We start from the raw sequence: 67,155 nt of genomic DNA on the forward strand, positions 1-67,155 counted from the left end.
TCTCCTTTACCTTCCTCCCCCACAACAAACACCCTGTGAGGTAGATGAAGATATTGGATTTATATCCCGCCCTCCACTCCAAAGAGTCTCAGAGCGGCTCACAATCTCCTTTCTCTTCCTCCCCCACAACAGACACCCTGTGAGGTGGGTGGGGCTGGAGAGGGCTCTCACAGCAACTGCCCTTTCAAGGACAACCTCTGCCAGAGCTATGGCTGACCCAAGGCCATTCCAGCAGGTGCAGGTGGAGGAGTGGGGAATCAAACCCAGTTCTCCCAGATAAGAGTCCACACACTTAACCACTACACCAAACTGGATCTCAAGAAGGAGAAGGAAGGAAGAAGAAGAAATAATATTGGATTTGTATCCCACCCTTCACTCTGAATCTTAGAGTCTCAGAGCAGTCACAGTCTCCTTTACCTTCCACACACAACCTTTACCCCACACACGCATCAGACACAACTCCTACCAGAGCTTTGGCTGACCCAAGGCCATTCCGGCAGGTGCAAGTGGAGAATCAAACCCGGTTCTTCCAGATAAAAGTCCGCACCCTTAACAACTACACCAAACTGGCTCTCCATTCCAGTATTTAGTTTACGGAACTAAAAGAAGCCCTTCCAAAGATGTATGTTTTAGATATCAAGACGTTTCCTCCGTCTTTCTTCAGTTTGGAGGCTTATTTATCGCTGGAACCTAATCTTTGCAATACGTTCACAGGAGACCAACAAGGTTCAGAACACGCCTGTAAGATTTCCAGGTTCTGATCTTGTCAGCTGAGCAGGGTCGGCCCGGGTTAGTAGTCGGATGGGAGACCCCAAGGATGTCCAGGGCTGCTACACAGAGGCAGGCAACGGCAAACCACCCCTGAGCATCTTCCTTTTAAAAAAAAAAAACCTATGGCAAGGGCGGCCAAACTTGTTGAATAGAAGAGCCACATAGAATAAATGCCAGAGGTTTGAGAGCCACAAGAAATTAACGTCCTTTGCCTGGGCCGGGGCAGTCTGGGTAGCGAAATCCCCCTTCCAGCAATTGACGATGTGCCACTGAAAGCTTGTGGATGCTGCTAGAGCCTGCCTTAACAATGGAGGTCCAGATAGCAGCCACTGCTAAATCCGCTTTTTCCCATCTTAGGCGGGTGAGGCAGTTGGTCCCCTTCCTGGAGCGTGACGACCTGGCAACAGTGATCCATGCAACGGTCACCTCGAGGTTGGATTACTGTAACGCCCTCTACATGGGGCTGCCCCTGTGCCGAACCCGGAAAGTGCAGCTGGTGCAGAACACAGCGGCCAGGTTGTTATTGGGGCTCCCTAAGTGGGAGCGCATACAGCCGGGGCTGAGGGAACTGCACTGGCTGCCAATAGCATACTGGATTCGTTACAAGGTGCTGGTTATTACCTTTCAAGCCCTATATGGCTGAGGACCTGCCTATCTTAGAGACCGTCTCTTCCCATAATCTCCCCAGAGGGTGCTTCAATCCGGTTCTCAACATCTATTGGTAATCCCCGGGCTGAAGTAGGCCAAATTGAAGGTCACCAGGGAAAGGGCCTTTTCAATCACTTCCCCCCACTGGTGGAATCAACTCCCAGGGGAAATACGGGCCTTGCGGAACCTTGGTCAGTTCCGCAGGGCCTGCAAAACAATCCCGTAAAATCGAACAAGGTAATATCTAGGTCTGAGCACCAAATTATATACTGTTTTAATTTTAAAACGTATAATTACTTCATAGAATGTATTATTTTATAATACGTAGTTTTAACTCTGAGGTTTTATGCTGGGAGCCGCCCTGAGCCTGCTTCGGTGGGGAGGGGGGGGATACAAATCAAATCAAATAATAAATAAAATAAAATAAATAAAAAACAAGGAACCCACAGTCTACCGTCCTGGCAAGGGTAGAAAGCGTCCTCCAGTTGCAGCCCCATAAAGTTTTCAAGCCAAGGGATGTTGGGGGAGGGACAGTGGAGCATCTGCTTGGTAAGCAGAAGGTCCCAGGTTCAATGCCGGCATCTCCAACTAAAAAGGGTCCAGGCAAGTAGGTGTGAAAAACCTCAGCTTGAGACCCTGGAGAGCCACTGCCAGTCTGAGTAGACAATACTGACTTGGATGGACGCAGGGTCTCTCTTCCAAAACAGACCAGGGCCAAACACTGCTTCGCTTCTGAGCCAGGCTTAGCCTGGTTGGGCCATCAAGGTCGGAGCACCCCATCATCCCAGCAATGGGCGAAGGGGGTCAGGTGGGTGGGGGGGTGTACACCCACTACAGAAGAAAAGGCTCCTCACCTGAATGCAGCCCCCCAAGACTGTACTCGACAGGGAGAAAGCAACTTGTTTGGCTTTAACTTGAATTTCTACTTGTGCCATCAACCTAAATTGATCTCAAGCATAGTTCGTATGGTAGTTAGGAAGTGCTCCCTTTCACTCTCCGCTTCTTTGGGCAAGAATTACATTGGATGGAGCTTTGCTTACTTTTGTAGCCGGCCAGGCTCTTTTTGTAGCAGGAACTCCTTTGCCTATTAGGCTACACACCCCTAATGTAGCTACCCAATCCTCTAAGAGCTTACAGGGCTCTTAGTACAGGGCCTACTGTAAGCTCAAGGAGGCGTGGTTACATGAGGGGCGTGTGGCCTAATATGCAAAGGAGTTCCTGCTGCAAAAAAGCTGTGTGAATAATAGACTCCATGAGTAGCTATCTTGATCGGTGGCAGAAGCCGGATTCAGGAACAGAAGCACCTTGGGACAAGCAAAATGGTGGGGCACTAGCTTTCAAAACTCTTGCTCATATGTTGAGAATTTCGACATTCAAAAGTTCATACCGGGAAAATCTGTGACTAATGGTCTTGGAAGGGAGCGCTGTAACTTGAATCCAACAGTAGTTCAAAGCCACTCGCCTCTTTACACAAAATGCTCGTAAGATCAGCTGGTGAGAATCGGCTTCCCGTTTCTTTTTCTAAATGTAACGCTTTGCCTGAGTTCTGAGTGCCCTGAAAGCTTTCACAATTATTTATGTCGCTGGCCCTAATAAAAAAAGAATTACATGCCCGCCCGCCCGCCCCCCCCCCCCCAAACCCTCGTGTGCTCATTTACTGGTAAATTCTATTGGAAAACTACAGGGGACATTTTTTAACAGACCACAGGCATGAAGTGCGGAATAATATCCCGTACACAGTAAACCAAAAGAGCCCACCCCTAAGCACCAGTAAGCCTCTGTCGACTGCAATGCCCCCCCCCTCCCTTTTGGCTATGGGTTCCCAGAGTGGAGTACTCAAGCAGGCATCCGTTCTCAGGTTCATAAAGCAGAGACAAGCTGGCTCACATCAGATTTATTTGCAAGGAGACAACTCTTAACAGCAACTTCAGCTAACATGCAAATACCGGAAACTTTAAACTAGCGCTCCACCTAAAAGTCTTTATCAAGTCAAACATTTATTACAGGATGAGCATACCGTTCCAAATTCACATATACAATAAATACACCACATCGATGCCTGTAACCAGCATTAAACTTTGCTGTTCTTCAAGTTGCCACTGGATTCAGACCCAAACGGCTACCTTCCGGAGTCCCTCATTTTGCGGCGGAAAGGATGTAGTCTCCGAATGCTCATTGGCTGATTCGAAAAACAAGCTCCTGTAAGTGATTGGACAATACTCATTTCGCCCGCCAAAGTTCTCTGACGTTAGAGGAGGCGTGGTCCTTCTCTAGTTTTCCGTCTGGTCCGACTCTCTCATATTTAAACGGAACTCTCCGGCGCAAGCTTGCAGTTACTTATTTTGGTAGTGGTGCAAGAATGTCTGGTCGTGGCAAAGGCGGGAAGGGCTTGGGAAAGGAGGCGCCAAGAGGCACCGCAAAGTGCTCCGGGATAATATCCAAGGAATCACCAAGCCGGCCATCCGCCGCCTTGCTCGGCGCGGAGGAGTGAAGCGTATCTCCGGCCTCATCTACGAGGAGACCCGCGGGGTGCTGAAGGTCTTCCTGGAGAACGTGATCCGCGATGCTGTGACTTACACCGAGCACGCCAAGAGGAAGACGGTCACTGCCATGGACGTCGTCTACGCTCTGAAGCGCCAGGGCCGCACTCTCTACGGCTTCGGCGGCTAAGAGGCGCTTCCGAATCCTGCGCTTTTCCAACAACACCAAAGGTCCTTTTCAGGACCACCCACCTTTTCACTAAAAAGTTGCTTTCACTCGGAAAAGGTTGGCCAAACTGGCTCTTTTAACACACTGGCTCTCGAAGCCCTGTCGACCAACTTGGAAAAAGTATTTAAAAGTTACTTTCCTTCCTATCATGTCTTGTGGCTCTCAAATATCGGACATTCCACGTGGCCACCCGTTTTCGTAAAACGTTTGAGCAATTTGTTTATCAGGACACTTGGTAGTTGCTTTGCCGTGCCCAGGCTAGTCCGTTCTCGACTGCGAAGCGGGGTTTAAACTTGGATGGGTCGCTATGTACAAAGGTAGGAAACGACAAACCGCCTCTGAACGTCTCTTGCCTTGAAAATCCTATGATGCTCCCGTACGTCGACTGTCATTTAGTAAAACTTTCCACCATAGCCGTTTTGCTTGCTTTTCAATGAGTCCAAGGTTAAAGGAGCATAGTACGGTAATATTGGATTCAAAGGCTTCCCAATGGGTTTTGTGATTTTAGCTCCCATCTGCCGAAACGTTCCAGGTGGGTTTGACCTATTTTAAAGACCTTCAAACAGCGAATGCCACTTTAACAGCACAGCCTATCATGCAGCCTTAATCCAATTTTAGCTATATATATATCGCTCAATTCCATCTGTGTCTTGACTCTATCCCGTTCTGGCAAACTCCCTCTTGACCTCTATGTAATGGTTGGTAACTTGTTTCAGAGTATCTCAAGAACGGATGAAAGGAAGTACCGTACTTCTTCACCCAAAGGGTGATTCAACATGTGGAATTCACTGCCACGGGAGGTGGCGGCGGCTACAAGCATAGCCAGCTTCAAGAGGGGATTGGATAAAAATATGGAGCAGAGCTCCATCAGTGGCTGTGTGTGTGTGTGTGTGTGTGTGTGTGTATGTATGTGTGTGTGTATATGTATATATAGAGAGAGAGAGAGAGAGAGAGAGCAGAGCTCCATCAGTGGCTGTGTGTGTGTGTGTGTGTGTATGTATGTGTGTGTGTATATGTATATATATATATATATATATAGGCCACTGTGTGATACAGAGTGTTGGACCGGATGGGCTATTGGCCTGATCCAACATGACTTCTCTTATGTTCTAAGAAGTGCGGGCGCACACGAAAATTTATACGCAGAATAAAAGTTCGTTGGTTTTAAAGGTGCAACTGAATTTACGCTTAACTCAGCCTTTTTCAACAATGGAAGGCTTTACCTGCTTTTTCTTTCTTCTTTCCACTTTAATCTCTCGCTTCAGTTTGGAACAGAATGCAACAACTGACTGCACTAACGCGGGAACACTACCAAGGAATAAAGTATACGGGAGGAATAAAATTGAAACTGCCGAAACCCGGGATCGAACCAGGGACCTTTAGATCTTCAGTCTAACGCTCTCCCAACTGAGCTATTTCGGCTTCTTGGTTACATTTTTTTCTAGTGCTCGTAGAGAACTTGTCCTGTGTTGTTACACTTCAGAACCAAAGAAATAATTTTAAAAGAACAGCAAACCCATACGGAATACTTCCTTTAAGAACCAGCCAATTTGTGATTGCACTTTGTCAATTTACTATTTTGTCTAAAAAAAAAATAAAAAGCATAAGGCAAATGGGGTTGAAAATGCCTCAAAGACTTTCGAACGGCAAAAGATTGGCAGCCCAGCTTGCAGCGAAAGGACTCCCTCGCCATGCGTACCTTACCCAACCAATGACAGGAGAGTATTCTCTGTGACAACCAATCACGAAAAGACATTGAAACCGTCCGTAGAAACGCTTTTCATTGGACGAACTTCTCTTCCAATAGTAGCAAGCCTGAGGTCTCTTTATCCAATAGAAATAGAACAATTCGAATGCTCTGTTTTGCATAAGCGTCTTATTAAAAGGCGCACCAAAAACTGGGGCAGTATTTTCGATTGGTGGTTGTTCAGAAACAGCAGAGATGCCTGAGCCAGCCAAGTCGGCGCCGGTGCCCAAGAAGGGCTCCAAAAAGGCGATCACCAAGACGCAGAAGAAGGGCGACAAGAAGCGCAAGAAGAGCCGCAAGGAGAGCTACTCCATCTACGTGTACAAGGTGCTGAAGCAGGTGCACCCGGACACGGGCATCTCCTCCAAGGCCATGAGCATCATGAACTCCTTCGTCAACGACATCTTCGAGCGCATCGCCGGCGAAGCCTCCCGCCTGGCCCACTACAACAAGCGCTCCACCATCACCTCCCGCGAGATCCAGACCGCCGTGCGCCTCCTGCTGCCCGGGGAGCTGGCCAAGCACGCCGTCTCCGAAGGCACCAAGGCCGTCACCAAGTACACCAGCTCCAAGTGAAAAGGGGGAAGGGATCCAAAGCCCTCTTCGAAACCCAAAGGCTCTTTTAAGAGCTACCCACTTGCGTTTTAAAAGAGCTTTAAACCGCTTGTGTAAAGGTTGATACAGATTCTGAACTGAAATCAAAATCCCCAAAGAGAAACTTTCAAAAGTAGCTGAACTATATTATTTTTTAAAAGTGTTTTTATAAGAGCATGCCGGCATACTTGAAACTTTAGGCGGTGGGGGGGATAGATTGTAAATTCTGTTTAAAAAAAAAGTTGCATTTTTGTAGAATAGACATTTGTGTTGCAAATGTAAGGTTTGAGGGGTGGGGACCTTTCCCCGAGGGTGCAATTCCTAGGGACTATAATAGCAATGTTCAGAAACGAGTAAGCGGGAACATTTAAATCTCCCAGGATTTATTGCAGTTTATACAAAAGCAATTACTCTTGAACAAAAAGTACTTTAAAAGGGACCTTCAGTTTCAAGAGGGTTTAAAAAGCCCTTGATTCCCTACAAATTTCAACTAGTTAATGTTATCGTTGCTGTTACGATCTCTATCGAAATTATCGTTGCAGTTATGATCTCTAGGCTATTCTTGATTAGAATTCCACACACACACACCAATAATTGCATGTCACTCATTTCCTATAGTTTTATGATCCCTGAAAGACGGGAGGGTGGAAAATGCCTTCAAGTCACAGCTGGTTATGGCGACACGCCCCCCCCCCGCCCCCAACTTTCAAGGGACGGTCAGAGGTTGTTTGCCATTGCCTGCCTCTGCGCACTTCCTTGGCGGTCTACCATCCAAGTCAGACCCTGAAACTTTAGGCCAGGGGTGTCAAACACATTTGTAATGAGGACCGGATCTGACATAAAAGAGACCTAGTTGGGCCAGGCCATGTCAGTCTGAGCCATGTGTGTACCTATTTAAAAATACTGTGTGTGTGTTTGTCTGTTCTTTATAAAATTTATATCTCTGCTAGTAGTTTTAAATAGGTACACACATGGCCCAGACTGACATGGCTTGGCCCAGCTAGCTTAACATGCTTAAAAGGTTAGCACTTATTGGTCTTAAAGGTGCTTTCTTTGTTTTTCTCCCATGGGATCCAGGGAACTGGGCAAAGGAAGCTCTGGCTCTTTCCTTCCTTCCCCAGGGACTGGGGAGAGGAGCCTCAGCCAATAGAAGGAAGAGCGGCTTGGCTCAATAACTCTGCTGTGCAATAAATCTGCTGTGCAACTCAGTCTGACTTCAATACCGGGAAAGTTGGTAGAAACCATGATCAAGGACAGATTGAGTAGGCACACTGATGAACACAAGTTATTGAGGAAGACTCAGCATGGGTTCTGTAAGGGAAGATCTTGCCTCACTAACCTGTTACATTTCTTTGAGGGGGGTGAACAAACATGTGGACAAAGGGGACCCAATAGATGTTGTTTACCTTGACTTTGATAAAGTTCCTCATCAAAGGCTGCTTAGCTCGACAGTCATGGAGTAAAAGTATCCTCTTGTGCATCAAAAACTGGCTAATTAATAGGAAGCAGAGAGTGAGTATAAATGGGCAGTCTTCGTAGTGGAGGACGGTAAGCAGTGGGGTGCCACAGGGCTCAGTACGGGGTCCCATGCTCTTTAACTTGTTCATAAATGATTTGGAGTTGGGAGTGAGCAGTGAAGTGGCCAAGTTTGCAGATGACACTAAATTGTTCAGAGTGGTGAGAACCAGAGAGGATTGTGAGGCACTCCAAAGGGATCTGTTGAGGCTGGGTGAGTGGGCGTCAACGTGGCAGATGCGGTTCAATGTGGCCAAGTACAAAGTAATGCACATTGGGGCCAAGAATCCCAGCTACAAATACAAGTAGATGTGGTGTGAACTGGCAGAGACTGACCAAGAGAGAGATCTTGGGGTCGTGGTAGATAACGCACTGAAAATGTCAAGACAGTGTGCGTTTGCAATAAAAAAGGCCAACGCCATGCTGGGAATTATTAGGAAGGGAGTTGAAAACAAATTAACCAGTATCATAATGCCCCTGTATAAATCGATGGTGCGGTCTCATTTGGAATACTGTGTACAATTCTGGTCGCCGCACCTCAAAAAGGATATAGCATTGGAAAAAGTCCAGAAAAGAGCAACTAGAATGATTAAAGGGTTGGAACACTTTCCCTATGAAGAAAGGTTGAAACGCTTGGGGTTCTTTAGCTTGGAGAAACGTGGACTGCGGGGTGACATGATAGAGATTCACAAGATTATGCATGGGATAGAGAAAGTAGAGAAAGTACTTTTCTCCCTTTCTCACAATACAAGAACTCGTGGGCATTCGATGAAATTGCTGAGCAGTCGGGTTAAAACGGATAGAAGGACATCCTTCTTCACCCTAAAGGGTGATTAACATGTGGAATTCACTGCCACAGGAGGTGGCGGCGGCTACAAGCATAGCCAACTTCAAGAGGGGGTGAGATAAAAATATGGAGCAGAGGTCCATCAGTGGCTATTAGCCACAGTGTGTTGTGTTCTTTATTGAGAAAGCCAGGCAAAGCAAGCTATTCCTCCCCAAGGGAGGAGCCTCAGCCAATGGAGAAAACAGAGACTTTGTTCTGTAGCTCCTGTACAATTGAGCAAGCCTTGCAAAGCAACCTGTGTTGCAAAAGGAAGCAGGAGAAGGAAGCAGATGACAGCCAGTTGCTCGGGGGGCCTGATAGGAGCCAGTTTGGTGTAGTGGTTAAGTGTGCGGACTCTTATCTGGGAGAACCAGGTTTGATTCCCCACTCCTCCACTTGCACCTGCTGGAATGGCCTTGGGTCAGCCATAGCTCTGGCAGAGGTTGTCCTTGAAAGGGCAGCTGCTGTGAGAGCCCTCCCAGCCCCACCCACCTCATAGGGTGTCTGTTGTGGGGGGAGAAGACATAGGAGATTGTAAGCCGCTCTGAGTCTCTGATTCAGGGAGAAGGGCGGGATATAAATCTGCAATTCTTCTTCTTCTTCTTCTCCAAGGGCCTGATTTGCCCCCTCCCCCACCCCGAACTATGTGTTTGACACCCCTGCTTTAGGCGGTAATTTCAACAAACCAAGCAACCGCTAATCGCAAACGTTAACATTCTCCAGAGCTCTTTCTCGGGCTGGAGTCATTTCTAAAGTGTGCAATCCCAGCCAGAATCCAGCAAATTAGAGAGCTCCCGGGGGAGCTGGTAACCAGGTCCGGCTGACCCCTAACGTCTTGGTTTAGGCGCATCCACCCAAAGCAACCCTTCCCTTCCCTACCGCTGCTCCCATTTCCTCCCTCCTGGCTCATTCCGGGTAGGGGCTTGGGGGCGAGGTTTTAGGGATCATTAAGAATGATTTATAGTTTTGTAATTAAAGAACAGTCCAAAATGGTGGATCAAAGTTTTAAAAGTTTCCAGCTGTGCGTTTGCCGGTTTTCCAGAGAAGGTTTAATAAGGAACATTAAAAGTAAGGAGACGGCAGGCGCCCCTCTTGAAGAATTCAAAATACCCGCACTGAGAAGTGATTGGTTTCTAAAGTGACGCAAGTCTAGCTATGGGGCCTGTACAAAAGCGATTTTTTAAACACTTGTTTCTGTCTTCCTCGTTAGTATAGTGGTAAGTATCCCCGCCTGTCACGCGGGAGACCGGGGTTCGATTCCCCGACGGGGAGATGATGCATTTTTTTTTCCAATTGACAAATCTAAATTCATTAAATACTATACAATTAATAGGCTTTAGTGCATTTATTCAGAATGAAGGATCATGTGGAAGAATGCTATGTTGTGGTCTCTCTCTTTTTCTAAAAAGTTAATCTGCATCCGATGGTGGAAAATGTATGTCCAAATTCAAGGTCCAAAACTTGAGGTCCATCAACAAGGAAAAGTAATAAAGACGGAAACTCATCGGGTAATGAGAGTTGTTAACCCTGCATATTTAATAACCTCGGTCTCTAAAAGGCACAGCCTAAAAGTTCTTAAAACCTAATTTATTCATCTGTGAATGCCACACTTTTAATCCAAAAGTCAACAAAAGGTATCAATATTGGATAATTTTTTATTTTTACAGGGGAGAAAAACTTACGCCCAACGTGGGGCTCGAACCCACGACCCTGAGATTAAGAGTCTCATGCTCTACCGACTGAGCTAGCCGGGCTGCTGTTACAGATGCTGCTCTGAGACCTTCTAGCTTAAACCTGCTAGCTTTTTTTTTTTTTAAAAATAATATTTTATTTTAGATTTGAAATACAAATTCACATATTCCAAAGCGCGGATGCAATATTTTTACCTTGCTGCTTAAAATGCAAGCCTGAAGGTTTCACCGGAGCATTTAATCCTCGTTCTGTGTTAACGATAGGAAATTGCTTATAACTGTTTTTCTAAACGCACAAAATCATTATTCCGCTAGAATTCGTACCATTTAAATTAACGCTGAAAACCTTTCTAGGAGCTGATCTTTCAAAGTTTGCTGGTTACAACCTCCCCCTTTTTGACCACTGGAAAGCCTTTCACAGTTTGAAGAATGGGAATCGTTTCAGCCAATCAGAGGAGCCCTTTTCAAAACCGGCCACTCTGCAGCCAATAAGATTTGAGTCTCGGAGCATTATTAAATCAGCCAGTATCCCTCCAATTTTCAAGGCGGGGGCGGGAAACCAAGGTTGCTGTAGATTTGTTCTGAAAGATTTTAAGCGAAATAAAAGTCTTCAACGTTTGTGTGGGGCGGTTTTTTTTTTTTTAAAGGATATTAAAAATGGCAAAGGCAGGCATGGGTCAAAATGAAGGTTTGGTGCTGGGAGAGGGGGGAGACAGGAGGGCTTCTAGTGGTCTGACCCCACTCATGGACCCCGTGATGGCACCTGGGTTTTTTGGCCATTTTGACAGTGTTGGACTAGATGGGCCATTGGCCTGATCCAACGTAGTTTCTCTTATGTTCTTGTTTTAGGCTACGGACTAAATAATATGTGCAACAAAACGCTCAAAGTAACCTATTTAAGTGAAGAAAGGAATGCATTAAAAGTGAACTCCGGAGTTGTATGTTGAAACCTTTGGTCGGAAGGCCTGTAAATTAAGTAGCGGCCCCCTTTCTTCCTTTGCAAATAATCTTAAATTCATTGAACAAAAATTGCTTTGAGCGTTTTGTTGCACATAATATTCAGTCCGTAGCCTAAAAGAACATAAGAGAAACCACGTTGGATCAGGCCAATGACCCATCTAGTCCAAGAGTCAGTGGCCAAAAACCCCAGGTGCCATCAGGAGGTCCATGAGTGGGATCAAACCACTAGAAGCCCTGTCTCCCTCCTCTCCCAGCACCAGACCTTCATTTTGACCCATGCCTGCCTTTGCCATGTTATTAAAAAAACCCCAAATGCTTCAATGTCTGATTACACTTCGACCACGCGTTAAAGAAAACCTATAAATCTCACTGCAACGGGTTGCAATTTGAATGCACAGCATTATAGCTAGTGACTGGCTCTTTTACTGGAAAAGTGGGTGGCTCTTAAAAGAGCCTTTGGGGTTTGTTTTTTGAAACTGCCTGAAACCGAGTTACTTGGAGCTGGTGTACTTGGTGACGGCCTTGGTGCCTTCGGAGACGGCGTGCTTGGCCAGCTCCCCGGGCAGCAGGAGGCGCACGGCGGTCTGGATCTCGCGGGAGGTGATGGTGGAGCGCTTGTTGTAGTGGGCCAGGCGGGAGGCTTCGCCGGCGATGCGCTCGAAGATGTCGTTGACGAAGGAGTTCATGATGCTCATGGCCTTGGAGGAGATGCCCGTGTCCGGGTGCACCTGCTTCAGCACCTTGTACACGTAGATGGAGTAGCTCTCCTTGCGGCTCTTCTTGCGCTTCTTGTCGCCCTTCTTCTGTGTCTTGGTGATCGCCTTTTTGGAGCCCTTTTTAGGAGCAGGCGCGGACTTAGCTGGCTCGGGCATCTTTGCAGGACAAACTCTATCAACGCGAAAAAGATAATACCGGGAGCGCTTGCCGAGCTGCTATTTATAGGCAGGCTATGGAAATGAAGGCTCCGAAATTCTCTACTTGGATTGGGTGGTTGTTCAATTACGTCATAACACAGGCCTGGGGAATACGCAAATGACTAGGATTCAAACCTCGCCGTTTCATTGGAGCACGCTAGCTGATCAGACCGCCCCCCGGAAAGCCTCCTTCGATTGGCTACTTGCGATCGCGGCAAGGCGTTCCAATTAACCCTCAAGTGACCGGAGGCAAACCAACTCGAATGGTATACTTTGCTGCTTGCTTATTAAATCTAAATCAAATTCTTGATTTCCACGGAAAAGGAAATTATCAGGAAAGAACTCCATGTGGAATCAAAGGGGGAAGGGAACCCCCAAAGCTCCCCCAGCAAAGTGTTTAAAAGTGCCACTTTCTTATTTTTTTTTCCTCCAAGAAGCGAATTTAGTGGTCGCGTTGATCCAAGTCCAGAAGGGATCAGTGCAACAAACGATCTTGAATTTATCCTCGTATACAAATATTCTTTCGAATGTGTCTGGAATCTCCACCAGCTCGGACTGGCCACGTGGGAATTAACTCCCCCCCCCCTCCCCCGAATCAGAAGCTGCCGCTCTAATATTTATTTTTTAAGACAATTTATAGTCCGCCCTTTCCCAAGGATGGGCTCAGGGTGGATCACAACATTATAAAAACAGTATTAATAAAAACAGTTTAAAACCAGAGCGATGTGGAGAATACAATTTGACAGATAATAACAAATTATAAAGCGCTTCTGCTTCTGCAGGGGATCCCTCTGAACTCCCCGAGACTTGCTTTCCAACCAGCCGCGCAGGCGATCCCACTGCACGTTTCCCGGCTAGGAAAATGTATAATTCAAAGATCCTGAAGCGGATGTGAGAGGGAAGGAAGGGAAGCCAGCAAGCAAGGCGCGGGCTTTCTTCGCTCTCTCTCTTTTTGGAACATCCGGTTGTTTAAAGGTCTTTTTTTTTCTCCTTCCGGGTCTGCGTTATTATTTGGGGGGGGAGTTATCCAATCGGGAGGAGAAAAGATCGTTTGAATCCTGAAGATCCTCGATCGCCCCCGGGTTCTTGCCCCCCGCGGCTGCTTTTCGGAGGGATCTGCTGGAAGCCCCGGGAGTTGCTGTCACTCGCTTTTGCAATCTCTCGGCCCGGGCTGCCCGGCTGCCGAGAGAGCCCTTGCGCCGCTGCCTTCCATCTTGGCTGGGTAAGTGCGCCCCGCTTGGAAAGCTGGGAGGCTCCTGGTCGCAGTTGTCCCCCAAGGCTGGGAAGCGACTCGTCCAGGGGTGGCCAAACTTCCTTCATGTAAGAGCCACATAGAATAAACGTCAGATGTTTGAGAGCCACGAGACAAGAGCATCAGATGTTTGAAAGCCCTGAGACAGGAAGGAAGGAAGGAAGGAAGGAAGGAAGGAAGGAAGGAAGGAAGGAAGGAATTTGTGGGGCAGCGAGGCAAAAAGGAAACAAATGACCTTTTATATATATATATATACCATTTCTATGCCCGATTGAGTTGGAATAGAACAATAATTGGACCAATATTTTGTGCATTTTGATTTCCCACCCTTTCCCCACAGATGTCCGCGGTGGGTGGCATACACCCCCGTGCCCTTTTCTCACACTGTCTTTTGAACAGCAGCCCTGCAAGGTAGGTTAGGCTGAGACCATGGCTGAGCAAGGGTCACTCGTTCATTTGCATTGCAGTGGGTGGATTGCAGTTTGGGTTTTTTTTCCAATCTGAGCTTAACATCCTCTATCCGTCTTCAGACCTCCCCTTCATCGCTGCAACGATCCTGGAAGATTACCAGGAGGAAAAAATAGATTACTCATGAAATGTATCCATACTTCATAAAATAAACAATCAGAGCTTAGCATTTAAAAAAAAAAATCCTACCCTTTTTGCAAAAAGCCTGGAATGATGGACTTCGTCCTCCTCTCCTAATTTTATCTTCACAACAGCCTTGCAAGGTAGGTTAGTCCCAGTGCATCTGACTGGCCACAGATCTCCGGTCAGCCTTTGGGGGGATTTAAACTGGGATACAGTAGCCCAGTGCTCTGAATGGCTCCTGCTGTCCCTCTACAATAGGAATCTTTGGTCATTCTTCTTAAGAGGAGGAGATTTCCCAGTCATGGTGCTAACACTGAGAAGACCCTGCTCTGCCTTACTGTCTGTTTGGTTTCCTGTGGTAGAGTCAGGTGGTGTAAGTTTCTGCCCCCCCCCCCCCCAGACCTACAAGAGCAGGGAGGTTTCTTTTAGCAAGGAAGTCCCCTGCAAAATGGGAACCGCTGGTTGCTTTAAAGATCCAACCCGCCAGCTTAGCTTGTCCTAATGCAGGGGTCCCCAATCCCCAGGCCATGGACCAGTACTGGTCTGTGGCCTGTTAGCAACCGTGCTGTGAGTTGTATAATTATTTCATTATATATTAAAATGTAGTAGTAATAATAATAAGTTGACATTGGATTTATATCCTGCCCTCCACTCCAAATCTCAAAGCAGCTCACAATCTCCTTTATCTTCTTCCCCCACAACAGACACCCTGTGAGGTAGGTGGGGTTGAGAGAGCTTTCCCAGAAGCTGCCCTTTCAAGGCCAACTCTGCAAGAGCAATAGCTGACCCAAGGCCATTCCAGCAGCTGCAAGTGGAGGTGTGGGGAATCAAACCCAGTTCTCCCAGATAAGAGTCCACACATTTAACCACCACACCAAAATAAAGTGCATGATTGTATCATTCCGAAATCCCCCCCTCCACCCCCGGTCTGTGGAAAAATTGCTTTCCACAAAACCAGACCCTGGTGACAAAAAGGTTGGGGACCACTGTCCTAGTGGACCGAGTGTTGGATGAGGATTCTGGGACACCCAGGTTCAAATCCCCACTTCTGTCATGGATGCTCGCTGGGTGACCCTGAGCCAGTCACATACTCTCAGCCTAGCCTACTTATAGGGGGGTCCTTGCTGTGGAGGAAGGAATGATGACATTCATTGTGTCCCAGCTGGGGAGTAAAGCTGGCTATAAATCAACAAGGGCAATACAAGTGCACTTTGCCCTCTCTGTGTCAGAATATCCAGGCTACAGGCCACAGCTAGGTCTGCATGGTCTAAACGACAGCTGGACAAGCTGGCATTGCTCCAGGTTGCATCAGCCAAGGTGATGTAATGGGGTGGCGCTTAGTGACTCAGTACTAAGCTGATTGGGTACTGAATTGTTTAAATGTGCAATAGACCTGTTCTGCTTGTGGTGTGTGTATAGTGGATGCGTTGGCGGAGCGCTTTGTCAGTCTGTATAAATATTGTAAATAAACCTTGGATACAGTTAGCTTAACAGCGACTGTGTACACTCTTCATTCTGCAAGTCTCGAGAAGACCCCACGCTAAGCACCAACACTCTGATGCCCCTCTGCTCACGGCATGCCCTTGATTCTGTCACTGGGGCTCGGATCCCTGCCTAAGGCATCTATGGAGGCACAAGGCGTGTGTGCACGGCGGCGTCAGGTGCAGCCAGAGGGTCGCTCTCATCTGGTTTCCTCTGTCCGCTGTGGATCCACCCCCCTCCCCCCCACGAAGGTGGAAGTGTCAGCGGTTGACCCGGCGGCTGGCCAGCTGTGGGGCGGGAGGGAGGGGCCCGTTCAAGGATGGGAAAGGGTCGACGGAACTCCATTTTGGAACCATGCTGTGAAGCTTCTGAACTGTCTTCAAAGGCAGCCCCGCAGACAGCGTATTGCAGAAGTCAAGAGTAGTGTGAGGGTATGCAGGTTGGAGGATGCAGCAAGACGTAGTTGTCAGTAGAGTGATAGTCAAGCAAAGACCCCAGAAAGATATGGGCTTAGTAAGGGATTGGCTCTACATGAGAGGTGACAAGATCTCAAGTGGAATGGGGTTGTGGGGACCTAGAAGGCCAGTCTACACTTAGTTTGGGACAGTGGCTGTCAAACTGTGGGCTGGGACCCAAGACTGGATGACAGGTGGGTCTCAAGACCTGGAGGTAAGAGAAAGTTAGGTCAGCTAGGTGAAGAGGTGAGGTGGGGGGCTCTCTTGAGTTGGCCTTTGCGTCAAGAGCCAAATGGTCATGAAATCCAGCTATTCTATTTCTTTATGAAAAAATATAAACAGGAGTCAAAGAATGTAACCCTGCTAGGTGTCAACTGATATATGTTTCTTGCATTCTGTGTTGAGGAAGGGGAAAGTCATGTGGAAAGACTTTGTAAGTGGTTTCCCCAGAAGTACGATGGAGTTGATGATAGAGCAGAGCTGTCAAACACAGTTTGGGGGCCGAATCAGGCCCCCAGAGGGCTCCTTTCAGGCCCCCAAGCAACTGGCTGTCATCTGCTTCCTTCTCTCTCTCTCTCTCTCTCTCGCTTCCTTCTGCATAACAGCTTCCTTTGCAAGGCTTGATGAATTGCACAGGAGCTACAGAGCAAAACCTCTATTTTCTCTATTGGCTGAGGAACCTCAGGGAAGAAGGGAGGAGGAATAGCTTGCTTTGCTAGGCTCTCTCAATCCCATAGCAGAGCTACTGAGCCAAGCCTTTCTTCGTTCTATTCGCTGAGGCTCCACTCCTCCTGGTCCCTTGGGGAAGGAAGGAAAGAGCCAGAGCTTCCTTCGCCCAGTTCCCTGGATTCCGTGGGAGAAATGCAAAGAAAACATCTTTAAGGGCAATAAGTGCTAATGTTTTAAGCATGTTTAAACTTTTAAAATATATATATATATTTGGGCTTGGCTGTGTTCTGTATAAAATTTATATTTCTGCTACCTAATCTTAAATAGGTGCACATGGCAGGGCCCAACCCAACATGGCCCAGCCAAACAAGGTCTCATTTATGTCAGATTTGTCCCTCATAACAAATGAGTTCGACGCCCCTGTGATAGAGCATCTGCTTGGCATGCCGAGGGTCCCAGGTTCAGTCCCCGGTATCTCCAGTTAAAAGTTCTGGCAGGAGGGGATGGGAAAGACCTCTGCCTTGAGACCCTGGAGAGCTGCTGCCAGTCTGAGTAAACAGTTCTGACTCTGATAGGCCAAAGGGTCTGATTCGGTAAAAAGGCAGCTTCATGTGTACATTTAGGAGACAATAACTTGAGAAATGGTTCACAGTTTCCAAAGTCTGCGAAGGTCTTAGGGTTGCCAAGTCCAACTCAAGAAGAAGAAGACTGCAGATTTATACCCCGTCCTTCTCTCTGGATCAGAGACTCAGAGCGGTTTACAATCTCCTATATCTTCTCCCCCACAACAGACACCCTGTGAGGTGAGTGGAGCTGAGAGGGCTCTCACAGCAGCTGCCCTTTCAAGGACAACTCCTGCGATAGCTATGGCTAACCCAAGGCCATGCTAGCAGGTGCAAGTGGAGGAGTGGGGAATCAAACCCAGTCTCCACACACTTAACCACTACACCAAACTGGCTCTCTAAGGATTTTGAGGGTGGGGCCAGGAGACTTTTGGGGTGGAGCCAGGAGCACAGGTGTGACAAGCATGATTGAACTCCAAAAGCAGTTTTGGCCATCCCATTTAAAGGGATCGCACACCTTTTAAAGGCCTTCCCTCCATTGGAAATAATAAAGAATGGGGCTCATGGAACTGGACCCCTTGTCCAATCTTGTTGAGACTTAGGAGGGGCATGTTTTGAAGAGGTATCAGATGTTATGCTGAAAATTTGGTGCCTCTACCTCAAAAAATAGGCCCCCTAAAGCTCCAGATACCCACAGACCAATTCTCCATTATACCCTATGGAAATTGGTCTCCATAGGGCATAATGGAGTGCCCAGCAGATATTTCCCTCCCCCGCACCGCATTCTGATAGCCCTGAAGGGCCTCCAAACCAGGTGATCCCCTGTCTTGACCTGGGGATTGGCAACCTTGACTGGTCTCAGCTACTTAAAAGAGCTCGTTTGCAATGAGAAACGGCTTCGGTTGCTTAGGGCCCAGATCGAAATTGCAGGAATTAAGGATTGCCGCTGATTTATCTCCTCTGCAGGGCTCCTTTGCCATGATTCCAAGGTACGGGAGGGGAAGACTGGCTCAGCTGGCGGCGTCCACCGGAAGGGCTGCGGCTGTCTGTCTGCAAGAACCACATTTCTCAAGTGGGGACGAAACCGGCGCCCCTCAGGCCCCTGCCATGGGGCCTCCCCGGAGGTCTGTACAGCCAGTGCTGAAGGAGGAAGAAACCTGCCAGTCAACAGCGCAGAATCTGTTTTCCTACCTGAAAGAGGAGGAAGAAGAGGAAGAGGAGGAGGAAGAAACCACCGAGCTAGGAGCTTTTTTGACAGCACCTACACCTTCCACTCGGCTGGCTTTGAAACAGTCCTGCCACTCGGAGTCTCGTGAGGTGCTCTGCTACTTAAAGAAGGAGCAAGACGAGGCGACAGCCGCAGGGATAATGCCGTCGTCCCCACCCCATCACCTTCCACCCTTAGGCACTCCTCCAGAATTCCCTTCCTACTCATCACCTGCAGCCACAGGGAGAAAGTTCCACCGCCACGCTGGAAAAGAGATGCTGCATGTCTTCCCGCCGTTGACCCACGTCTCGGCATCCTCGTACCACTACAAACGTGGACGCGAGCACGAGGGACCGACGGCCGGAGTGGACTTTGCGCCCTCTCCTGCACCCAAGAAGACGACGTCGGCCGTGTGGGATTACTTCACTCTGGACCCGAGAGAGCCCTGCGTGGCGATCTGTAGCACTTGCCAGAAACGGGTGCGGAGGGGCAAAGACGGAGGTACCCGGCCCGGCACCACAGCCCTCCACAAACACTTGAGGGTCCACCACGGGCTCCATTTGCCAGGAGTTGCGGTGGTCCCGCCTTCAACTCTGCTGCCCCCCAAAGAGAGACCTCAACGGAATCCTGTGGCAGTCGCTGAACCCGCTGCAGCCTTCCAGCTTGCCCATCAGGAGAGGAGCCAGCACTATTACCCTCCCACCCACCCGATGGCCATCCAGTTGGCCTCGGACACTGCTTGGATGTTAGCCGTGGACATGCAGCCCCCCTCCTACGTGGAAAGCGAAGGGTTCCTCCGGCTGATGGCTACCGCCCAACCCCTTTGGAAGGTTCCCGGCCGAGCGTTCTTTGCCACCAAGGCCATGCCGGAATTGTCCAACGCGTTGTCCAGAATGGTGCGTCAAGCCGTAGCATGCAGCGTAGGCCGCACCATCCATATTGCCCTAGACACGTGGTCCGGCTGCCAAGCGGTGTGCTACATATCTGTGACAGCGCACTGGGTTGCTGAGTCGGAAGGCACGCTCTCCCGGCAGCATGCCACCCTCTCCGTGTGCGCCTTCGAGGGGACCCGCTCGGAAGAGGACATTTGCCAGAAACTGCGGGAAGTCTTGCAGGATTGGCTGTGCGACTTGAAGACCGGGGGCGTGATCACAGACGACGGCACCGACTTGACCGAGGCCACGAGGCGACTGAGCCTCAAGCACGTCCCTTGTCTAACGAGCAGCCTGAAGAGGGTCACGAAGGCCTTTTTGGCGACCGACCCCCAAGTCGCCCGGCTCCTGAAAAAGTCCCGGAGGATCTGCAGCCGCTACGCGTCCTCGGCAGCCGCCCAGCACCGCCTCCTAGAAGCACGAGCCGATCTGGGTGTACGTCGGGCGAGGTGCTCCGAGGCCCCAGCGAGATCCAGCTCGACCTTAAGAATGCTGGAATGCCTGCTCAGGCAACAGCGAGCCCTTAGTGCCATGTGGGACCAAGACGAGGAAGCTCCCTCCTTACGTCTGACGCTGGTGGACTGGGAGCTGTTGAAGTGCTTGGTTGACATCCTCAAACCGTTCGAAGATGCTGCCTTGCTGGTGACCCGGGCTGAGGCTACTCTCTGCCAGGCCCTCCCTCTTCTGTGGTTCCTGGAGGAACAACTCCGGGCCCTGAGAACCCGCTACTATCAAGAGAACAGCAACTCTGGAGCACACTTGACCACCCAGGCCTTGAACTGTCTGGTAGGGGACGGCCAGCTCCAGGAGATGAAGAGCGGAACAGTCTGCCGCGTGGCTGCCTTCCTCGATCCCCGCTTCCGGGACATCACCACCATGAAGCTGGGCGGTGCCGGCACAGCCGACGTGGCCCTGTTAAGAGAGCATATCACTGACTTGGCGACGAGGTCTTACGTGCCACCCGGGCCGGACGGCGAGTTCTCTCAGGCGGGCCGGTTGTCTCCTCAGCGGCCCAGCCCTTCCAGCAACTCCCCTGGTTCGGCAGCGTGGCAGATCACCATGAAGCGATGGAGGGTCATTACCAAAAGCGACCCCGCGATGGGGCTGGTGAGCGAAGGGGGCGCCGCCGTGGCCCTTCGGGAAGTGGAGGAGTACCTCCACGACAATGTGGACCACGTTGGGGAAAACGCCGACCCGATGCTTTACTGGCAAGAAAAAATGGGGACCTGGCCGGCGCTTTTCAAGGTTGCCGTGTTCCATTTTGGATGCCCGCCGACTTGCGTGTTCTCCGAGGACCCCTCCGAGATGGCCAGCTCTGTGCCGGCTGCCAGCTACCGCAAGAACCTGACCCCTGCCAACGTGAAGATGTTTACGTTCATCAAGAGGAACCGTCATCTCCTCCCACCAGACTGGAGGCTCTCTACCGAAGACCTCTCCTCGTCACAGAGCACCATGGGGTCCAGCGGGGACATGGACATGGTAGAGGAAGATCTTCTGACCATGGATGATGAGGGGCAGGAAGAGAAGGTGGAGTGAGGCATTCCGTGGCCTGTCCCGTGGGCTTTTATTTCCTCACGTGAATACAGGGCCATCAAGTTGCAGCCAATTTATAGCAACCCTGTAGGGCAGGGGTGTGGAACTCATTTCTTATGAGGGCCGGATCTGACATAAATGAGGCCTTGTCAGGCTGGGTTGTGTCGAGGCCTTGTCGGGCCGGGTTGTGTCGAGCCGAGCCGTGTGCGTACCTATGTATGATTAGGTAGCAGAGATATAAACTTTATAAAGGACGCAGATTAACATAATTAAAGAGTTTTTAAAAAACCCTTAACATAAAACATGTTTAAAACATTAGCACTTGTTGGTCCTAAAGGTGCTTTCTTTGTATCTCTCCCACGGGATCCAGGGAAGTGGGCAAAGGAAGCTCTGGCTCTTTCCTTCCTTCCACAGGGGGCCAGGAGGGAGGAGGAGCCTCAGCCAACAGAAGGCGGAGAGTCTTGGCTCAGTAGCTTTGCAGTGCGATTGAGAGAGCCTGGCAAAGCAGGCTCTCCCTCCCCTCTCCTCCCAAAGGGAGGAGCCTCAGCCAATGGAGAAAATAGAGGCTTTGCTCTGTAGCTCCTGTGCAATTGAGCAAGCCTGGCAAAGCAAGCTGTGATGCAAAAGGAAGCAAGAGAAAGGGAGAAAGAAGCAGATGACAGCCAATTGCTTGGGGGGCTGATAGGAGCCCTCTGGGGGCCAGATTCAGCCCCCTAACTGCATGTTAGACAGCCGTGCTCTATCACCAACTCCATCCTTGTACTTCTGGTGAAGCCACTTACAAAGTCTTTCCACACGACTTTCCCCTTCCTCACAACTAGATGACCCTGGAGGTCCCTTCCAACTCGATGATTCTGTGCTACCTATAGAAAACTCCAGGCTACTGGATTGCTGGCTATAGCTTGGACCCTTCTGCTGCAAGAAGGTGTACCGTCTAATAACAGGTACTAAACATATTAGATAGGAAGTTAGGGGTTTTTTTGTTTTGTTTCTCTGTGGCTAAGCTGTGGAGACTGAACTGCATCGTGAAATCCTTTTTTGAATTGTTCAATAAACCTTTATTTTTTACAAAGGTCTGTTTTGTTTGTGTTTCTTTAACCTGGAGGACCTCTAGGGCTGGGTGGTGCTCAGGGAAAAAGGAGCAGGGGCCCAGGTGTGGGTCTCTGACCACAACCTCGCAGGGTTGTCGTGAGGCTAAAATGGAGAATGCAGCAAGGCACTTTGCGGGTCTCCTTTGAGCGAAAAGTGGGATAAAGTTAACAAAAAAAAAATTAAAATTGCCAAGGATCATAGGACCTGTCCAAAGACAAAAAATCTCACAAACATTTCTTCTCACAAACATGAAATCCGTGAGAGACAAGACAGCAATCCAACAAGAAAATATATTGACCCTTGGAATATCTATATTGATCAGTCTACCTGTATACCCACACATGTATACTGGGTAAGAAAAAACACTAAAAAGCCACTAAAAATAAACCAGGGGTGGCCAACGGTAGCTATCCAGATGTTTTTTTGCCTACAACTCCCATCAGCCACAGCCATTGGCCATGCTGGCTGGGGCTGATGGGAGTTGTAGGCAAAAAACATCTGGAGAGTTACCGTTGGTCACCCCTGAAATAAACCATTATGAGGAATTTTTCCAAGGGGTTTATGGACTTCAGGTGTGTCCAGGGTAGGGGCTGCTTTGTGCAAACAAAAAAAAAGTGGAAACAATGATCAGTGGGGGGGGGGAGGACCAAGGAATTCTGTTTTCAGTTATTTGCATAGACAGATGGACACAATTATCCTTCTGGAATTTATCACAGGAGTTGAAAGGGTTAAGCATCACCAGCTTCAAGAGGGGGTTAGATAAAAATATGGAGCAGAGGTCCACCAGTAGCTGTTAGCCACAGCGTGTATGTGTGTGTGTTTTTGGCCACTGTGTGACACAGAGTGTTGGACTGGAAGGGCCATTGGCTTCTCTTATGTTCTTATGGATAGCGCCATGAAAATATCACCCCGATATGCTGTAAGCAGCAAAAAAGGCAAACTACATGCTAGAGCAGAGGTGGCCAAACCGTGGCTCTGCAGCCGCGTGTGGCTCCTTCACACATATTATGTGGCTCTTGAAGCCCTCACGGCCTTGTCAGCTGGCTTGGAGAAGGCATTTCCCTTTTTAAATCTCTTCTCCAAGCCAAGCCAGCTGGCAGCTTGGAGAATGCATTTAAAGTTAAAGTCACTTTCTTTCCACCTCACCCTCCCCCATCTATTTTCCTTCCTTCCTTCCTTCCTTCCTTCCTTCCTTCCTTCCTTCCTTCCTTCCTTCCTTCCTTCCTTCCTTCCTTCCTTCCTTCCTCCCTCCCTCCCTTCGGTGTTCGTGCCTTGCGGCTCTCAAGCATCTGGCATTCATGTCTTGAGGCTCTGAAACATCTGGCATTTATTCTATATAGCTCTTACATGAAGCAAGTTTGGCCACCCCTGTGCTAGCGGTTAGTAAAAGAAGGAATGTAGTCCTAGCTACAGGCAAAGGAAACTTTAAAGGGGATTTGACAAATACACAGAGGAAGATCTACTGGTGACTGAACTCGGAATACCAGTGCCATGAGAAAACACCAGGGGAAGGCTACAGCCTCTAGGCCCCGTTGTTGGTCTCCAAGACTGCTTGAGTGGCCCCTGGGCAAGACAGGCTGCTAGACTAGATGGGCTGCGTGCCTTTACTTCCTCTACACAAGCTAAGACAAAATGCAGTGGAGGAAGGTTTCTACAAAGCCCACAAGTTTAGGTAACACTTCTGAGAGCGCCAGCCTACTGAATAAAGAGTTCACGTGTGTGTTGTATAACACAGTCAGGACAGCTGTTTGCAAACCTATCAGATATGTAAGGCTACTTAATTTTAAAGCTTTCACTTCAGCAGGGAACCAAAAGCAGCTTACGCAGTTCTCTCTTTATCTTCACAACAACCCAGTGTTAGGTAGGTAGGCGAGGCTGAAGTATACTCTAAATATGGGAAAATATCATTTCTTGCCCAGCACTCCATGAGTTAACTTTATTACCGGTGATCAAGGCGAGTTTTTCATTAATTAGCTACGCAACATTTTTTCTCCCCACCTCCTGTTAAAAATTTCGTTTTCCAGATTACTCTCCCCCTCCCTTCAAGTTGGTTTAAACAAAAGTGAAGCCAGAGTAGCAAAAGCCGGTAGAGTATGGGATCCAAAAATCGCAGTTCCATTCTCGTTTTTGGTTCTTTCGTTGTTGGAAGAAATACGTTGTCTCATTTGGAGAAATATTCCCCGGGGAAGGGGAGAGGTCCATTAAAGGCTGCATTAGAGTACAATTTGTCAAGCAGGGAATCCCCCTTCATGTCTTTTAACTAAAATGCTCTTTGGGGGTTCCCAAATAACAAATGAAAGTGATATTTTAAAAAAGCAAACTAGCAGAGTTTAGTTAGTATATGTAATGAGACAAACGGTCCACATCCCTCATCTGAGCATGTCAACACAAAAAGAACCCAAAAAAGCATTCGGATACACAGTTCTAAAAGAGAAATACACTGGAACACTGTGGATGCACAGCTATGCTCCGCGAGAATTGATTTAGTATATGTAATGAGATAAAAAAAATGATATCCCTGTTCAGTCCTGGGGAAGTGTTTGTGCCAAGTTTCATAATGTTGTAATTCAGCAATTTCTCTCCACTCTGTTCTTGAAGTTCCTTGCAATAAAACAGCTACTTTGAGGTCACCCGCTGGATGCTCAGGAAGGATATAGTGTTCTCCAACAGGTTTCTCAGTTCTGTAATCCCTGATGTCAGATTTGTGTCCATTTATCCTTTGGCGGAGGGTTTGTCCTGTTTGCCCTATGTAGAGAACTGAGGGGCACTGTTGGCATTTAATGGCATATATAATGTTGGAAGATGAGCAAGTGAATGAGCCTGAGATGGTATAGTTAATGCTGTTAGGCCCAGTGACTGTGTTGTCTGGGTGTATGTGGAAGCAAAATTGACACTTGGGCTTATTGCAAGCTCTTTTACCGGGTGGTTTGCCACTGCCTTCCCCAGTCATCTACACTTTCCCCCCAGCAAGCTGGGTCCTCATTTTACCGACCTCGGCAGGATAGAAGGCTGAGTCAACCTCGAGCCGGCTATCTGAACCCACATTCTGCAGGGATCGAACTCAGGCCGCGAGCAGAGCTTGGATTGCAGCTTTTACCACTCTGCGCCAGGGAGCTCTTAAACAACTATTTAACATAGGGCAATTATTTCGACAAATGAAAGAGGATCAGATTACGACCAGCATATCTATTCTACTGAAGCCACTATATTTGTCACACTGTAAATGCAGAAATACAAAGTACTCAGCTTTTTCTAGTGAAAAGGTGGGTGGTCCTGAAAAGGACCTTTGGTGTTGTTGGAAAATGGCAGGATTCGGAAGCGCCTCTTAGCCGCCGAAGCCGTAGAGAGTGCGGCCCTGGCGCTTCAGAGCGTAGACGACGTCCATGGCAGTGACCGTCTTCCTCTTGGCGTGCTCGGTGTAAGTCACAGCATCGCGGATCACGTTCTCCAGGAAGACCTTCAGCACCCCGCGGGTCTCCTCGTAGATGAGGCCGGAGATACGCTTCACTCCTCCGCGCCGAGCAAGGCGGCGGATGGCCGGCTTGGTGATTCCTTGGATATTATCCCGGAGCACTTTGCGGTGCCTCTTGGCGCCTCCTTTCCCCAAGCCCTTCCCGCCTTTGCCACGACCAGACATCTTCCCAGTAACAAAACAGCCACCGAAAGCAAAAAACACGCAAGGGACTGTTCTGTTAAGTAAGCAGAGAGCGGACCACAATGAAAACTGCAAAAGGCCCGGCCTCCTTACTGTCGACCATTTTGGCGGCGAAATCAGTTCTATCCAATCTATGTCGAGCGTCGGTTTTCAAACGAGCCAATCAGCATCTCGCCTTCCTTTTTAAAAATAAAAACATTGCTGCCGCCTTTTTAAACATTTCCCAGCTTAGATAGGAAGGAACTTCATCTAGGCAAATATCGCTTATAATTTATTCCTTTCTTATTTTATCGAAATGGTTGGTGGCAGGTTACAGAAATCAAATACTTAAGAAGTGAAATAGTACGCATTAATAATGCTCTACCATTTTGAAAACAGTATAGACCTGCTGAAAAGTCGACAAAGTTAAAATTCACAGTTTTCTTCCAAAACAGATTGGAGAGAAAATAAAAATCTGGCAGAAACTAACGTTTTATTCTTAGTTTCTGCACAACTAAGAAACACTGCAGAACTGAACTACAGGGAACTAAACTAAATCATCTCCTCTCTTGCTGTTCATATACTCAGGAAAACAAAGTTATAGTGGCATCTTTAACTTCCATTTCTATGTATCAGAAGAACGCTGCATGTGCATCAAAGCTCATACCTTACATAAAACTTGTTTGGTCTTAAAGGTGCCACTGGACTCAAAGCTTGTTCTGCTGCTTCAGTCCCAATACAGCTACCCCACCTGGATCTATACAAAGAAAAAGGTACTGAGAACATAAGAGAAGCCATGTTGGATCAGGCCAATGGACCATCCAGTCACACAGTGGCCAATATATGTGTATACACACAAACACACACACATATACATACATATACACACACACACACATATATATATATATTGTGGCTAATAGCCACTGATGGACCTCTGCTCCATGTTTTTATCCAATCCCCTCTTAAAGCTGACTTTGCTTGCAGCCGTACTGATGCTTGGATTGTAAAAGCAGACAAAGCAGAAGCATTCTTATTTTGTATCCTGTATTTGTCGTATCCATATGCTTGGGGAAAATAAACTCCAGCGTGGGGGAAAGGCGCAGAGTAACATGGCACGATCTTTATTGACATATCAAGGTGCCACAAGAATTTCTTGCACTATTTGCCCCATAAATGCTGCCTCCTTTGAAATCTGCACAAGAGACTTTTTTTTTAAGGCTTTCCTGATTCTCAAAGATAGGAACTGCAGACATTTTGTTTCTCCTGGCATGCCTTTTCCTGTCCACTAAACTTCCAGCCTAGCAATCCTGGCGAACAGAAGCGCTTCTACTCATTGTTTTAAGGTATTTCAAGTGGGTCCACAACTGAAACAGTCCCACACTGTAGATTCAGGGGGGCCACTGTGTTGGCCTGAAGCCACAGAAGCAGTTTGAGTCCAGTGGCACTAACGGACAGATAGTATGAACTACACACTGTGACAGATAGTATGAACTACACACTGTCCCTAAAGTATAAATCATGGGTGGTCAAGTCTGCTTCATGTAAGAGCCACATAGAATAAATGCCAGATGTTTGAGAGGGAGGGAAATAGGTGCGGGAGGGAGAAGTGGAAAGAAAGCAACTGTGAATGCATTCTCCAAGCTGCCGGCTGGCTAGGCTTGGAGAAGTGATTTAAAGAGACAAATGCCTTTTCCAAGCTGGCCAACAGGGCAGTGGAGGCGTTGAGAGTCACAGAATATGTGTGAAAGAGCCACATGTGGATCCTGAGCTGCAGTTTGGCCACCCCTGCTATAAACTGTACGCTAAACAACGGACTTACAGAGTCTCTAAGCCTTTACCCCGAGATTCTCTATGAACCACATTATTACAGCACAGCCCTCTTTCCTGGGCAAAAGGCACTCTTGAATAATTGTATTTTGCATAGATTGCAAAAATTCAGGAGTGGGCACCTTTCTAATTTTGTCAGGTAAGCCATTCCACAAGACAGGGGTCACAATTGACAAAGCAATTGTTGGCTTTTCAGGATGGCACCCGAAGATGAACAGAGCAGCCATGACAGAGCAGCAGACGCGAGGAACGATGTCACGAAGGGCTCTGCATGTCACAATGAAAATCTTAAAATGATGCCCATAACTGACAGGCAACAAGGGCAATGACCGCAGGGTGGGCGTAAAGGTCTGCTCTCTCTGGCTCCCAATAATACCTGAGCTGCAGCATTCTGTTCCATCTGGAGTCTCTGAGTTGACTTCAAGAGAAGACGTGTACACCGTGCATTGCAGTAGTCTAGTCTGGAGGTTATTGCGGCACGGATCCAGTAGGCCAGATCGGTGGAGTCAAAGCTAGGGGTTCATCTTCTGTGCTAAACCGAGTTAGCAAGGAAGTGGATTTTGCCGCTGCATTAGCTTACTTCGTGCTGAATCCAGTGTCACTCCAAGGCTCCCGACAGAGTCCCCAAAACCCATCCAAATTGGGCAGCACAACACCCTTCGGGGACCTCCACCTTCTCAGCCACTGAGTGACAAAGTTGCAAATCCTTGTACACTTCTCAGTTTGTTTTGTGGTACATTTCTTGTGTCTGTACAACTATTAAGTGTACACATACACAAACAATAAGCTTTTTCAGGGGTAAATATGCGCATATTCTTAAGTCCTTCTAAGCATATTAATGTAATAGTTGCATGGAAATGCCTGAAAGCTCTCAAGAAATAAGGGAAGAAAACACAGCAGTGAGTCCCTGCAGTGCCTACTAGGCTTTACAGCCCCCCCCCCAGAGCCTTGAGGGAACATTAGAATTAAAAACAACCCCCCCTTAAAAAAAAAAACCCTTTTGATATGGAAAAATCCTACCAGCTCATTTAGGCTTGTCTTCCCCCTCCCCCTCATGCAAGTTCTTATTCCAGTTTCAAAGCGCAATAAAAAGGACCAGACAATGTATCCAAGAACGAAATACATTCTTCACAGTGGATTTGCTTAAATCTGTTTACTAGTGGCTTCGAAGTTCTTAAAAAGGTAGTGGTAGTCCCCTGTGCAAGCACCAGTCGTTTCCGACTCTGGGGTGACGTCGCATCACAACGTTTTCACAGCACTTTTTACGGGGTGGTTTGCCATTGCCTTCCCCGGTCTTCTACACTTTCCCCCCAGTAAGCTGGGTCCTCATTTTACCGACCTCGGAAGGATGGAAAGCTGAACCCAGCTTCCGTTGGGATTGAACTCAGGTCGTGAGCAGAGTTTGGACTGCTCTTCAAAGTTCTTGGGACTCTTCAAAGTTCTTAACTGTAGCCAAACAAGTAAACCTAGCAACTATTTTGCAAGTTAACAAAATTAGACCAACTATAGCAGGGGAGGATGCGATTCTCTAGATACTTTTCATTACCCTTCTAAGAGTGCTAAAATGTTACCAACATAAGAAAGCACGTTTGCAACAAGTTTGTTACATTAAAAAGTACATGTCCGCTAAGTATCCAGAATAATCCCTTTAGAACGCGGTTTAAATTACTTGGTGCACAGAGAGTACTTTGAAATGTCGCATCAGTAGCTTTGTTAAGAGAGCTTCTATTCTAATAAACAAATATGTTTACATCTAGAGTAAGGAAAATTGTATTGGTTTATCTAATAAGACAGAAAACAGGATTAAATCACGGGTATCTTTGTAGTGATCATGGCTCTTTTGTGAAAAAGTAGGTGGCTCTAAAAAGAGCCTTTGGGTTTTGGACCTGCTGTTTTCAACCTCCGGCTCCGGGGGGGGGGGGGGGATTACTTGGAGCTGGTGTACTTGGTGACAGCCTTGGTGCCTTCGGAGACGGCGTGCTTGGCCAGCTCCCCGGGCAGCAGGAGGCGCACGGCGGTCTGGATCTCGCGGGAGGTGATGGTGGAGCGCTTGTTGTAGTGGGCCAGGCGGGAGGCTTCGCCGGCGATGCGCTCGAAGATGTCGTTGACGAAGGAGTTCATGATGCTCATGGCCTTGGAGGAGATGCCCGTGTCCGGGTGCACCTGCTTCAGCACCTTGTACACGTAGATGGAGTAGCTCTCCTTGCGGCTCTTCTTGCGCTTCTTGTCGCCCTTCTTCTGCGTCTTGGTGATCGCCTTCTTGGAGCCCTTCTTGGGCACCGGCGCGGATTTAGCAGGCTCGGGCATCCTGACCCACTTCCAAACCACCAACCAAAAAAACTGAATGTAGAAAGAGCCTCTCGTCCTTCGATTTATATGGCTTGTGTGCAGATCAAAGAATCCCCAGTCTCCCGTTTCGCCATTGGCTACTTGTGCCCACTCTACGGGACAAAGAACAAGTCGCGTTCCTCTTTCTCCCCAGGCATTGGCTCGCAGCGCTCGTCCAATCGTCGCAAAGGATGAGGTCAGATACTCGCGTTTTCATTGGACGGCGCGAGAATCCGCGTCGTGATTCGTCCCAGCGAGTCGCCTTCAAGATTCAGCCAATAGGGATTCGCAGGTTGAAGCTGGGGAGGAAATAAATGGGCCGGGAGCAGCATGCTATGCTTGTATCTTCCCTACGATTTTCTCGTTTGGTGTTGTTTCTAGCTCACTCGCTTAAAACAAAATGTCTGGACGCGGCAAGCAAGGAGGCAAAGCTAGAGCCAAGGCAAAGACCCGCTCTTCCCGGGCCGGGCTGCAGTTCCCCGTGGGCCGCGTGCACCGTCTGCTGCGCAAAGGCAACTATGCGGAGCGGGTGGGAGCCGGGGCGCCCGTCTACTTGGCGGCGGTGCTGGAGTACCTGACGGCCGAGATCCTGGAGCTGGCCGGCAACGCCGCCCGCGACAACAAGAAGACCCGCATCATCCCCCGCCACTTGCAGCTGGCCATCCGCAACGACGAGGAGCTCAACAAACTCCTGGGCAAAGTCACCATCGCCCAGGGCGGCGTCCTGCCCAACATCCAGGCCGTCCTCTTGCCCAAGAAGACCGAGAGCCACAAGGCCAAGGCGAAGTAATTTTGCAACTTGGAAAAGGAAAAAAGCGTCGCCCCGCAGGCAACAAAACGACAACACAAAGGCTCTTTTAAGAGCCGCCTCCAACTTCAAAAAAAAGAGCTGGTTTACTAATCTTATACTTTTCCTTTTAAAGTTGGGAAGTTCAATTTATGCAGTGGAGTCTTAAGTGGGAACGCTAGGCTGCGAACTGGATCTCTGATGTTAGGCTTCGGCCATAGGGCTTGTCCACGTGCGTTTCTTCAAAACTGTTCCGGTAGAGTCCATAGTTCTGGCCATGATGGGGTCAAGTGCTGGGAACCCGCGTCCTTTAAGTGTTTTCTAGCTGATTTGGGGGTTCCAAGGCTGTTGTGAAGTTTTTGTGGGCTACCCTTAAGAGCGATCGGCTCACTTCGGTGAAAGCGGTCCACAAGACAGATAAGCCGTGTTTGTCTATAGCCGTAAAAAAGTGCAAGACTCCCAATAGCAGCTTAGAATCGTAGAGTTAGAAAGGACCTCCAGGGTCATCTAATCCAACCCCATGCACAATGCAGGAAAAAGACTAAAGACTAACTTTGGGCGGGGAGGAGGGTGAAGTTTGAAGCTTTGAGGAGCGCTTCTGGGCTTGTGAATATGATGGACGGGATATATAGTAACCGCCATGTTGTGGAGCCGAAAACAAGTTTGCAATGCTGAGACGCAAGGAGGAACCGAGTACGGGGTAACTTCCACCTTTTGGGGGATGTAGTACTAAAACGAGTGACAGGATGGTCCATAGAAAACAATAGCAGAGCCTGGATGGTCCATAGGATATAATGGGAGAGAAGATTGTCCATTGACTTGCATGGGCTTCATTGAAATACATTGAAGCACAGAAATGGCTGCAACAAAAACCTGGAATGGATAATCTTCTCTCCCATTATATCCTATGGATCATCCAGGAATCCATCCAGGCTCTGCTATTGTTTCCTGTGGACAATCGTCTGCCAATCACCAGGACTGGATTGACAGGGGAAAAGGTACTCTGCCAATTTCTAGGATTGGATTGACAGGAGAAAAGGTAGTCTGCCAGCCTCCAGGACTGGAGTGACAGGGGAAATTTACCTTGCCAACCTCCAGGACTGCAGTGACAGGCAAAAAGGCACTCTGCCAAGCTCCAGGACTGGATTGACCAGGAGAAAAGGTAGTCTGCCAACCTGGATTTACGGGGGAAAGGGCATTCTGCCAGTCTCCAGGACTGGGTTGACAGGAGAAAGGGGAGGTTGACAGCCTTTAGCACTAGATTGATGGGGGGAAAGGGAGATTGGCAGTCTCTAGGGCCAGATTGATAGGCAAGAGGGGACATTGTCATCCTCTAGGACTAGATGGACATAGGGAAAGGGAGATTGGCAGCATCTAGGACCAGATCGACAGGGGAAAGGGGGAATTGTCAAGGAAGAAAGGGAGACTGACAGTCTCTAGGGCCAGATTGTCAGGGGAAAGAAAGATTGTCAGCCTCTAGGACTAGACTGACAGGGGAAAGGGGAGACTGAAAGCCTCTCGGACTAGATTGTCAGGGGAAAGGGGAGGTTGACAGCCTCTAGCACTAGATTGACAGGAGGAAAGGGAGACTGGCAGCCTCTAGAGCCAGATTGTCAGGGGAAAGAGCAGATTGACAGCCTCTAGGGCCAGATTGAAGGGAAAGGAGTGATTGACAGCCTCTAGGGCCACATTGACAGGGGGAAAGGGAGGCTGAAAGCCTCTAGGACTAGACTGACAGAGGAAAGGGGAGATTGACAGCCTCTAGCACTAGATTGACAGGGGAAAGGTAGATTGGCAGCCTCTAGGACTATATTGTCAGGGGAAAGGGGAGACTGACAGCCTCTAGCACTAGATTGATAGGGGGAAAGGGGAGATTGGCAGCCTCTAGGGCCAGATTGACAGGCATGAGGGGAGACTGGCAGCTTTTAGGGCCAGATCGACAGGGGGAAAGGGGGATTGACAGCCTCTAGGACTAGATTGACAGAGGAAAGGGGAGATTGACAGCCTCTAGGAATAGATTTACAGGGGGAAAGGGAGATTGGCAGCCTCCAGAATACAAGGAAAGCGTAATGATGCCCTTTCCCAGCTTCACCTTTTTATCAACCCCACAGCCCCTAGCAACCAATGTGTTGCTTGAGCTCTGCCCCTGCATGCTTTCCAAGGTCTGCCTGCAGCATTTGCAAAGCAAGGCTAGTTTAAACATTTAGCAATATACAAACTTTACACATCTAACTGTTTTCATCCCTACCTGCTAGTGCTGCCTTCAACTTACATATAAAAATAAACATGTTTTTGGGTCGTGCTTCAAAATGGAATGGGCGTTTTGTCTCCTGCTGAAACCCAGCACAGATTTGCAAATTCGCTTTGCTATTGGATTTCACAGACAACTAGCACTTTCCACTCTTCACCATGCAAACTAAATGTTGCAACTGTGATCGCTTTTTCCTGCTGGAGTTTACAGAGTACCAGCTCCATAGCCCTTTTTGTGTGCTTCTCCAGATTGCAGAGACTCCACCTACTTCCTTGCTGCTGGTCTGCTCATTACACTTTCTGGAACCAGAATATGATTGTGAAATGTTCCCAGCTTTGGGGAAATTCCTACTTGTCAGCATTCAAAGTTTACTTGAAGATTGTATCTTGGTGTAATTGCAAAACAGATGTTGGTGCAGTTAATGTTGAAAGAAGCTGATAGTAACAATTTTACTTTGACAAATATTGTTGCAGTTGATATGTTGGCACTAGTAGAGTAGAACATTTCATTAAGCCTTGCATCAATGCAACATGATCTATACATTTTTTAACTTGTGGTTATACTTGAATGGTGGTCAGGAAAATTGACAAATGTTGGTCAGGGAAAGTTAGGGACTTGAAAAATATTTTTTTGTGGCAACCCTATATTGGCTGTGTGGAGAAATGCCTTGACTCCTGGAGCAGTGATAAGCCTGCTTTAAAAGTTTCTGTATCTGAGCACAGAGACTGGCAGGAGAGGGGGGCAATGTAGTCCTTAGCATTTGGGCTATCTCTTGAGAGATACTAATGGCGCTACTGGAAAAGACCATGGGCAACTTTTTCCTCCATGCAGGAAAACGAGTGGAAAAGACATTGGGCTAGACCAGCCCCAGGAATGAGGTGGAGGTTTCCCGGAACGAATGGGTTTTCCCCAGAATGCCTTCCACAGAAGAGGCTTCTGGAAACAACAGGAAGAAAAGCATAAACCTAGGTGGGCCAGGTTACAAGGGGTTGAGAGTGATGTAAGGTACATTTCCCCCTGTCCATCCAGTCCTGGAGGTTGACAAGGTACCTTTTTGCCTGTCAATCCAGTCCTGGAGGTTGGCAAAGTACATTTTCTGCTGTCAATCCAGTCCTGGAGGCTGGCAGAATGCCTTTTCCCCTGTCAATCCAATCCTAGAAATTGGCAGAGTACCTGTTTGCCTGTCAATCCAGTCCCGGATGTTGGCAGACTACCTTTTCCCCTGCCAGTCCAGTCCTGGAGGTTGGCAAGGTACCTTTCCCCCTGTCAATCCAGTCCTGGAGGTTGGCAAGGTACCTTTCCCCCTGTCAATCCAGTCCTGGAGGTTGGCAAGGTACGTTACCCCCTGTCAATCCAATCCTGGATTTTGGCAGACAATTGTCCATAGGAAACAATAGCAGAGCCTGGATGGGAGCCTGGATAGTCCATAGAATATAAATGGAGATAAGATTATCCATTCCAGGTTTTTGTTGCAGCCGTTTCTGTGCTTCAATGTATTTCAAGGAAGCCCATGCCCGTCAATGTACAAGCTTCTCTCTCATTATATCCTCTGGACCATCCAGGCTGCTAATGTTTCCTACGGAGCATCCTGTCATTCGTTTTAATACATCCCCATTTTTGTTAATAAGGAAAGGAAAGGTCCCCTGTGCAAGCACCAGTCGTTTTCGACTCTGGGGTGACGTTGCCTTCACAGCGTTTTCATGGCAGATTTTTTACGGGGTTGTTTCCCATTGCCTTCCCCAGTCTTTTACACTTCCCACCCCCACAGCAAGCTGGGGACTCATTTTACTGACCTCCGAAGGATGGAAGGCTGAGTCAACCTTGGGCTGGCTACCTGAACCCGCCTCCACCGAAATCGAGCTCAGACACGTGAGCAGAGTTCAGACCACAGTCCTGAAATACTGTTGCTTTACCACTCTGCGCCACGGGGCCGCTTTTTTTTTTTTGCTGATATCAAGGTTCGTTTGTTTTTTTGTTAATATCAAATGGTAAAATATTGCTTGCCTACTTGCTTATTCCTGGTGAGAGAGCAGAAAGACCATCCTCACGCAGCCGAAATAGCTCAGTTGGGAGAGCGTTAGACTGAAGATCTAAAGGTCCCTGGTTCGATCCCGGGTTTCGGCAGACGAGGCGGGTCTTCATTTTGTTTAATGCTTATAATTTCCCTAGTTTATAGAAGGGCTGTGTTGATCTGCCAGAGAACAGTCGGGTTTGAGTCCAGCAGCTCCATAGAGAAGCACAAGATTTCCAAGTAGGAGTTTTGAAGGGAGCTTTGACTCTCTGAAACCTATAACCTCAAACTGGGGTGCAAATCTAACCGTTCCCCTGGCAGTATTTTTGCCTCTCTGATTAGGAGGCAGAAGTCTGCAAAAACAAGGTAGGTACAGAGGTTGCTTCATCCGTTGCAGGCGTCTGACTCGTCCCTGAGCTCATGAGGCAGAAATGCAGATCACAGTGTCTAATGGTTTAATATTGTAAGCCACCCTGAGCCTGCTTGTGGGATAGGGCAGGGTATCAATGGAAAAATTAAATTAAATTAATGCCTGGCGCTCCTTGATGACTTGACACACACGTCAGTGTTGTCAATTGAACAGGAATGTTAAAATTGCAGATTGGTTAGATGCATGTCTGAGTAGGCAGGTGCTTAGCAAGCTGAAAAGCTTGCTTGTTCCACACAAACTCTAAACCCCGGCTGTATCGTCTCCTCATCCAGTGAAACGCCAGTGAAGCACAACGAAGTAATTTCTGGTCTCAAAGCCGATGCTGTGGTTGAATTGTCTGATGAGGTTCTGGGGGACTCTGTTGATCCCCATTGTGCCAAGGAAATGCTAGGGTCACCAACCCCCAGGTGGGACCTGGGGATCCCCTGGAATCATCACCAAACTACAGAGATCAGTTCTCCTGGAGAAAACTGAATGCTTTGGAGGGTGGTCAGTGTGGAATTGCACCCCACTGAAGTCCCTACTTCTCCCCCCCCCCCAAAGGCTCCATCTCCAAATCTCCAGGAGTTTCCCAACTTAAATCTGGCAACCCTAGATTTAAGCTCTCAGTCCATCCTGCCTCACAGGGTTGTTGTGAGGATAAAATGAAGGAGAGGAGAATGAGGTAAGTTGTTTTGGGGAGAAAGGTGAGATAGACATGAAACAAGGAGGAAATGTTTCCTTCCTAACGTTTACTTACCTATTTAGAACATTTTCTTTTTTAAAAAATAAAAGAAAATGCCTGCCTCTTCAGGAGCCTGACTGAAATGGCACACGAAATATTTATATGAAGGTATTAATTAAAACCCATCATTTTTTTAAAAAGTTCCAGCCCAGCATAAAAATGGCTCAGAAGTGCAGATTATCAACAGTTTAAAAGAACAGATTCCAAGCTAAAATTGTGCTAAAAACCATCCCCTTATTCAAAAGCCATGTTTTAGCCTGGTGCTGAATTGGAAACGATGCAGGTTCCAGGAGAGCTTCAAGGGGAAGGGCATTCCACAGGCAAGGGGCCACTACTGAAAAAGCCCTGTTTTTGGTAGCCAGCTGCTTCACTTCCAAAGACAGGAGTGTAGACAGCAGGGCTTGTGAATCAGATCTTAACTGGTGAGCTGGGCAACGTGGAAGGCTTTATGAAAGCTATTTCTAGAAAGAGATGTGGACCAATGCATGTACTTAAATAAAGAAGGGAAGACAAGGTTCCTATCACCAGACACAATGCAAACACCATCAGACCATTAAAAACAAAGCAGAACGTATATGTATAATATTAGAGTGTCATCAAAACAAATAAATGACATTAATTTTCAGCATTTGTTCGTGTGTGTGTGCGTGTGTGTCCAGGGCATCCTAGGGTTATGAAACAAATTAACAACAATATTAAAAAATTATAAAGCATGTAAAAACTTTTAAAATCTGCAAAAAAAAACCCAGCTTTGCCTGATACAATAAACATATTACAGCTTTCTTGAGGAGATGCCAGAATATTTTGCTGAATTCTTTCCTCTAGATTCTGGAAGAAAGAGTCATGGAATAGAATGAAAGAATTAAAAACCAACCCCCCCCCCCCCTTATGATCAAATTAACTTACAGAGAGGGAAATGTACAAGTTAATTAGATAGCTGTGGTTGGCCTGTACAGAACACAATAGGGGCAAATATGCAATTAAAATTCTTTCCTGTGTTAAATCATATAGGTTTCTTGTATTTTTTTGTGTACTTTTAAGGGTTGTAGTTGTTTTTTTGAAAACTGCAAAACTGAATAACCCCATGTTAACAGATCAAGTTGTTATCCCTGAGCACCTGAAATGTAATAATGTAGGCCCTGAATGCATTTATCTAAACAGAGAGTCCTACAAACAGATCTAGATGGCCAAAAGGGATCTTTCTCAGTTGATATGAAGTAGGTGACATATCACTAGGACAGGTTCCTATCAGACAAGACAGTACTTTAGATCAGGGCAGGAGTTATTTTGTAGAAAATTAGGTGACAGAGCTTATTAGCATAACTCATTAGCATATGCCCCCCCCAGCCAAAAGCAACCTGATGCAAGAAAGGAGACCCCCAGGCGAGCGAGGCCTGCTTGGGCTGGCCTCAAGCAGACCTCACTCGCCTGGGGCTCTCCTGGGCCACCCACCCCCAGTCAAAAGGCCAGCAAGTCACCCGCCACCCAAAATCACATAAGAAAAGGCTTCTCCGGGGGTTAAAGAGGGCTGCTGGGGGCATGGAAAAGCCCCTGGTGGCTGGCTGGCTGGCTGCCCGCTCTCCTAATCCAGGGATTGTTATGCAGCTGCACCTACTATTCAATGGACTGGGGAGGAAGAGGGGGAACCCTGTGAAAGGTTCAGGAGCTGTGCTCCTGTGAGCTCCTGCTGAATCTGAGGCCTGGATCGGGGATACCCACCATGGCACTGGCCAACACATTTCCTAGCATAGGCTAAAGGATTTTTTAGAAAGTGGGTGGAGTCAGGTGGGATTTTTGTTTGGGTACTGGAGACTTTATTGGCTGTGAAGGTTTTTGAACGTGGTAAGCGGCTGCCACCATAGCACAATAATCTTGTCTGTGTGACTGAAGGCAAACTGCAGTAGCCATTTGTGGCTAGCTCCGCCCACCCCCAAGGCAGCCATTTTGTGGCTGCAACCATCATGCTGTGTCAGAATTCCAAAGATGCCCACAGGCCATTGTCAAAATGGGCCAAACCAGAGAGGGCTTTAGAGGTCACATCAGCAGGTTGAATTAGAATAGAAGAACCCTGCTGGATCAGACCAGTAGTCCATCTAGTCCCAAGCATCCTGTTTTGTATGGTGGCCAACCAGTTGCTCTGGAGGGCCAAGAAACAGGGCACAGAGGCTGAGACTTTCTCCTCATATTGTCTCATACTAGCTGATTTCCCCTGCTGTTGTCTCTTAATAGCACTGGGTTTCAAGCATTTATGGAGTTTTCCTCTGCTTGCCATACACATATGAAGCTGCCTTATACTAAATCAGACCCTTAGTCCATCAAAGTCAGTATTGTCTTCTCAGACTGGCAGCGGCTCTCCAGGGTCTCAAGCTGAGGTTTTTCACACCTCTTTGCCGGGACCCTTTTTGGGAGATGCCAGGGATTGAACCTGGGACTTTCTGCTTACCAAGCAGATGCTCTACCACTGAGCCACCGTCCCTCCCTAAAAGTCATGAATGGACTTTTATTTTTGCTATCAAATCACAGCTGTCTTATCGCAACCCTGTGGATTTTTAAGGAAAGAGACCTTCAGAGGTAGTTTACCATTGCCTGTCTCTGTGTAGTGACCCTGGACTTCCTTGGTGGTCTCCCATCCAAATACAAGCCAAGACCAGCCCTGCTTAGGTTCCAAGATCAGGCTAGCCTGGCCTTCCAGATGAGTGGACCTTTCCTTAAAGAATTGGTCTAAAATCCCATTTAAATTTGCATCCCACAGCATTGGCACCCATTGATTTTATTCACTGATTAAATGCTGCCCAAGTCAGAACAGCTTCCGGTGACCTCCTCAAGGGGTTCTGTGTGCAGAAGCCCTGCTTCTCCTTGGTGGTCTCCCACTCAAGTACAGCCCCATCCACGTGCTTCTCCTTGGTGGTCTCCCACTCAAGTACAGCCCCATCCACGTGCTTCTCCTTGGTGGTCTCCCACTCAAGTACAGCCCCATCCACGTGCTTCTCCTTGGTGGTCTCCCACTCAAGTACAGCCTCATCCACGTGCTTCTCCTTGGTGGTCTCCCACTCAAGTACAGCCCCATCCATGTGCTTCTCTTTGGTGGTCTCCCACTCAAGTACAGCCCCATCCATGTGCTTCTCCTTGGTGGTCTCCCACTCAAGTTGTAAGCCGAAATGCCCTCAAAACGAGGTTGGGGAATTAGTTAGGTGGGCACCTGGCTCACTAGGGATCTTTTACCAATGTATACAAGAATACACATCCAGAAAAGTGATGCTTAAATAATGGGACTCTAATTTAGTAAAACCAATTATAATTTATTAAGAAAAATATAGTCTTCCATACAAGATAAAAATACACATCTAATCACACATACAGTCCTAGAAATATAGATAGATCGATAGGGGAACATAAAGGGTAGACACACAGGGTAATATTATCTATCGTAGTCTTCAAGGAAGGCTCCAATGGCGACAAAAGAGGACGGGGGAAATGGACCCAAAACTGCGGCCAGAATTGGGGATGGATCTAGACAGCGGAACTGTGGTACTGCTAGATGCACACATGAGTGGAGTTGGGTCAGAGGTTAAATAGACTACCTTAGACCCTCAGGGGCTGGGAGGTAGGAGGGAGGAGAAAGAGGAGGCTCTGCAATGACCAGGAGGGCTGGACTATTGCAGAGCCAATAACAAGTCCCTTGGTGGCGCCCAGTTGGGTACCTGATCTTGACCAATGAACTTGCCTGGGTCCTGTGTACCTGAAAGAACTTTCAGATTGAAACAGGCCGTGGGGCAGGCTCCAAAGTGATAGAATAGAAGTGATTACTGAGTGGGGAACACTTAAGATTAGATGGACTTATCTGAAAAGGTGACAATAGAGAATCAAATACTGACCTAGGTATCCCCCGGATTAGACAAAAGACTTGGCTCTGGCAGGAGATGGTCTTCCTCTTTTTCTATCTTCTTCCTGGCACCAGTCTTTGTCCTGGGTTTCGTTAGACAAAGGCTTGAGTGGTCTGGCAGGATCCATGCCTGGATAAGCTTGATTGCCTTATGCAAAAGTTGAAGCAGCGGTTGGATATGAAGTCAGGAAAACAAGATGGATTCTGGTGGTGTTAGCCCTTGGTTCATGGAAACAGGCTGGAAACTGTTTGCTTGTACAGTTCATGGTGGCATGGCTTCCTTTACTGCAGCGGCCAAGACTGGGCACACAAGGAGCAGAGTTCTGGCTAACACCCATCCAGAGGTGTAGAATGCTGCTGCAAAGCTGATGCTTATAGTATCCACATAAGCCTTAGAAACTGTGGGCAAAGTCCACGTCTTAGAGCAGATGTGTGAGAGTCAAACTCCAGGCACCCTGGCAACCATACTGGTGATCACGATGTCCATATGCATGAAAAGTAGGGGGCTTTCCTTACAAAGTACAGCCCCATCCACGTGCTTCTCCTTGGCGGTCTCCCACTCAAGTACAGCCCCATCCATGTGCAATTCATTGCCATAGTCAAAATGAGACGTACCAAGGCCAGTGTTCTCTCTAGGTTGAGTGAGCGTGAGCTAGCTCACAGATTTTTGGCCTCCAGCTCACACATGTTTTGTCTTAGCTCAGGAAGGATGACCCCCAGAGCAAAATAATCTATGTAGGAGCTCACAACTTTAATGCCAGCAGCTCACAAAGTAGAATTTTTGCTCACAAGACTCTGCAGCTTACAGGGAACATTGACCAAGGCATGAATGACAGGGAGAAGATCACACACACTGTGCCCACCTCCCTGTGCCAGAATTTGAAAGGTATTCACATGCAGGCTCCAAAAGGTATGGCACCCCTGCCTTAGAATAACACTCCTGGCCCCACTGATGGACCTCCTGATGGTGCCTGGGTTTTTTGGCCACTGTGTGACACAGAGTGTTGGACTGGAGGGGCCATTGGCCTGATCCAACATGGCTCCTCTTATGTTCTTATGTGACACAGAGTGTTGGACTGGAGGGGCTATTGGCCTGATCCAACATGGTTTCTTTTATGTTCGTATGTGACACAGAGTGTTGGACTGGAGGGGCCATTGGCCTGATCCAACATGGCTTCTCTGCTGTTCTTAACAACTTTTTATTCTGGCCCGAGCTTTTGTGGAATACAGCCTTATGAGGTGCGTGCGCATGCAGGTACACAGGCAACGAAAGGAGTGGTGGAGTCAACTGTAGGGGGGGACCCTATGACATGCAGGCCATACAGAATGAGATTCAGTTATGTAAAATCCACATGTAAAGCTGCTTAACTAATCATTGCATGCCATTGTGCGTAGCATAGCCAGGAGATCCAATGATTGTCTGGCAGTTAGATTCTAACTCTTTGGCAAGCTAGACATTATTTTGGGGGTTGAAAGAGCACTGCGACTGACCCAAGGTCACCCAGCTGGCTTCACACGGAGGAATGGGGAATTGAACCAGTTTTCCAGATTAGAGTCGGACATTCTTAACCCTGGACCAGCCGCATTTCATAGCCTGGTGATATTGCGGCTTACAAACAGGAGAGTTCCCCCCCCTTCACAAAATCATAGGTAAATGTCTGCCCAGTGAGGATGGTCTATATCAGGGATGTCAAACATGCGACCTGGGGACTGAATCAGGCCCCTGGAAGGCTCTTATCAGGCTCCTGAGCAACTGAGCCTTGTCTGCTTCCTTCTCCCTCTCTCTTGTTTCCTTCTGCATCTCAGCTTGCTTTGCAAGGCTTGCTCAATCGCACAGGAGCTACAGAGCAAAAACCTCGATTTTCTCCATTGGTTGAGGCTCCTCCCCCTCCTGGTCCCCTGGGGAAGGAAGGAAAGAGCCAGAGCTTTCTTTGCCCAGTTCCCTGGATTATATCTCTGCTACTTAATCTTTAATAGGTACACACACAGCCTGGCCCAACAAGGTCTCATTTATGTCAGTTCTGGCCCTCATAACAAATGAGTTTGACACCCCTGGTCTACATGACTCTGACAAAAGCATACTATAGGAGTTTAAGCCGGCAAACTTTCTTTCCCCAGCAAGGGTCATTCCAAAGGAGCCTGCTTTAATCTTTACCAGGGGTTCCCAAGCTTTTTGAATTTATGGGCACCTGTGGGATTTGGAAGCGGCCCAGTTGCGCAAAGTGGTAAAGCAGCAGTACTGCGGTTTGAACTCTCTGCTCATTTCCTGAGTTCGATTCCGGCGGAAGCTGGATTCAGGTAGCCGACCCAAGGGAAGCTGGCTGGGGGGGAAGCGTAGATGACTGGGGAAGGCAATGGCAAACCACCCCGTAAAAAAAAAAAAAAAAGCCTGTCGTGAAATGTTGTGAAAGCAACGTTACCCCAGGGTCGGAAACGACTGGTGCTTGCACAGGGGGCCTTTCCTTTCCTTGGGATTTGGACACAGGTTGGTGAACGCAGCTGCAAAATGGCTGCCCCAGGAGGCGGAGCCAAACCCTACGTGTCAGGGAACAAGGTTATTTATTACTCTTGTGGTTAATTCTTCTCCATTTAATAGGAGTCCATTGCACCTTTAAGATCAACTTCGTTTTATTTAGAACGTGCCGGATTCCTCGTCTGATGAAGTGTGCTTAGAGCACACGAAAGCTTACGTTCTAAATAAAACTAAGTTGGTCTTAAAGGTGCCGCTTGACTCCTACTTTGTTCTACTACTTCAGACCAACGCTGCTGCCTCCTTGGATCCTTCTCCGTTTAAGGCAGGCATTCTGGTTAATAGGATGCCTTTAAATCTACATATGCACTCAAAAGCGCTGCTGGCACCAGCTCCACCTGGCTCTGCCCACTTTCTAAAAACATATGGCATAGCAGAAGCCAAGGGTACCGGATTGGTAGTAATGGAACACGGCTGGCCACAATAAACATGTAATTCAACATAAAGCAGCAGCAATAGCTCTCATCAATCATCTCTCCCACTTAAGTGATCTATTCAATGTGATACAAATGAACTAAAAGGTAACGTCCCTGGGTGGGCTCGAACCACCAACCTTTCGGTTAACAGCCGAACGCGCTAACCGATTGCGCCACAGAGACTCGTGCAGGTTTAGTTTTTCTACGTGTTTGGACATTTGTGTTGCCATTTAATGCATTTATTACTGATTCGTAGGGTGTCTCTGGTGGTGATTTGTGCCCCAGTTTCTTTCCATATAGGACCCGGCAGCTTATTTTTTTAAAATGTCTCCTAAACCAGTTCATCATCATAGCTGCATTTCATATCAGGAAGTTAACGTTTACTTTTAAGAAGATATAAGTAAACGATTCCACACAGATCGATCGCCATTTCTGAAATGCTGGCATACTTCAGTTCCTTCGGCCATTTTCAATTGCTTCCTAAAAAAAAAAAAAAAATAGTTACTCTTTGAAAAAAAGTGGGCTCGTCCGGGATTTGAACCCGGGACCTCTCGCACCCGAAGCGAGAATCATACCCCTAGACCAACGAGCCGCCTTCGACTACAGTCTCCAGTAATTGACTTTTTACAATTGCGACAGATACAGAGACGACAGGATGTGCCTTTGCTCGGCGAGCAAGATTTTACTTCGCTTCCGTCGTTTTGCAATCCTCTCACGTCGCTCCACCCATCCGGATGGCTATCAGGGCAGATCTTTTTTTTTTCTTGGCAATGCATTCTTCCACAACCCATCGCCATACTGCATAGAAGCGGGAGCGTGGAGAGAAATTAAAAACAGATGGAAGAACCTTCCGGAAATAGAAGCCTGAGCGGATCACCAGGGGTCCATGCAAAGGCCTATAATCACCAGACAGCCTTGGGAGCCTGTTCTTGTGCCTGAGCTGAGACGGAGCGATGAGAGAGGTCTCTGAGCATAGGCGAATTCATCCTTTTTCTCCAATAAAGGAATCACATTTGTAACCCTGCGGCGGGGGTTATAAGAAGGTCGTGCACGAAGTTAAACGGCGGCGTTGAGGACCCCAGAAATATGCCACTATCGTAAAAAAGATAGAGGGAAGAAAGAAAAGAGATCGTGCTAAAAGCAGAACAGAAATGAAAATGCAGGGTTCTGATTTAGAACGGTGATAAGAAGGTATTTTCTCAGCGTTCTCCTCGTTAGTATAGTGGTAAGTATCCCCGCCTGTCACGCGGGAGACCGGGGTTCGATTCCCCGACGGGGAGGCTGTATGATTTTTTTTTTCTCCTCTCCAATGAGCATCCTCTTCTATTTATTTCAATTCTTTCTTCATTCCCTAAGTGTTTTCTCTTCAGCCGTTTATACAAAAGCTCGTTCGCTTTCAGAAGAAAAGTGCAAGTCTGCGAGGGGGTTACAGTCTCAGGGGGAGGGGGAAGGAATGGAACCGTATTCTTTTTTTTTTAAAGACCAGAACCATTAATAACCCACTGTGCACACCAGCGAGTAACTCCTCGCTGATTGCTGAAGGTATGAACCCTTTCAAATATATATATTTTAATTGTGGTTTGATCATCTGATGGTACATTCAGACGCGTAGGTGCAAAGGTGGAGTGAATCAGGCCTTTCTAAATCTGTGGCCTGGCTCTTAGGGATAGAACTCTTCCTTGGATCAATGAGAATAATTGTGACAAATGCGTTCATCAGAATGGCCCTTAGGATAGCCTCTCCACCACCAAAGACAAAGGAGTTTTTATTGCATCTTGAGGGCGATATGCAGGGTGGGGAAAAAGCAGGAACGAATTGTTGCGGTTGTCAGTACGAGGGAACACTTTGTAGGAAACAAAAGTGCAGGACAAATTATAATATTTGTTTACAGAGAAGGGAAAAAAACCCCTTAAAACTTAGGTCCCACCGAGATTTGAACTCGGATCGCTGGATTCAGAGTCCAGAGTGCTAACCATTACACCATGGAACCCCGTTAGAACAACCTTTGCCCACATTGACTTTGGGAAAGGCCTCCTGATATTTAAAGACGTGTCTTTTCCGGTGGAGGGTGGAATCTGATGCTGTATCACTATGTAGTGTAAGAAGACATTTCTTACAATTCTTTTTTAAAACTCTAAATCACATTACAGCAGCAGTTGTTAAACAGCTTCATTCTAGCTATCCTTCCAAAGCGTTATGTATTTCAAGGACTTCCTTTAACCTTTATGGCAGTTTATGTTCTCCCCCCCACACACACACACACATATTTTTCTGTGTTAATTCCTATTGTTTTTACAATTATACTATTTTAAATATTTTAAAAGTTTGGTTCCTTTTAGTAAATGACTTTCTTCTCTAGCGGAATTTGATGACCTCAAAAGAAAGGCACCACTGGGATTCGAACCCAGGATCTCCTGTTTACTAGACAGGCGCTTTCACCAACTAAGCCATGGCGCCTCCTGTAGCAACAGATTTGAAATAATCTTTGAAAATAAGGTAGTCTAAATTGCAAGGTAGTCAAGGAATCAGATTCAGAAAAAAATGGACACCATAATGACGTCCCAGGCCTGATCCACAGTGATTCTTCAGAGAGCAGGTATGAAAGTATGGAACAATGAACCTGTAGTCCTTCCTTCCTTCCTTCCTTCCTTCCTTCCTTCCTTCCTTCCTTCCTTCCTTCCTTCCTTCCTTCCTTCCTTCCTTCCTTCCTTCCTTCCTTCCTTCCTTCCTTCCTTCCTTCTTCAATGGTGGCTACCATTCTCTGGAATCAGCTTCCAGAGAACGTATGGAATGCCACCCTAAAATTCTACAGCCCATAAAAACCTTTTTAAAAAACCCAAACTATTCCAAATGGCATTTGGTAGAGGGAAATCTGATTTAACTGAGGACATTTCTGTTTGCATCCCTGGGCACTGTTCTAAACACCGTTCCTAGTGTTGGATTGTAATTGAATGTTTGTGTGTTTAAAATACGAGTTTGTGAATTCTTTAACTTCATGTTGCTAAATTACCTTGAACATGGGAAAGGTGGTGTATACTATTATATCCCCTGCTGCCACCAATGCAATAAACCAGTTCTCAGCTCCTAGGGTTGCCAGTTCTCAACTGGGAAATTCCTGGAGATTTGGGAATAGAACACAGAGAAGGCCAAACTTGGGAAGGAGCGGGACCCCAGAGTATAATGCCATGGAACAGGGGTGTCGAACTCATTTGTTATAAGGGCCGGATCTGACATAAATGAGACCTTGTCGAGCCAGGCTATGTCAGGCTGGGCCATGTGTGTTCCTATTTTAGATTAGGTAGCAGAGATATAAACTTTATAAAGGACACAAATGCAACTAAAGATTTTTTTAAAAAAAACCTTAAAACATTACCAAGTTGGTCTTAAAGGTGCTTTTTAAATTTCTCCCATGGGATCCAGGGAATTGGGCAAAGGAAGCTCTGGCTCTTTCCCTACCAGGGGACTAGGAGGGGGGAAGAGTCTCAACCAATGGAGAAAACTGAGGTTTTGCTCTGTAGTTCTTGTGCGATTGAGCAAGCCTTGCAAAGCAAGTTGAGATGCAGAAGGAAGCAAGAGAGAGGGAGAAGGAAGCAGACAAGAGCCAGTTGCTCAGGGGCCTGATAGGAGCCCTCCGGGGGCATGATTTGGCCCTGGGGCCTCACATTTAACACCCCTGCCATAGAACCTACCCTCCAAAAGCAGAGCTTGGTTGGCTGGAGATCAGTAGTTACTGGAGTTTCCCCCAGTCATTTCTTTTTAAGGATCACAATTCAAAAAAGGGAAACCAAGGCAGAAAACTTATTTGTGTATGCATGAATTGTTCAGTGATTTCCGACCTGGAGGTAACTGTAGGCCTGTTCCCATGTTACATTGAACACACATAGAATTCATGTACCATGTATACTTGATTCCCCCCCCCCCCTTTATATATTCACAGAATAATTAACGTGTTACATTCACTGCCAGTACTGCTGAATGTGACTGAAAAAAACCTGAACATTTTTCCAGATATGGATCTTCTGTTTCATTTGTAAAGTCAATGCATATTAGTTCTTTCTAACATGCCAGTTTGGTGTAGTGGTTAAGTGTGCGGACTCTTATCTGGGAGAACCGGGTTTGATTCCCCACTCCTCCACTTGCACCTGCTAGCATGGCCTTGGGTCAGCCATAGCTCTGGCAGAGGTTGTCCTTGAAAGGGCAGCTGCTGTGAGAGCCCTCTCCAGCCCCACCCACCTCACAGGGTGTCTGTTGTGGGGGAGGTAAAGGTAAAGGAGATTGTGAGCCACTCTGAGACTCTTCAGAGTGGAGGGCGGGATATAAATCCAATATCTTCATCTACCTCACAGGGTGTCTGTTGTGGGGGAGGAAGGTAAAGGAGATTGTGAGCAGCTCTGAGACTCTTCGGAGTGGAGGGCGGGATATAAATGCAATATCTTCTTCTTCTTTCTTACAAACTGATAGCTGAGATACTAGTTTAAAATACAGAGGTGATGTCCAGATACATAGAGTCAAGACATGCTTATAAAATAAATAAAGTTTACTGGGGGTGGATTAGAGAAAGGCACTTGGGATGAAAGAAAATAAACAATGTATTATACCTTGCTATGTACATCCTAATAGCTACGTGGCTATTTTTTAAGATGGTGATTTTTGTTCCTTTCTTCTTCCCAGCAAGCACAGATACAGGAGAGGCAGGTGCTAACCTTGCATGGAAGACCAAAGCATTCTTACAAACAAGGTGATATTTGGCCAATAGTAAGGTTACAGGTCAAACCATTTCTTTGGATAAACATATGGAGCAGAGCAGAGGTACATCAGTGGCTATTAGCCACAGTTTATTGATGGAACTCTCTGTATGGGGCAGTAATGATCTGTATTCTTGGTGCTTGTGAGGGGGGACAGTGGGAGGGCTTCTAGTGTCCTGGCCTCACTGATGGACCTCCTGATGCCACCTGGTTTTTTGGCCAGTGTGCAACACAGAGTGTTAGACTGAATCAGCCATTGGCCTGATCCAACATGGTTTCTCTTTTGTTCTTTCTTGGTTTTCCTGGTTTCTAATTGGATGCAAACTACAAAACATCATATCCTGTTTACTAACTACTAATAACAATAGTTAATCCCATAATGACTGAAATGTAAATAATCTGCATTCCAACACAGATGACTGCATGTGTGTTCATTCATTTGTAACATATGAATACCGATTGAGAAGGAAAGATCTTGGTGTTATAGTGGACACCTGAATGAAAACATCAGTTTGGTGTGGAAAAGACTGAAAGAAAATTGCCAGTATTGTCAGAATCTAGATCAATGGTGCAGCTTAATTTGGAATACTGTGTATACTTCTCCTTGCTGTACCTCAAGAAAGGTGTAGGTGCTGGGAACACATAAACCTGTGTTATGCTGAATAAGAGCCTTGGTCCATCAAAGTCAAAAGAATACAAGAGAAGCCATGTTGGGTCAGGCCAATGGCCCATCTAGTCCAACATTCTGTCAAACAGTGGCCAATCCCCCCACACACAGGTGCCACCAGGAGGTCCACTATTGGGGCCAGGACACTAGATGCCCTCCCATGGTCCCCCCCCCAAAGCACTAAGAATACAGAGCATCTAGACCTTGTGGCGAATAGCCACTGATGGACCTCTGCTTCGTATGTTTATCCAATCTCCTCTTGAAGCTGTCTATGCTTGATGTTACCACCACCTCCCGTGGCAGTGAATTCCATATTTGGATAAAGAAATGCTTCCTTTTATCCATTCTAATGCAACTGTTCAGCAATTTGATTGAATGCCCACGAGTTCTTGTACTGTGAGAAAGGGAGAAAAGTTCTTCTTTCTCTACCTTCTCTATCCCATGCATAATCTTAACTAAAGTCCTTTTGATCCAGCAGTTATGTATAACAAAGCATGAGTCAAGTTGTACCTTTAAGACCAACCGATTTTTATTTAGAACGTAAGCTTTTGTGTGTTCTCTTAAGCACACTTCACCAAACGAGGGGATCAGGTATTGTGAGCTGAAATACAAGCAGTTTGTTGATAGAGAGGGCAAACTAACTGATCACACGGTCGCATTAAACAGTGTGGCTTGGCTATTTGGTCTGGATAGCCATAAAAGGTAATAAAACGTCCTGCCAAATGGTGTTTCTGCAAATCTAGATGAATCACAAAAGGACATACTGGTTAAAGCTTAGGTTCTGAATAAAAAATGGTTGTTCTTAAAGGTGGCACTTGACTCCGGCTTTGTTCTACTGCTTCAGACCAACACGGCTGCCCACTTGGATCTATCTACAAGGACTTATGTATGTAAAGGGCCTCCCACTCCTGCTATGCTCCGTTGTCACAGCTTCTCAAAGTGCCATCTGAATGGCTAAGATTGACAGTTGTCCATCCCAGTGCCTTCTTGGTCATGGCTCCCCCAGTGGAATAGCCTGCCTGATGCAGTCAGGAGAGCTCTGTTTGGGGGTGTCCTTTTCATTAAAAGAATATGATAATAATTACCTGAAATTTTAGTTAGGTTTCAGTGCTTGGTTTGTTGGATACACTACTTCTGTTACACTGTTTCTCTAATTTGTAATCCAGTTTTGTTGCAGTTTTGAGCCCCGTGGCGCAGTGTTAAAGCTGCAGAACTGCAGTCCTAAACTCTGCTCACGACCTGAGTTCGATCCCTGGCAGAAGCTGGGTTTTCAGGTAGCTGGCTAGAGGTTGACTCAGCCTTCCATCCTTCTGAGTCCCCAGCTTGCTGGGGGGAAAAGTGTAGATGACTGGGGGAGGCAATGGCAAACCACCCAGTAAAAAAGTCTGCCGTGAAAACATTGTGAAAGCCACATCGCCCCACAGTCGGAAACGACTGGTGTTTGCACAGGGGATCTTTCCTTTTCCTTTCCTTTTGTTGCATTACTTGTGGTATGCATTATGATACATGAGTACATGAAATTGCCTTATTCAGCTTAGTGGGGAATAAAAACATGAATAATGAGAGATTGAGGTGGCTCCAAGGATGATATAGTGGGCCTAGTTGCATGGTGTGAAGGGGGGAAGCATTAAGATGGAATGGGGGGGGGGAACCTGTGCACAGAGGCAAAAGAACAACTTTACCCTAGGACAGAGATGGCCCAACTTGCTTAGTTTAAGAGCCACATATCAAATATGAGATGTTTGAGAGCCACGAGGGAGGGAGGAAGGAAAATAATTGGGGAGAGGTGAAAAGAAAGCAATTTTAACTTAAAATGTATTCTCCGAGCCTCTGGCTGGCTTGACTTAGAGAAGTGATTAAAAGAAACAAATGCCTGAGCCAGCTAATGGGTTTGTGGGGGCCACACAACATCTGTGAAACATCCTGGGCCACAGTTTGGCCATTCCTGCCCTAGGAGGAAGCGAGATGAGGAAACCACCCCCAAACGGGCTACGGAAACAACCAATGTTCCCTCTAAGCTGTGGAGTCTTGTGAGCAAAAATTCTACTTTGTGAGCTACTGGCATTAAAATTGTGAGCTACTGGCATTAAAGTTGTGAGCTAGTGCATAAATTAATTTGCTGTAGGGCCATTCTTCCTGAGCTGAGACAAAACTGCGTGTGCTGGAGGCTAAAAAATTGTGAGCTCGCTCATGCTCACTCAGCTTAGAGGGAAGACTGGAAACAACTGACAGAGGGGTATCCATGTTACTTTATTGCAAAAAACCCAAAAAATGTATGAATAAAATGTCTCCTCCATCAGCGTGCTAACTAGTGTGGCAAAGTGATGTGTTGGTGTGGCCTTCCTGCATTGGTAGAGATATCAAAGTGGCCCTTGGAACAATTTGAACTGTACCTTGCACAGCCCAGATTCCTCCACGGTGCCTCCACATGTAAGTCAGATGTAAGCTTCCATACATAAGAAAGACGGGGATATGCAGCTAAATACTTACAAACAATAGCAGAGCCACCCCACTGGGAAGTCCCTATATAGGCTTCCTAATGCAAAAAAGAGCTGCCTTTAACAATGGAAACACGACACCTCTCCCAAGTCATCCATTTCCCTTTCCCTCCTAGAGTTACCTCAATTTTACCATGTTTGGGTGCATGGAACCACTATAATATGCTTGGACCCACACGTAAACCCAGCCCCCATAGGATCCCCCCTTTGCAAAACTGCTGGATTTTCCCCGCAGCCCTTAATGTAAGGTTATATCAATGTAGACAGTAACACGTTTTTAAAGCACACGGCTGGGACATTCTTCTTCAGTACCAACACAAAATTTCAAAATGCTTCTAGCTTGCCTGCATTAGAAAATACAATAAGTCTTTTTCTACTGTTGACGAGGTGGCCGAGTGGTTAAGGCGATGGACTGCTAATCCATTGTGCTCTGCACGCGTGGGTTCGAATCCCACCTTCGTCGGTGCATTTTTTTTTAACCCCACGTAGTAGCTTTTCTTTTACAACCTCTCCAAAAACCTAAATAGATTGTTTTACAATTTAACAGTCAACACCCACGTTAAATTAAAGGGACAGCTTCCTCTTTAAACGACCTGCTGATATTGCAACATTCCACCCATAGTTTCCTAGGTAAAAACTATAAGGCCGTTTGCTTTCCCAGGCAAAGGCCGAAATACGTCTAATTGCAAGCCTGGCATTTAAAGAAAAGAAGATGGAGGCGGAGGGAGGGAGACAACGTCGTCCTTTTTCTTGCCCCCCCCCAAAGCAAGATCTGCACAGCAATATACTTATTAAAGATAAGGTGTTTTAAGGAAACTAATTCACAGGGTGCTTGGCGAACTTTGATCATAGGTGTACTAATTTGGGTGTTAGTTAGAAATCCTCTGAAGAAGAAAAACGAGTTAACGCCCGAGCAGGGACTTGAACCCTGGACCCTCAGATTAAAAGTCTGATGCTCTACCGACTGAGCTACCCGGGCTCTTTGTATTGTTTTTCCAGTAAATCATTTGAACCACAGAGGCAGTCCTTTATTTGGTGCATGTATGTGTTTTTTAATGAATCCCTAGAATATAAATACCTGTGGTCTGACAGAGTCGGACTCGACTGTGCGACTGAAGAACAACAAAAAGTCTGACAAATGAAATTTTAAGCCTCCAAAATTTATAACACCGGAAATCTGGACGGTTTTTCATGTATAACCGGAGTCAAAAAGTTCTAATGCTTTTTACTGAAGCAGCCCTGCACGTTTCCCAAAAAGTCTAATTATACCCCTCTAAAGATGCAATCGAAATGTTCACATGTTTTTGTTTTTACTTGTTTTATCCTATCGAACTATGGAAGGGGAGATCCAAGCTGAGGCTAACAAAAGTTCCACAAGGTTCAGAGAGTCGCCATCTCAGCCTGCATCAGAAGCGCTTGATCGGAGTCCAGCAGCGGCACCCACCCAAGGAAGCTTTGGTTTTTGGAAAGCTCCTACTCGAAAATCGTGTTTGCTTTTTTAAGGCGCTATTGGAAGTCGCATCCAACCCTAACAGAAACGGCGAAACTTGCCACTAACTTGCAAATAGAGTAATTAGCAGACTCCATTTATTGCCTTAGGACACTCTCACCATTATTCTCCCATTCTGGCATGTTTTATTGGTTTCCCACGCAAATGCTATCCAGACCAAATGTGCTTTCAGTTTGTTAATTTCACTATTTTACCACTGGATTATAACTTTGTGCCATTTTGCATTAACCACTGCCTACCAGCTACCAGTAGCTCTGCTCACTGACCCCCATTCCATTGTCTGACGAAGTATGCATGTGAAAGCTGACATTCTGAATAAAACTTTGTTGGTCTTAAATGTGCTAATGGACTCCCACCTTGCTCTATTGCTTCTGACCAGGGGTGGCCAAACTGTGGGTGGGGAGCCACATGTGGCTTTCACACACGTCTTGTGACTTTCAAAGCCTCCACAGGCTGGCTTGGAGAAGGCATGTCTCTTTAAAAAGCTTTTCTAAACCAAGCCAATTGGCTTGGAAAATGCATTTAAAGTTAAAGTTACTTTCTTTCCATCTCTCCTTTCTTCCGGCTCTCAAACATGATATTCATGTCTTGTGTCTCTCAAACCTCTGACATTCGTTCTATGTGGCTCTTACATTAAGAATTCACTGCCACAGTAGGTGGTGGCGGCTACAAGCATAGTCAGCTTTAGGAGAGGATTGGATAAAAATATGGAGCAGAGGTCCATCAGTGGCTATTAGCCAGTGTCTTTATATATGTGTGTGTGTGTATATATACACACACACACATTTATTGGCCACTGTGTGTGTGTTTGACTGGATTGGCCATTGGCCTGATCCAACATGGCTTCTCTTATGTTCTTAAACATGTTTGGCCACTGCTTCTGACCAACACGGCTGCCCACCTGGACCTACTAACTTGCGGGATTTAGCGTGCCATCATTCAGACTCTTTCCTTGGAGGAAGTGGGTGGCCCTGAAAAGAGCCTTTGGGGTGTGTCGACGCGGCTTCTTCCTCCCTCCCTCGGTCCGTTCAAGCCCTCTCTCCGCGGATGCGGCGGGCCAGCTGGATGTCCTTGGGCATGATGGTGACGCGCTTGGCGTGGATGGCGCACAGGTTGGTGTCCTCGAAGAGGCCCACCAGGTAGGCCTCGCTGGCCTCCTGCAGGGCCATGACGGCCGAGCTCTGGAAGCGCAGGTCGGTCTTGAAGTCCTGCGCGATCTCGCGCACCAGGCGCTGGAAGGGCAGCTTGCGGATCAGCAGCTCGGTGGACTTCTGGTAGCGGCGGATCTCGCGCAGGGCCACGGTGCCCGGGCGGTAGCGGTGCGGCTTCTTCACGCCCCCCGTGGCCGGCGCGCTCTTGCGGGCAGCCTTGGTGGCCAGCTGCTTGCGCGGCGCCTTCCCGCCCGTCGACTTGCGCGCCGTCTGCTTCGTGCGGGCCATTTCCTTCTATTCAGGCAACACTGCGATTTGCAAAAGAAAGACAACCTGCGGCTCAGGCACTGAGTTTTTATAGCCTATCTCCTCTCCTCTGATTGGCTGGAAGGGCTGGCCTGGAACCTTCGCCTAATTCGAATTTCCCGCGTGGGCGCACGGGATTGGACAGATTTGCAAACACCGTGCCCGGCTTTTCAAATGGCTAGAAGCTCGCTATCTCGGGAGTTCCGTAGGAGGCGGGGAAGGTGTCCAACCATTTCCCCTTCCTGTGGGGTTTTTTCGCGCTACAGAATGAGATGGGAGCGAGCTGGTTCAGTGGATTCCAAGCAACGTTTACTTCTCCTCCTTAAGAGTTTGAAACACTTCCTTAAAACAGAAATCAGCAGACCTGTCCTATATGTAATCTGATCTCCTAATTTTCTACATACAGGGAAATTTTCACGTATAGGAAATTGGAAAAGTGGGGGGGGGGGGGTGAGTGAGATGCCTTCTTTAACTGGCGATGTGATCCTTCCAGATCTTGAACCACTTTCTGAAGTAAATGCCATCTGATAAATGTGTCGTATTGAATGGTTTCAGAGGGGTCCGTAGCACAACAAGATTTTCAAGCAAGGAGCTTTCCAGAGTCAGAGTTCTCTTTAGAACCAAGTGAGCAGCCGTGCTGGTCTGATAGAGATAGAGATGATAGATAGATAACTCATTTTGATGAATGTACGAATCAAGAAAAAAAAAATTTTATTTTAGTTTTAATTTCACTAGCAGATCTCACTCCTATTATGATCCCTTTATCCCTATCTGGAATTCTGTCAACATAATGATTATTATTTGGCTTTGAGAACATTTTTGAAAAATCAAATCCTTGTTTATTTCCCCCTTCAGTCACAATAAGGCAATCCAGTATGCCTTATAAAGCTATTTAGGTACTGGTGCACTTTTTGATAATACAGACAATATTACAGGATAATACAGGTGATATATGAAGGCAACTAAAGAGAACTCTAGAACAAAGCAGGAGACAAAAGCACCGTTAAGACCAACAAAGTTGGTCTGATGAAGTGTGCTTTAGAGCATATAAGCTTACATTCTGAATAAGACTTTGTTGGTCTTAACGATGCTTTTTGTCTCCTACTTTGTTCTATAGTTGCCTTCATATATCACCCACGGGGTACATATTGAGCTACAGAACCCAGTCTAGGATTCTCCCTCAACGAGTTTACATTGTGGGACTAAGAAACACAGCTTGCCCAGAGAAATGAAGGCAATCATCATGTGCCTTTGTCTGTATTATCAAAAAGTGCACCAGTACCTAAATAGCTTTATAAGGCATACTGGATTGCCTTATTGTGACTGAAGGGGGAAATAAACAAGGATTTGATTTTTCAAAAATGTTCTCAAAGCCAAATAATAATCATTATGTTGACAGAATTCCAGATAGGGATAAAAGGATCATAATAGGAGTGAGATCTGCTAGTGAAATTAAAACTAAAATAATTTTTTTTTCTTGATTCGTACATTCATCAAAATGAGTTATCTATCATCTATATCTCTATCTATCATCTATCTCTTTCTATTTATCTATCTATCATCATCTGTCATCTATCTCTCTATCTATAAATCTCTCTCTCTCTTTCTATCTATTTATCTAACTATCATCTATCTCTATCATCTCTCTATCATCTATCTATCATCTCTCTTTCTATTTATCTATCATCTATCTATCTCTCTATCTATCAATCATCTATCTATCAATCATTTTCTCTCTTTCTGTCTATTTATATCAGCTACCATCTATCTCTCTCTCTATCATCTATCTATAAGTCATCTATCTATCTGTCTAATTATCTGTCTATCTATCAATCATCTCTCTCTCTATCTATTTATATCAGCTACCATCTCTCTCTCTCTCTATCATCTATCTATAAGTCATCTATCTATCTGTCTAATTATCTGTCTATCAATCATCTCTCTCTCTATCATCTCTCTCTATCTATTTGTACATTAACATATGGATGTATCCACAAGCAAACAATAGCTCCTCTCTTCCATCTCTTTAATTAGAAGAGATACTGTGGCACGCCACTTCAGGAGTGCTTATAGCCTTATGGTACTGACAAAATTGAAGTGGTTGGATATGTGCTGCTGCATTGTCCCTTCTATAAATTTATTATGCCTTCCCTTCAAAAAAAATCTTGGGAGATCAGAGGACTGGTATATCTCCTTTCTTCGGACAAACCTTGAATCTGAAAACTCAGAGTGGCTAGATTCTGTGTAGCTGCTGGTATCTACCAAGTTACAGCATTGATTCAGCTAGCTTCAAGTCCTTAGAAACCCTCAAGCTTTGGGGTGGGGGATATGAGCTTTAATATTTTTTTTTAAAAAATTATATCCTGCTAACTGGCTCAGGGGGGGTCTCATCAATATGTTAAAAACAAAAACAATTGCAATAAATATCAGATAATACAGCATGTCACAGACATGAGTGCACCCCCTCACATTTTGTAAAAGTATATCTTTTCATGTGACAACACTGAAGAAATGACACTTGGCTACAATGTAAAGTAGTGAGTCTACAGCTTGTAAAACAGTGCAAATGTGCAGTCCCCTCAAAATTACGTAACACACAGCCTAATGCCTAAACTGCTGGGAACAAAAGTGAGTACACCCCTAAGTGATAATGTCCAAATGGGGGCCAAAGTGTCAATATTTTGTGTGGCCACCATTATTTTCCAGCACTGCCTTAACCCTCTTGGGCGTGGAGTTCACCAGAGCTTCACAGGTTGCCACTGGAGTCCTCTTCCACTCCTCCGTGATGACGTACTCACTTCTGCGACATACTGTAAATCAATTTAAACAATTTAACCATACACCCATCATGGGTTGGCATTATTGGCATGGGTTGTAATATTAACATCTGATCTGGGAATGGTTGGACCATAACCGAGCAAAACAGGGAGGCCAACTGGTAGATCCACCACCTCAACTGCAGGTCTGGTTTTTGAGTTTGAGTCTTGAAAGGGTCTCTAAAGTCATGCTGAACTCAAATCCAGCTGTGGAGCAACATGGCTACCTTCTGAATTTATCTTCATGAGAGTATTGATTTAGTGACATATAGGCTGTGATCACACACATTAAATAATGCACTTTTCAACTGGATTTTACTATGTGGACTGGAAAAATCCAGTTGGAAAGTGCATTTAGTGTGTGTGATCACACATAGTTGCTTTTTTATACATAATGGAACATTGTATACATATCCTTCTAAGCACTCTACAATGTTTTATTCCACTGCACCATAATAAATTATTGGTGTGTGTGTATACACTCAAGCACATAAAAGGGGGGGGGGGTGTTTTCTCCTATAGTGGTTTCTCACTTGCAGGGAATTGTTAATATAGGGATCATTCATAAATATACCCTCACAGGTAAATAGGTTCTCTGCCACTTTAGTAACTTAGGCTGTGGATTTCAAAGCCAGAGAATCAGTCTTCAGCTAAAAGTCAAAACCCACTGAAAGATCAAAAGTGAAGACAAATGTAGGCCTTTGATGGAGTAAAGATAAATAGTCTTGAGGTTTTGTTGGGCTTGGAAGAGCTATTTTTGCAGAGTTGAAATAAACTTAAAAGGCTCTATAGTATTGCAGGGAGACATAAACATTAACCATTGGCTTAACATATTTCAGAAGCAATAGAAGAAATCAAGTAATTAGGAGGAAGAATTAATGAACCATGAGAAGCCCACAGTGAAAAATATACCACTGAGTGTTGTTTTTTAAATGAAGGAAACATTGGGGGGGGGGGGGCACAAGAGAACAGATATTGCACCAAGAAAGCAGTACCCAGCACAGTTCATTAAATTTGTTCCCCTATTAAAGAAAATCACTTTAAAAAGTGGTAAGTGAGGGAGTTGGGAGTTTTAAGAACAAGTTTTTACAGAACTGTCATGAGCAGACAACTGACTTCTGAATGCCATTGGGGAAGGAGGAAGAGAATCAAGTACTATCTGTGGATTCTGAAAAGACTTACCGTAAGTTGTTGCCTAGGAAAGTATCCCCCCCCCCCCTTAACTACCAAATAATTTTTAAAAGTCCCTAACATTTGTTTGAATTTAACACCCACATCTCAGGGTGGAATGTCTTTTCAGCTCAATACCCTTAATTCCACCCCTCTCCCCCCACTTCAAGCATATTACAACATTCGAAAACTTAGTTGCAACAAACCCTACACATTGCACAGTTGTGCAGTAAACAGCTCTCTTTCTGAAAGGGTGGGTGGCTCTTAAAAGAGCCGTTGGATTTCTTTTTTGGAGCGCAGAACCAGCTTTATTTCCCCTTGGCCTTGTGGCTCTCGGTCTTCTTGGGCAAGAGGACGGCCTGGATGTTGGGCAGGACGCCGCCCTGGGCGATGGTGACCCGGCCTAGGAGTTTGTTGAGCTCCTCGTCGTTGCGGATGGCCAGCTGCAAGTGGCGGGGGATGATGCGGGTCTTCTTGTTGTCGCGGGCGGCGTTGCCGGCCAGCTCCAGGATCTCGGCCGTCAGGTACTCCAGCACCGCCGCCAAGTAGACGGGCGCCCCGGCTCCCACCCGCTCCGCATAGTTACCTTTGCGCAGCAGACGGTGGACACGACCTACGGGGAACTGCAGCCCCGCCCGGGAAGACCGAGTCTTTGCCTTGGCTCTGGCTTTGCCTCCTTGCTTGCCACGTCCAGACATTTTTCTTTTTTTCTGACTATTTCAGCCTCTGCAACCCTGGATCAGAATAACTTGCAAAAAGCCTCCTAGGCGCTTTTTATTTGTGCCGCGAGCTTGCAGCTGCAAACGCTCACTGGCTGCATGCATGCACGTGACTCGTCCGTCCAATGGGAAAAGGAGTTCTCAGTAGCTCACGGTTCGGTTGGACGGTCTGTCCAATGGGAGCAGAGAAGAAATAGCTCCGGGTGATTTGAGTGGGTGCCCGGCTAGGAGCGGAACATTCGACCAATCCGGTGCAAACAGGCTCGCCACGGTAATTGGCACAAGGGGATATAAATGCAGTGCAGATACGCCACTAACAATTGGTTTGTTCTTTGTTGGGAAGTGAAGTGGCCTCATAATGCCCGAGCCAGCCAAGTCTGCGCCGGCGCCCAAGAAGGGCTCCAAGAAAGCGGTGACCAAGACGCAGAAGAAGGGCGACAAGAAGCGCAAGAAGAGCCGCAAGGAGAGCTACTCCATCTACGTGTACAAGGTGCTGAAGCAGGTGCACCCGGACACGGGCATCTCCTCCAAGGCCATGAGCATCATGAACTCCTTCGTCAACGACATCTTCGAGCGCATCGCCGGCGAAGCCTCCCGCCTGGCCCACTACAACAAGCGCTCCACCATCACCTCCCGCGAGATCCAGACCGCCGTGCGCCTCCTGCTGCCCGGGGAGCTGGCCAAGCACGCCGTCTCCGAAGGCACCAAGGCCGTCACCAAGTACACCAGCTCCAAGTGAAAAGGGGGAAGGGATCCAAAGCCCTCTTCGAAACCCAAAGGCTCTTTTAAGAGCCACCCACTTCCTCTGCAAAAGAGCTGCAATTGCAAAATGTTTGCAAACAAGCCTTCAACTGAAGCTTTGTAACTTTTGAGGTTTTTCTTTTTTAACGAGTTTCAGCTTACAGGAGCCACCCACTCGCTCCCTAAAAGAACCGTCCTTACCAGGACCAATTTTACATGCTGTCTTACGTCGCCTTTTAAAGCACTAGACATGTTGCCTAAATGTAGGTGCATTAACAGATGCGGTGTGTTTTGCGCATTTGCGAGAATCCGCAGGTTTCAATCAGGCAAATTTCCCAATAAAACATTTCCCTTTTGAGTGTTAGATGTGGAAGTTTTTGAAATGAGTTAAGTGTTAGGGGTCTGTAATCTTGGAAACAGTATAAATTCATGTGGAGATGGCACTGGAAAGAAAAACTAAAACGGTGTTAGAAAGGGACAAAGTTACTGGCACTCATGCGGGATTTCACTGGCAAATGCCAATTTCATATTACAGGCGCGGATTCTCTATGAAGGCTTCGCTTTCGTCTCTAAATTGCAGTTTTTAGGATGGAATTCTAAATTTGTTTTGCAGGCATTCATTTGCTTTTAAAGAGAAATCGGAGGGTTTTTTTTACTGTTGTAGTGCTAATTATTAATATGGTGTTAAATTGTCACTCTTTTATTGATCTAATTTCCAGCAGCTTTCAAGTGGCCGGTTAGCTCAGTTGGTTAGAGCGTGGTGCTAATAACGCCAAGGTCGCGGGTTCGATCCCCGTACGGGCCAGAATGTTGTTTTATTAATTTTTTTTTTTTTTTTTTGCAAAGCCATGCTTATTTGAAATATTTTTCAAATGTTATGGTAAATACTGCATATATGCACGAAGACGATGAGTGGCAAAAGAACCTTTCCGAGGAAATCTTGTGCACTGAACCTATTTTCTTGAGAGAATGATTCCGATACAAAAGCTGTTAAATCCATGCACATTTCTGTGTCAGAATAGTCTTGTCTAATGAATCAGTCACAACTTCCTTCTGCTCAGTCTACGGACGGTCTCAGTCTTCAGACAGCTCCAGTGTCTTCTCTCTTGCTTGTAGAAGTAAAAAACATCCTATCCTTTTCAAACTGAACAACAGGAAAAGGAGAAATTTGTAAAGGCTCGGAGAAGTAAGAAATATGCTCTGCGTTAGCCGGGAATCGCACCCGGGACAAGTGCCTGGAAGGAAGCTACGCTAACCACTGTACCACCAACACCTGGTTGAATGCTATTTTTCCCGGAAACAAAATTCCCATCCAATTGGCTTTCCCAAAACTGAGAGCAGGCTTCTTGCTTTTAAACTATCAGCCCAGGGGTGGCCTCATGAACATATGAAGCTGCCTTATACTGAATCAGACCTCCCTGGGTCCATCAGTCAGTATTGTCTACTCAGACTGGCAGCGGCTCCCCAGGGTCTCAAGCTGAGGTTTTCCATACCTATTTGCCTGGACCATTTTTAGTTGGAGATGCCAGGGATTGGAACCAGGGACTTTCTGCTTACCAAGCAGATGTTCTACCACTAAACCACTGGCCCTCCCAAATTTGCTTAACGTTGAGGGGGGAGAGCCATATGGAATAAATGTCAGATGTCTGAGAGCCTCGAGACATGAATGTCAGATGTTTGAGAGTTGCAAGATGTGAACACCAAAGGAAGGAAGGTTGATAGATGATGGATGGATGGATGGATGGATGGATGGATGGATGGGAGGGAGAGGGTGAGGTGGAAAGAAAGCGACTTTAACTTCAAATGCTTTCTCCAAGCTGCCAGCTGGCTTGACTTGCAGAAGACATTTAAAGAGGAAAATGCCTTCTCCAAGTCAGCTGCCGAGGCCATGAGGGCTTCAAGAGCAACATAATATGTGTAAAGGAGCCACACGCGGCTGCAGAACCACGGTTTGGCCCCCTCTGTATCAGACTCTCTTCTAGATGTCTGCTAGATGTCAGCTTCCTAGTTGGAGAGAGGTGTGTCTGGGGGCGACTTTGACCATCTCATTGTTCTGCATTACTAAAGCCTTGGAGGGTGAGGCTGGACAAGAGAAAGGGAAAACTTTGTAAAACTCAAGCTGCAGGTTTTGTTCCGCCCAAAACGCCAAAGAAAAATGCATATCTCTAGAACATGCATTGCCTGAGCTGGTTCCAGAGCACATGGGTGTATCCATACAAAGGTGTTTTACAAAGGTGTTCTCTTATCTCCCATCTACCCTCCTTTGTTGGTGATAGGCTGATGGCATTTTAATCAACTGGGAAGGAAACCTTTTTAAGCGATTCCCCCAGGATTTTCAATGGGATTTGGATTGGGCCTATTCTTCTTTTCACTCGATACCAGCTCCACTCATTCCTGATTTGGGCTTCTGGTGTCCTGGCCCCACTGATGGACTTCGTGATGGCACTTGGGTTTTTTGGCCACAGTGTGATACAGGGTGTTGGACTGGATGAGCCCTTGGCCTGATCCAACATGGCTTCTCTTATAATTTATCTGTTCGAGAGCCACACAATATGTGTGAAAGAGTCAGGTTTGGCTCCTGAGCCACCCCTGGCATAGTGTAAGTCAGAACAATAAACAGGTAGGGATATCCAAGAAGCAATGGTTCAGAGTGGCATTCCCTCTATGCTGAGTTGGCATGAGCCAACTCACCGGTTTTTAGCCTCCAGTTCACACATTTTTGTCTTCGCTCAGGAAGGATGACCCCAGAGCAAACTAACTGATGCAGTAGCTCACAACTTTAATGCCAGTAGCTCACAAAGTAGGATTTTTGCTCACAAGACTCTGGAACTTAGACGGAACACTGGTTCAGAGGGTAGCTGTGTGGATCCACATTAAAACAGCTAGGTTCAAGATTGGGGGGGGGGGGGATGAGCTTTCGAGAGCCAAAAGCTTCCTTTGTCAAAAAGAAGCCAGAATGCAGATCTCTGGGTCCATATATCTTAGTAGGAATATGGGAGGGGTCATTGTAGCAAGAAACCTGGGGTGTTGCAATGCTCATTGTAATTGGATTGATTACAGCCATGGTGGAAAGCAGTCTGGAAAAGTCATCTGCTGCTTTCCTGAAAGCTGGGAACACAGCTGCTAGTGGGAAATTTCAGAAACAAAACAACAAAATTGGGCTCATCCGGGATTTGAACCCGGGACCTCTCGCACCCAAAGCGAGAATCATACCCCTAGACCAACGAGCCACATAAAAATAAAAGTTTCCTGAAGACAAAATATTATATGAAACAATGCTGATGAGTATTCAAAGATATATTCAAAGGAATGGGCGGGGGGGGGGGTTATATGAGATAGGCTGCCAGCTCCAAATTGGGACATATCTGAAGATTTTGTGTGGGGGGGTGGAGCCTGAGGAAGGTAGAGTTTGGGGAGGGACTTTGATGAGGTTTAACTGCATAGCTCTCACCTAAAAATTAGTTATAAGCCCAGAACTCCAGCCACCGCCTGGAGGTTGGCAACACTAAGTGGCGGGTATTCTCATGAGTGGGGTTCTGCCAGCAGCACTTTCAAGACAAATTGTTGTGTTTAGATCTAGAATTTGCATTGTTTGGGCTTAGTTTGGCCGTTTATTGTATTCCTCATTCTTATGAGTTGCCCTAGTTGGCCGTCACATTAATCTGCTATCCTTGAGGAGGAAAAAAAATAAGGGAGAAATTAATTGTAAATCACCTAGTGAGTATTCGACTTCAAAAATACACTTACATGGCCCGTATGTTTTACAGGTTTGCATGTGTGTGTGTTTTCTGCTGGGTTTTGTTATGATTGTTGTTTGTTTCGCATTTTGTGTGTTTGTTTTAAATGAACAGCTTTTGGAGCAAAGGAAATTTTGATTCGTAACTTCTGTTCCATTAAACCGTGCTCCATTAAGATGTGTTTCAATGTGCATCACCAGGAGTAGGGAAAGTTTGTAGACATAAGAGAAGCCATGTTGGATCAGGCCAATGGCCCATCCAGCCCAACGCACAGTGGCCCAAAACCATCAGGAGGTCCATCAGTGGGACCAGGACACTAGAAGCCCTCCCACTGTTGCCCCTCCCAAGCACCAAGAATACAGAGCATCACTGCCCCAGACAGAGAGTTCCATCTAGACCTTGTGGCTAATAGCCACTGATGGACCTCTGCTCCAGATGTTTATCCATTCCCCTCTTGAAGCTGGCTATGCTTGTAGCCACCACCACCTCCTGTGGCAGTCAGTCCTGTTGGTCTACGTAAATATTCCCAACCCAAAAGTCGTGTGATCACTTAGTTTAAAATTTAATTAAAATTTAATTTTTATATTTATACCCCACCCTATCTCGCAAGCGGAGGGGGGTGGGATCCAACTTCCAATTGCCCTAGAACTGTATATCAGATTGGATGCTAAATACAAAAGAAGTCCTCCCCTTCCCCTGATGCCGAAAAATAATTCTGTTCTATCTGGGGCAGTGATGCTCTGTATTGTTAGTGCTTGGGGGGTGGGGACACAGTGGGAGGGCTTCTAGTGTCTTGACCCCACTGGTGGACCTCCTGATGGCACCTGGGTTTTTGGCCACTGTGTGACACAGAGTGTTGGACTAGATGGGCCATTGGCCTGATCCAACATGGCTTCTCTTATGTTTTTAAGTTCAAGAATAGAACTCTCTTTGTCTGGGGCAGTGATGCTCTGTATTCTGGTGCTTGCGGGGGGCACAGTGGAAGGGCTTCTAGCCCCACTGGTGGACCTCCTGATGGCACCTGGTTTTTTGGCCACTGTGTGACTCACAGTGTTGGACTGGATGGGCCATTGGCCTGATCCAACATGGCTTCTCTTATGTTCTTATGTGACACAGAGTGTTGGACTGGAGGGGCCACTGGCCTGATCCAACATGGCTTCTCTTATGTTCTTATGTGACACAGACTGTTGGACTGGATGGGCCATTGGCCTGATCCAACATGGCTTCTCTTATGTTCTTGTGACACAGAGTGTTGGACTGGATGGGCCATTGGCCTGATCCAACATGGCTTCTCTTATGTTTTATGTGACACAGAGTGTTGGACTGGATGGGCCACTGGCCTGATCCAACATGGCTTCTCTTATGTTCTTATGTGACACAGACTGTTGGACTGGATGGGCCATTGGCCTGATCCAACATGGCTTCTCTTATGTTCTTGTGCCACAGAGTGTTGGACTGGATGGGCCACTGGCCTGATCCAACATGGCTTCTCTTATGTTCTTATGTGACACAGAGTGTTGGACTGGATGGGCCATTGGCCTGATCCAACATGGCTTCTCTTATGTTCTTGTGCCACAGAGTGTTGGACTGGATGGGCCATTGGCCTGATCCAACATGGCTTCTCTTATGTTCTTATGTGACACAGAGTGTTGGACTGGATGGGCCATTGGCCTGATCCAACATGGCTTCTCTTATGTTCTTATGTGACACAGAGTGTTGGACTGAATGGGCCATTGGCCTGATCTAACATGGCTTCTTTTATGTTCTTAAGTTCAAGAATAGAACTCTCTGTCTGGGGCAGTGATGCTCTGTATTCTCAGTGCTTGTGAGGAGCAACAGTGGAAGGGCTTCTAGCGTCCTGCCCCCATTAGTAGACCTCCTGATGGCACCTGGTTTTTTGGCCACTGTGGAATAGAATGTTGGTTTGGATGGGCCAAATTTGGCATGATCCAACACGGCTTCTCTTGTGGCCTTATGTTCCTGACCTGGGTGGGCCACACTAACCCAATCTCTTTAGATCAGGGTAGGGGTGTCAAACTCATTTGTTACGAGAGCCGGATCTGGCATAAATGAGACCTTGTGGGCTGGGTCATGTCAGGTTCGGCTGGGCCATGTCAGGCCAGGCCATGTGTGTACCTATTTAAGATTAGGTAGCAGAGATATAAACTTCATAAAGGACACAAACACAACTAAAACATGGTAAAAATGTCAGCACTTAAAATGTTATGTGTTTTCTTTGTATTTCTCCCATGGGAACCAGGAAACGGGGCAAAGGAAGCTGTGGTTCTTTCCTTTCTTCCCCAGGGGACCAGGAGGGAGGGAGCCTCAGCCAATAGAAGGAGGAGAGACTTGGCTTAGTAGCTCTGCTGCGTGATTGAGAGAGTCTCGAAAAACAAGCTCTACTTCCCTCTCCTTCCTTTGAGGAGGAGTCTCAGCCAATGGAGAAAAATAGAGGTTTTGCTCTGTAGCTCCCATGCAATTCATCAAGACTTGCAAAGCAAACTGTTATTCAGAAGGAAGCAAGAGAGGGAGAAGGAAGCAGATGACAGCCAGTTGCTTGGGGGCCTGATAGGAGCCCTCTGGGTGCCTGATTCGGCCCTGGGCTGCATGTTGGACGCCCCTGCTTTAGATCTTGAAAGCTAAGCAGAACAAAGTTGGAGTCCAGTTGCATCTTTAAGACCAATGAAGTTTAATTCTGGGTATAAGCTTTCGTGTGTATGAACACTTAATCTGCCAGCCCCCTCTTCAGTGTTTGTAAGGGAGTGGAGGACCACCAAGGAATACCAGGGTTATTAAGCAAAGGCAGGCAATGGGAAAACTGGGCACGTCGCTTGCCTTAAAACCCTACAGGGTTGCCCTACATTGGCTGCGACTTGATGGCAAAAAAGGGGAGGGGGAGAGGTCTGTGGAACTCGTGAGATGTTTTGGTTGGTCCTAATAAAGAAGGGATTGCACCAGTTTAATTTTTGGACCAGATTTAACTAGAGACAGGCAGAAGACAAACTGAACCATCGTTTTAAATGGATATTTTAAACATTTGCTACAGAGGTAGTCGTGGCCGAGTGGTTAAGGCGATGGACTAGAAATCCATTGGGGTCTCCCCGCGCAGGTTCGAATCCTGCCGACTACGATACTAATTTTAAAGTCCGTTTGCATCTGAGATTTTCCCATCTTTACAGTGGAAAACTCCCCACTAGCGGTTGGTCGGTCATTTGCAGTTAAGTTCGACCTAAAAGAGTCGCTGTTAGGATAAAAATGGAGGATGAGCTACTTAGGGTCCCTGTTTTGGAGAGAAGTGGGGGAAGGTGAATATCGACAGGTTTTAAAATAACTTATTTAAATGGTGTAGGATTCTCTTTTTTTATTCTCACAAAAACGACAGGTATTAAATGGGAATCCTGCTCTTGCTAGCAATTGCCCCATTACAGGGCATCGATTACCTAACTGTTTTTTGTTTTTGAATGAGCCGCCTTTATGAGAAGTATTGACTACACCGGGGTGGCCAAACTTGCTTAACGTAAGAACCACATAGGATAAACGTTAGATGTTTGAGAGCCACAAGACATGAATGTCAGATATTTGAGATCTGCAAGGGAGGGAGGGAGGGAGGGAGGGAGGAAAGGAAAAAAAATAGATGGGGAGAGGTGGAAATAAAGCAACTTTAAATGCATTCTCCAAGTTACTGGCTGGCTTGGTGAAGTGATCTAAAGAAACAAAGGCCTTCTCCAAGCTGTCCAACGGAGTGGCGGGGGCTTCAAGAGCCACACAATATGTGTGAAAGAGCCACATGTGGCTTCCGAGCAACAATTTGGCCATCTCTGGACTATAGGGTGAGAAGTTTTGTCTGTAAACTCCTGCAGCTGAGCGTTCCTGATTTCTGAGGACTGTAACACAGAGGTAATAGCGCCACCGTGTGCATCAAGAGCTTCCTAACAACTTTATATTGTTTGCTAAAAGAGGCCAAGCTTTTTCTGCAATACTACTTCATGATGCTCTTCAAGATCTTGGTCTAAGAAGCGTTGGTGGTATAGTGGTTAGCATAGCTGCCTTCCAAGCAGTTGACCCGGGTTCGATTCCCGGCCAACGCAGAATATTTTTTGCCTTAAAAAAAAAAATGTTT

The 67,155-nt window shown here is 46.8% G+C and overlaps 7 protein-coding genes, 15 non-coding genes and 1 pseudogene across 22 annotated transcripts; 11 read left to right on the top strand and 12 right to left on the bottom strand.

Moving 5' to 3' along the window:
- The first annotated feature begins 3,778 nt into the window (after nt 1-3,778).
- On the top strand, nt 3,779-4,147 carry LOC132584343 (histone H4-like; annotated as a pseudogene).
- A 1,330-nt stretch (nt 4,148-5,477) lies between these two features.
- Nucleotides 5,478-5,550, bottom strand: TRNAF-GAA (transfer RNA phenylalanine (anticodon GAA)). The gene has a single exon. It is a non-coding gene; the product is annotated as a tRNA-Phe (tRNA).
- A 483-nt stretch (nt 5,551-6,033) lies between these two features.
- LOC132584340 (histone H2B 1/2/3/4/6-like) lies at nt 6,034-6,509 on the top strand. The gene has a single exon (XM_060256205.1). The coding sequence runs from the start codon at nt 6,071-6,073 to the stop codon at nt 6,449-6,451; it is 381 nt and encodes a 126-aa protein (XP_060112188.1). The 5' UTR covers nt 6,034-6,070; the 3' UTR covers nt 6,452-6,509.
- Nucleotides 6,510-10,010: 3,501 nt separating this feature from the next.
- TRNAD-GUC (transfer RNA aspartic acid (anticodon GUC)) lies at nt 10,011-10,082 on the top strand. The gene has a single exon. It is a non-coding gene; the product is annotated as a tRNA-Asp (tRNA).
- Nucleotides 10,083-10,491: 409 nt separating this feature from the next.
- On the bottom strand, nt 10,492-10,564 carry TRNAK-CUU (transfer RNA lysine (anticodon CUU)). Its single transcript has one exon. It is a non-coding gene; the product is annotated as a tRNA-Lys (tRNA).
- Nucleotides 10,565-11,898: 1,334 nt separating this feature from the next.
- On the bottom strand, nt 11,899-12,433 carry LOC132584339 (histone H2B 1/2/3/4/6-like). Its single transcript, XM_060256204.1, has one exon. It carries the CDS (start codon nt 12,331-12,333, stop codon nt 11,953-11,955), a length of 381 nt encoding a protein of 126 aa, XP_060112187.1. The 5' UTR covers nt 12,334-12,433; the 3' UTR covers nt 11,899-11,952.
- Nucleotides 12,434-25,418: 12,985 nt separating this feature from the next.
- Nucleotides 25,419-25,902, bottom strand: LOC132584342 (histone H4). The gene has a single exon (XM_060256207.1). It carries the CDS (start codon nt 25,786-25,788, stop codon nt 25,477-25,479), a length of 312 nt encoding a protein of 103 aa, XP_060112190.1. The 5' UTR covers nt 25,789-25,902; the 3' UTR covers nt 25,419-25,476.
- A 3,567-nt stretch (nt 25,903-29,469) lies between these two features.
- LOC132584341 (histone H2B 1/2/3/4/6-like) lies at nt 29,470-29,959 on the bottom strand. Its single transcript, XM_060256206.1, has one exon. The coding sequence runs from the start codon at nt 29,920-29,922 to the stop codon at nt 29,542-29,544; it is 381 nt and encodes a 126-aa protein (XP_060112189.1). The 5' UTR covers nt 29,923-29,959; the 3' UTR covers nt 29,470-29,541.
- Nucleotides 29,960-30,244: 285 nt separating this feature from the next.
- LOC132584336 (histone H2A-IV) lies at nt 30,245-30,812 on the top strand. The gene has a single exon (XM_060256200.1). The coding sequence runs from the start codon at nt 30,344-30,346 to the stop codon at nt 30,731-30,733; it is 390 nt and encodes a 129-aa protein (XP_060112183.1). The 5' UTR covers nt 30,245-30,343; the 3' UTR covers nt 30,734-30,812.
- Nucleotides 30,813-35,032: 4,220 nt separating this feature from the next.
- TRNAF-GAA (transfer RNA phenylalanine (anticodon GAA)) lies at nt 35,033-35,105 on the top strand. The gene has a single exon. It is a non-coding gene; the product is annotated as a tRNA-Phe (tRNA).
- Nucleotides 35,106-43,084: 7,979 nt separating this feature from the next.
- On the bottom strand, nt 43,085-43,158 carry TRNAN-GUU (transfer RNA asparagine (anticodon GUU)). The gene has a single exon. It is a non-coding gene; the product is annotated as a tRNA-Asn (tRNA).
- A 337-nt stretch (nt 43,159-43,495) lies between these two features.
- Nucleotides 43,496-43,567, bottom strand: TRNAP-CGG (transfer RNA proline (anticodon CGG)). The gene has a single exon. It is a non-coding gene; the product is annotated as a tRNA-Pro (tRNA).
- A 616-nt stretch (nt 43,568-44,183) lies between these two features.
- Nucleotides 44,184-44,255, top strand: TRNAD-GUC (transfer RNA aspartic acid (anticodon GUC)). The gene has a single exon. It is a non-coding gene; the product is annotated as a tRNA-Asp (tRNA).
- A 638-nt stretch (nt 44,256-44,893) lies between these two features.
- Nucleotides 44,894-44,965, bottom strand: TRNAQ-CUG (transfer RNA glutamine (anticodon CUG)). Its single transcript has one exon. It is a non-coding gene; the product is annotated as a tRNA-Gln (tRNA).
- Nucleotides 44,966-45,358: 393 nt separating this feature from the next.
- Nucleotides 45,359-45,432, bottom strand: TRNAT-AGU (transfer RNA threonine (anticodon AGU)). The gene has a single exon. It is a non-coding gene; the product is annotated as a tRNA-Thr (tRNA).
- A 5,834-nt stretch (nt 45,433-51,266) lies between these two features.
- Nucleotides 51,267-51,348, top strand: TRNAS-GCU (transfer RNA serine (anticodon GCU)). The gene has a single exon. It is a non-coding gene; the product is annotated as a tRNA-Ser (tRNA).
- Nucleotides 51,349-51,791: 443 nt separating this feature from the next.
- TRNAK-UUU (transfer RNA lysine (anticodon UUU)) lies at nt 51,792-51,864 on the bottom strand. The gene has a single exon. It is a non-coding gene; the product is annotated as a tRNA-Lys (tRNA).
- A 6,231-nt stretch (nt 51,865-58,095) lies between these two features.
- Nucleotides 58,096-58,614, bottom strand: LOC132584337 (histone H2A type 1-E). Its single transcript, XM_060256201.1, has one exon. The coding sequence runs from the start codon at nt 58,534-58,536 to the stop codon at nt 58,147-58,149; it is 390 nt and encodes a 129-aa protein (XP_060112184.1). The 5' UTR covers nt 58,537-58,614; the 3' UTR covers nt 58,096-58,146.
- Nucleotides 58,615-58,798: 184 nt separating this feature from the next.
- On the top strand, nt 58,799-59,353 carry LOC132584338 (histone H2B 1/2/3/4/6). Its single transcript, XM_060256202.1, has one exon. The coding sequence runs from the start codon at nt 58,916-58,918 to the stop codon at nt 59,294-59,296; it is 381 nt and encodes a 126-aa protein (XP_060112185.1). The 5' UTR covers nt 58,799-58,915; the 3' UTR covers nt 59,297-59,353.
- Nucleotides 59,354-60,029: 676 nt separating this feature from the next.
- Nucleotides 60,030-60,103, top strand: TRNAI-AAU (transfer RNA isoleucine (anticodon AAU)). Its single transcript has one exon. It is a non-coding gene; the product is annotated as a tRNA-Ile (tRNA).
- Nucleotides 60,104-62,456: 2,353 nt separating this feature from the next.
- TRNAP-UGG (transfer RNA proline (anticodon UGG)) lies at nt 62,457-62,528 on the bottom strand. The gene has a single exon. It is a non-coding gene; the product is annotated as a tRNA-Pro (tRNA).
- A 3,555-nt stretch (nt 62,529-66,083) lies between these two features.
- TRNAS-AGA (transfer RNA serine (anticodon AGA)) lies at nt 66,084-66,165 on the top strand. Its single transcript has one exon. It is a non-coding gene; the product is annotated as a tRNA-Ser (tRNA).
- An 886-nt stretch (nt 66,166-67,051) lies between these two features.
- TRNAG-UCC (transfer RNA glycine (anticodon UCC)) lies at nt 67,052-67,123 on the top strand. The gene has a single exon. It is a non-coding gene; the product is annotated as a tRNA-Gly (tRNA).
- Nucleotides 67,124-67,155: the final 32 nt, after the last annotated feature.

Source organism: Heteronotia binoei, chromosome 15 (genome assembly GCF_032191835.1).
Source record: "Heteronotia binoei isolate CCM8104 ecotype False Entrance Well chromosome 15, APGP_CSIRO_Hbin_v1, whole genome shotgun sequence".
NCBI lineage: Eukaryota > Metazoa > Chordata > Lepidosauria > Squamata > Gekkonidae > Heteronotia > Heteronotia binoei.

What these genes read in the sequence shown, in the direction of transcription:
- LOC132584340 (XM_060256205.1), top strand. Translation starts at nt 6,071, where the DNA reads ATGCCTGAGCCAGCCAAGTCGGCGCCGGTGCCCAAGAAGGGCTCCAAA.
- LOC132584342 (XM_060256207.1), bottom strand. Translation starts at nt 25,788, where the DNA reads ATGTCTGGTCGTGGCAAAGGCGGGAAGGGCTTGGGGAAAGGAGGCGCC.
- LOC132584341 (XM_060256206.1), bottom strand. Translation starts at nt 29,922, where the DNA reads ATGCCCGAGCCTGCTAAATCCGCGCCGGTGCCCAAGAAGGGCTCCAAG.
- LOC132584339 (XM_060256204.1), bottom strand. Translation starts at nt 12,333, where the DNA reads ATGCCCGAGCCAGCTAAGTCCGCGCCTGCTCCTAAAAAGGGCTCCAAA.
- LOC132584336 (XM_060256200.1), top strand. Translation starts at nt 30,344, where the DNA reads ATGTCTGGACGCGGCAAGCAAGGAGGCAAAGCTAGAGCCAAGGCAAAG.
- LOC132584337 (XM_060256201.1), bottom strand. Translation starts at nt 58,536, where the DNA reads ATGTCTGGACGTGGCAAGCAAGGAGGCAAAGCCAGAGCCAAGGCAAAG.
- LOC132584338 (XM_060256202.1), top strand. Translation starts at nt 58,916, where the DNA reads ATGCCCGAGCCAGCCAAGTCTGCGCCGGCGCCCAAGAAGGGCTCCAAG.